This window comes from Grammomys surdaster, unplaced genomic scaffold (genome assembly GCF_004785775.1).
Source record: "Grammomys surdaster isolate TR1022 unplaced genomic scaffold, NIH_TR_1.0 241, whole genome shotgun sequence".
Classification (NCBI taxonomy): Eukaryota; Metazoa; Chordata; class Mammalia; order Rodentia; family Muridae; genus Grammomys; species Grammomys surdaster.
Genome location: NW_021604686.1, coordinates 5,070,139 through 5,141,780, shown reverse-complemented (window position 1 = coordinate 5,141,780; position 71,642 = coordinate 5,070,139). Strand labels below are relative to the sequence as shown.

At 45.1% G+C, this 71,642-nt stretch overlaps 2 protein-coding genes across 4 annotated transcripts in view; one reads left to right on the top strand and one right to left on the bottom strand.

Annotated features, from left to right (window-relative positions):
* Window positions 1–12,053: 12,053 nt before the first annotated feature.
* On the bottom strand, window positions 12,054–32,947 carry Larp6 (La ribonucleoprotein domain family member 6). Its single transcript, XM_028774580.1, has 3 exons — window positions 32,663–32,947; window positions 20,200–20,407; window positions 12,054–13,842 (listed from the first exon to the last, which is right to left on the bottom strand). Exons 1-3 carry the CDS (start codon window positions 32,860–32,862, stop codon window positions 12,775–12,777), a joined length of 1,476 nt encoding a protein of 491 aa, XP_028630413.1. The 5' UTR covers window positions 32,863–32,947; the 3' UTR covers window positions 12,054–12,774.
* Window positions 32,948–52,581: 19,634 nt separating this feature from the next.
* Window positions 52,582–71,642, top strand: part of Lrrc49 (leucine rich repeat containing 49) — a 111,241-nt gene continuing 92,180 nt past the window's right edge. The window contains exons 1-7 of one of the 3 annotated variants that reach the window (XM_028774528.1): window positions 52,582–52,755; window positions 53,371–53,427; window positions 55,458–55,545; window positions 59,736–59,933; window positions 60,257–60,359; window positions 63,164–63,367; window positions 68,656–68,722. In XM_028774528.1, coding sequence (XP_028630361.1) covers window positions 52,708–52,755; window positions 53,371–53,427; window positions 55,458–55,545; window positions 59,736–59,933; window positions 60,257–60,359; window positions 63,164–63,367; window positions 68,656–68,722 — 765 coding nt within the window. In that variant the 5' untranslated portion in view covers window positions 52,582–52,707. The remainder of the gene's footprint in view (window positions 52,756–53,370; window positions 53,428–55,457; window positions 55,546–59,735; window positions 59,934–60,256; window positions 60,360–63,163; window positions 63,368–68,655; window positions 68,723–71,642) is intronic. The other 2 variants (XM_028774527.1, XM_028774529.1) reach the window with 2 other exon arrangements.

Here is a 71,642-nt window from a genome sequence, read left to right as displayed (position 1 = left end):
GAAGGGGTTTGCCCACTGAGTCACTTCTGCAGGCCCAGACACTCTTTGATCCTTCCATTAAATGAGAGGTAACTGAGATCCAACTACATTAGTCTGCCTAGCAGCAGCACAGTCCTTTTCTTTGCCTTGTGTCAGTCCACTGTACGGATGTTCCACAGCGGGTTAACCCTTTACTAGTTGTAGAGTGTTTGAAGGACTTTCGGTTTGGGTTAACCATGCTTAATGCTTCTATGAACATGTGTGCTAGGGCTTTCTTGTGAGCGCGAACTGTTATTGTTCTGTAACAGACACAAATTTTACTTACGGGTCAAGCGAGAAGAATATATTTAACTTTATAAACAGAACAAAAAAGTGACACAGTTAGGAGTTGCTGTCTTGAACCTTGTGTTCTTATGAACCATGTATAATGGCTAGTCCATCTTAACACGAGGCAAGAGATATCCAGACAGCTATGAAGTATTCTTAAGGAAAGTCAGACCTGAGAATGAGCAAAGTTCTAGCCAAGGCCAAGACTTGGTGATGCCAAAAAAACAAAAGAAGCCACCAAGGTAAATAATGTTTATCTCAACAGGTATTGTTCTTTTTTTTTTTTTTTTTTTGGTTTTTTGAGAGAGGGTTTCTCTGTATAGCCCTGGCTGTCCTGGAACTCACTCTGTAGACCAGGCTGGCCTCGAACTCAGAAATCCGCCTGCCTCTGCCTCCCAAGTGCTGGGATTAAAGGCGTGTGCCACCACTGCCCGGCCAGGCATTGTTCTTATTTTAAATGATGTGTATATGTATGTCTCTATGTATGTACATATGAGTGCAGTTCCTGCAGAGGCCAGAAGAGGGCACTGACTCCCTGGGAACTGAAGAATACGGGCAGTTGTGAGCCACCCAATATGGATGCTGAGAACCGAACTGTGTCCTCTAGAAGAACAGCAAACTCTCATGCCCTCTGAGCTGCTTGAAATAACACTCTGCTGAAACGCTGAAAGACAGGTTAACATTATCCACTGTCCCCTTGTTTCTGGCTTTAGCACAGCCAGTGCAGTCAAACTGCCAATCTCAATTGGACCTGGTGACTATTTGAAGGACCAGCTCTGATAACCACTTGTCTTAGTAAATATTATTTGGGGGTTTCTACTTCACCCTAGATCATTTAATTCCCAAGTAAAAGACACAAAATCTTTATATTTATAATAAACCTTAAAGCACTAGAGCTGGGAAGGTATCAGCCCTCTGTGCTATTTTGTCTACTCCTCTGTCAATAACCCTGAGATAGAACTTGCCATGCTGTGTCTTGGCCACTCTTACATCAACCTGCTGGCCCTCATGGCCATGCTCTCACAATCCACCTACCCAATGGTGTCTTCCTCCTTTCTTCTTCTGCTCTTTGCCTCAGACCCCCAGCCCAGGAACCAAAGCCCCGCCTCCCTCTCTTCTGCCCAGCTACAGGTTGTAGGAATCTTTATTCAACCAACAGTTTTAAATTGAGGAGCCAGGTTTGCACAACAAAAGCTGGTATATATGAGAAGTCACTCATCTTAGGGCAACTAGACCTTGGCATACAGAATGTAGCACTACAATACATGGTAACAGACCAGACTTCAACACCACCTGTGCTGGTTTGAATAGTATGGCTTCCATAGACTCCTGTGTTTGAATGCTTGGCCCATAGGGAGTGGCACTATCAGGAGGTGTGGCCTTGTTGGAGTGGGTGTGGCCTTATCGTGTGTCACTGTGGGGACAGGTTTTGAGGTCTCCTATGCTCAAGCTACACCCAGTGTGACATACAGTCTTCTTCTGCTGCCTTCAGACCAAGATGTAGAACTCTCAGCTCCTTCTCCAGCACCATGTCTGCCTGCATGCCATCATGCTTCCTACCATGACGATAACAGACTAAACCTCTGAAACTGTAAGCCAGTCCCAGTTAAATGTTTTCCTTTATAGGAGTTGCCATGGTGCTCATGGTGTCTCTTCACGGCAACGAAACCCTAACTAAGGTTCACCTTATAGAAAATTGAGGGACAGAAGAATGAATCCAGTGTGGGAGGAACTAAGGGACACCAGCTTCTTCAATAAGTAAATCACAAGGTAAGAAAAAAAAAAGTCAACACACCTGGGACACTGGGGCAATAGTTACACAGCTGTGTCCCGTTTATGATGCTTGCTTTGCAACAGTGAAATAAAATCATAAAAGTTCCAGCAAAGATAAAAGCAAACGCACTTATAATCAGTTACTTTGTTCAGGTCATTAAGCAACAAGCTATTTGAAATTCTATTTTTAGTGTCACTTTGCAATGTTCAGCAACTGTTTTATGAAATATATTGTTATAATTATGATACATATATACACACATATATACATGATATATACACACATATATGTATATATGCATTATGATATATATGTACATATACATATATGCATATACATGCATATATATATTCATAAGTATAAGGTAGAGATATAAGAAATTCACCTACCGGGCGGTGGTGGCGCACACCTTTAATCCCAGCACTTGAGAGGCAGAGGCAGGCGGATTTCTGAGTTCGAGGCCAGCTTGGTCTACAGAGTGAGTTCCAGGACAACCAGGACTACACAGAGAAATCCTATCTTGAAAAACCAAAAAAAAAAAAAAATTCACCTAAACCAAATAAAAAAATTTTATATGTTCTCCTTATTAGTTATAAATACTGAAGTATGTAGGGGTAAAAATGCTCAGCTGTAGAGTCTGTTTTAAAGCCTTTTAACAAAGACTGAAGAAGGGTCTAAGAGGGAGGTCAGCAGGTAAAGGCACTTGCCACCAAGCCTGACGACCTGAGTTCAACCGTGCTGTCTGCACTCACATACGCACACTTATACACACATGAAATGAAGAAATGTTCTTAAAATGAAGAAGAAGGAAAGAACAGTGGAGAAAAGGAAGGAAGAGGAGGAGAAAAGAGAAGGACCGTGTCATATAACCAAGGGGAAAAGTGATCACTGTCGGTCTGGGGACAGTATTAGAGTTCATTCTGCTCTTTACTGTTCTTTGTGCTTAAAAGATTCCCATAATGGTTTTAATATCTCTCTGCCCCACCTGCTGTGCTCCTCTATACCATGACCTGGTGCAGTTTATTAATTCCTCTCAGAATGTAAGTGCCATCAAAATAGAATGCGCCAAGTCTTGTTCGCTTCCCCTTTCCAGGCTTTGAATCTACTCCAGTACGGCTCAAGCATTCAATGAGAGGTGCATGCCTTGCATTTAGCCTGATCTCTCAAACAGGGCATGTTAAAGTTGACGGATATTTTATTTCTGACATTGTCCTTAAAATAAGATTTCAGGGAAGTCCCCTGGTTGAGCACCAAGCTGTTAATTTTGAAGAACTTTGTGGTTTTATAGACCCGGCGATCTTAACTGCTTTACTGCCACTCTAAACAAAGGGCAGATTGTGCCATCTACCAGCCTTGAGCTACTAGCTGCTTGTTCTTCAGTTGTCAACGTTGGCTTCCCTGTTTTATGACTCAGAATAAAATAAGTTCCCGTCTTAGCACTTGGCTTGCTCCCCGTAAGTCCTGATAGATAATTTTGTGTGTGTGTGTTTAAAAATGAAATTTTACCTCTCTGTCCATTTATATTCTTTTCATGATTGTGAATTTATGGTCATGTGGTATTAGAAGAATCTTTTAGGTAGACCAGCAAGATGGCTCAGTGGATAAAGGCACCTGCTACCATGTCTAAGAACCTGAGTTAATCCGCAAGACCAAAACAGTGGAAAGACAGAACCAACTCTCCCAAGTTGGCCTTTAACTCCCACGTCTATTCTCATGCATGCACACACATGTAGCAGGGTATTTATTCTGCTACATTGTATTCAAAATGGAGTTCGGTGATTAGGCAGTAGAGAGGAGGTGGAGCTGGGAGAAGAAGAGAGGAAGGGGAGGGGAGAAAAAGAAGAAGGGGAGGGAAGAAGAGAGGAAAGGGAGGAGAGAGGGAGTAGCCATGGAGAACCACAGATGGGTTGAAAGCACGGATGGGTTGAAAGCTGTCCTGGGTAGCAAGTTCTATCGAAAGGTTAGATATTGGGTAACAACTCTAATTGTGTGGGCGTCTTGTTGATTGAGCATTTCTAAATATATAAATCCTTTAGATGATCATTAAGCTTTAAGAGTCTCATTTCTACCGGGTACTGTGAGGATGACAGATATTGTCTGGGGTTCAGCCGAGCATTGTTGGGGACAGCGTGGGTGGATTGGCAGAGCTAGCCCCAATGCTGGTGTCTTGTGGGTACCAGGGCCTGCGCATCTAGCTAGCCAGAGCCAAGGAGCAGTGGGAACAAGCTGGACCTGGCAACGTTTTCTAAATCTCTCCCCCTACACACACATATTACAAAATAAGGAAATCTAAGAAAAACTTTAGAAAGAATAATAATCATTTTTTGATGAAGAAACTATTGACGTTTATAACCGTCTCTATCTGTTCTTTTCTATAGCCGACCCCATGACAGACTTGGGATGGCATATTAGTGATGTAAGACGTGAGAACATTGGGTTCATATATGCTTTTGTTAACTGAGTCATTCATGCGGTATGTATTCCAGGCACTTCATGCTGGGAACACCACCCTCTTACATTCAGAAGAAAGCAGGCGTAAGGAGGCCTAGGCTCCTGATTTCTGAAGAACACGCTTGGTCCATGGCATCTATCACTATAAACCAAGGTCCTCTTCCATCTATTCCAGGGATCCTTCTCCTTTTCAGACTGCTGAGGGACCTAGAACTCAGGAGTCCCCATCCCAGACTTTAAAGGTGTGTTTGAGAGCCAGACAATTCAGGGCAGGGCCAAGATGCTAAACTATAGAACCCCACAGCAAGAGAATCGACTTGCACATTTGGAAGCATAAAGTTTATATGGTATGAGATACGTGTGTGTGTGTGTGTTAAGGTGCGTGTGCATATGTTCAGGAAGGCCAGAGGTTGATGTCCAGTGTCCTCCTCAGTGGGTTTCCATCTTATATATACCGATGCACCATTTCTTACTTAAACTCAGAGCTTACCAATTTGACTAGCCAGCTAGCCAGCTAGCTCCTGGGGTCACCTGCCTCTCTCTGACTCCCACACTGGATTACAGCTAGGCGGCTCTATCTGCCTACTTATCCTTGGGTCTGGGGTTCTGAAGGCCAGTTCTCATGTTTGCAGAGCAAACACTTTGCCTGTGGAACCATCCTTCCCAACCCATAAGGTATTGTTAATGTTAGGGAAGATGAGTTTTTATTCAATGTCTTCTCTACAAATATTTCCCGGGCTCTTGTCACAGGCCAGACCGCGTGTGATGAGACCAGGCATCCTTTCCTCGCGTCTCACATCCAGCAAGGAAGTGGAGCATAAACAGTTGACAGTTGCTCGAGGTGACAGGTGCTCTAGATAAAGTCTCCCAATCCTGATAGCTTACGGCGGAAAGTCTTCCTCGTCATCTATTTTGGGAAAGCAGGTTTTTTTTTTTTTTTTTAATGTTAGTACGGGGTAGTGAGTTCCAGGTTAACCCCTTTATTCTTACAAGAACATGGATGATGTGGGATGTCACTTCACAGCCGAGGGGACCAACGTTTAAAAATGAGAAGCTGGCCTCACAGTTTGGCAAGTAGCACGTCTGGGATTTAAAGTAGGATCTTTTAAAATTCCCCAGCAAAAGACGTGCAAGCTTGGTGCTTAGTGCCGGGCTGCGGTCCATTTAGCGCGACTATACCCCAGTGTGGACACTAGAGGGCGATGAACGCAAAGCATCGGGGCTTTTCCTCTGTGGCGCGCTACCATTGGGCAGCTACAACCTCCCTGCTTTGAAGGTGGGTTGATACTGACTGCAGTGTCTATTATATTTTGCAGTGACAGATGAGGACAAACGTCACGGGATTCACCTTCCACCAAAACACCTAACACACAGTATTGCAATGCTATACTTTATGGAGAACCCGCAATGCTTAAGGAGCCCTGGTCTAGAGCTCTTCCTTCCTCGGAGCCTAATTCTGTGTCTGCGTACAGCTGAGGGCACAGGGTTGCACGACAGGACGTTGTTCCCAACAATTATGGACAAAAGATTTCTGAATGTGCAACAACCAAAAATTAGTTCCAAATGAAATGTGTCATAAATCAGAAGTGTTTCTGGCAGTTCACAACAGCCTGGCATTTCTTAACCTCAGTGCATCCTCTGTTCTAAGCATTCACGCACACTTTGCTGGCTACCATCACTAACACCCCCAGGTCCAACCTGAGGCTACTGTACACTGTGAGTTGCAATGCTTTCCAGTATGTCAAACTGTCTGCTCTGTGGGCAATCGTCAAACACAAAGACTTCAAGTATGTTTTCTTTCTTTCTTTTTTTCTTTTGTTTTTTCGAGACAGGGTTTTTCTGTGTAGCCCTGGCTGTCCTGGAACTCACTCTGTAGACCAGCCTGGCCTCGAACTCAGAAACCGGCCTACCTCTGCCTCCCAAGTGCTGGGAATAAAAGAGTGTGCTACCACTGCCCTGCTCAAGTATGGTTTCTGCCTCATTTCTCATTACCTACCAGGCTCTTGTATCTTTGGATTATGTAGCATTTGAATATTTAATTTTTAAAAAAGATTTATTTGTTTTTATCTATATGAGTACACAGTAGCTGTCTTCAGAAACACACCAGAAGAGTATATCAGATCCCATTACAGAGGGTTGTGAGCCACCATGTGGTTGCTGGGAGTTGATCTTAGGACCTCTGAAAGAGCAGTCAGTGCTCTTAACTGCTGAGCCATCTCTCCAGCCTGAATATTTAATTTTTTTTTAAAAAATATTATCTTAATTTGATTTTTACCTAAAATCATGAAATGTATTGGGGGAGGGTTTCCAACATTTGCTGAAACAGCCCTAAACTTAGTTCTGATATTTTGAATTAGGCTTTCAGGATGAGACATGTTCTTGGCACTTACAATAATAAAACCAAGCTGCAATAAATGGTAAATTGTATGTCTGCCAAACAATTGTTTTAAAAATACAGTTGTTTGTGATTTATTGTCAGCAAGTATCTGACTGTAGATCTATTTTGGATCTCTCTATAAAATCATAATATACACTTCTCAGGTGATGGGGACCATGAGAGGAAAGGTTTAGGAAGTGGTGTGTAATTGAAGGCCTGTGTGCTAACTCCCCTCCGTCCACTGATGCTTTATAGTATTAGTGAAAGGCACATCTTTGGGAAGAGGAATCTCAACAGAGAAAACGGCTCCGTTACGTCGGCCTATACACAAGTCTACTGGGCATTTTCCTGATTAGTGATTGATGTGGAAGCACCCAGCCCACTGAGCTGGTGGTCCTGGTCATGTAAGAAAGGATACTGAAGAAGCCATGAGAAAGTGAGCCAGGAAACAGCACTCCTCTGTGGTTCTGCTTCAGCTCCTGGCTCCAGGTTCCTGCCTTGAGAGTTCTCTTCATGGTGACCTATGATTGGGACGTAGCTAAGAAAACCCAAATAAACGCCTTTCCTCCTCAAAGCTGCTTTTGGTTGTGGTGATTGATGACAGCAACGGACGGTAAACTAAAAGAAGACACACGAGATGTACCCTGTTTCTGCTTGTCTTCAAGCTGGCTCCATCTCAGGGGTGGTGTGCAAACAGCTAATTCATGGAGAGAATTAGAGCTAATCAAGAGCTAATTCATGACGGTAACTAGCTCACACGGGCCTTTTGTATACATACTCTGGATGGCCCAACCGTAACATTCATTCCAGGTCTATAAGCAAAGAGTGTCCGTCATGACTCCCACCGACTCCCGCCTCACCAGGTCACAGGGCTGTTGGGTGTGTACAGCATGAGAAGAATGAGGAAGGCTGAAGCCTTTTGCTTATCTTACCTAAGAGGAGCATTCAGGATTGATGTCTTTGCTGAGAATAAGCTGACATTTCCTTCGGCCCCCATACTTCCTGTCTCAGAGTTTTGTTGTTCATTTTTGGTAGTGTGGTAGTGTTTTTTTTTTTTTTTCAAGGAATGGGGCTCAAAACTACCGGGAAAATCTACTTTATGATTTATGGGGAAGAGATAAAAATAATGGGTGAACAATTCGTCTCCTAAGAGGACTTGCTGGCATGGCTAAGTCCCTTGTGGCAGAAGCCAAGCAGAGCTGGTTTTGAGCCAACCACACCCTGGGGTGCTGCCACAGCAAATGAGAGACAGACAGGGGCAGGATTTGGGATCCAAAGCCTGTGTGCCAACTCAGGACGTCACCCTGGGTTGACAGGATGTGGATCCACCAAGAAATGTTCGGAGTCTTCCCCACAAGACAGCAGCATGGTGGGGCGTTGGCGGTGGTGGTGGCTAGGCAGTTTGGCCTTAAAAAAATGTACAGAAAAAGACAGGCAGCCTTTTTTTTTTTTTTTTTTTAAACAGAGAGGCTAAGTAACAGAACTATATTTTAGTAAGATAAAGTTGGTGATAGGATGGAAGGGAGGCAAAGAGTCCTGGAGACACAGGAGACACAGTGCAGGGAAGATGGCCTAGCCAGCAAAGTGCTTGCCTGCCAGTCATGAGGGCCCAAGCTCGAGCTCCAGAAGTAATATAAAAATAAAATAAAATAAAATAAAATAAAATAAAAATCCAGGTATTGTGGGACATGATTATAATATCAACACTGGGGATGGAGAGGCAGGTGGATTCCTGGAATTCATTGTCCAGCCAGCCTCACTTGGTAAATGCCAGGCTATAAAATAAGGTGACTGGTGCCGGAGAAGCAACACTTAAGGTTTCCTCTAGACCACACACACACACACACACACACACACACACACACACATGCATATACACGCACGAATATGTGTATACATATACATAAAAATAAAATAACAACAAAAAATCTGGGACACGCAGACCTTAGAAATGTATGAAGTGTGGATAAGCCCCGAGCAGAGCGGGTGAAGATGAGGAAGAGCCTGTGGAACTCCTCCGCGCATGCGCGCACTGAGGGACGCCTCGATCCTTTGAGCACTGACCTTGAGCAAGTTTTCGGCTGTGACTCGAGATTCAAACACGGCCCCAGAGGCAGTCACCACTGTTCTCCGCTGGAGAGAACTGGGGCACAGGAAAGCAAACTTGTTTGGATTTAAACCCAGAAGTAACTTTCTGTGCGTTGACTGCATGGCCTCATTTCCAGTCTCAGTGACTGGAAAAGGGTGACATCACTTGCTGGGGTGGGTGGTCAGGCGCAGGTAGGCATGGGAAGGCAGGATGGCAGACGGGGCAGTTATTTGGACATGTGTGGAGTGTTGATGTTCTGCCAGCACCTTAAGGGGACATGTCCAACGGACTTGGTGTTCCAGCATGGAGAGGGAGCTGGTTTTCATTAAAAAAGAAGGAAACATCTGTAAAAATATGATTGGCTGAGTTTCCTGGTCAAGCTGTTCAAGAAAAACCAGCTGTGGTAACAAACAGGAAGGTCATGACCCAGCTGCAGTGCTGGCCACAGAGATAGACAAAGCAGGTCCATCGAAGTGCTCAGACCCCTGGTACACTGTGACAGTGCAGACATCTACAGATGAGACCAGGACTAGGCCTGGAAGGAGGGGAAGACATGCATGTCCCTCAAGCTCCCTGTCTCAGCATGATGGGAGAAGTGCTGCCTACCCACCATGGTCATTCAGGGAACCTCACTCCAGAACGGTATAAACCAGAGCATCGTAGGGATGGGCTCTGCCAGTGGTGTCAACATGAATCAGCGTCAAAAAACCCTTGGGAGAAAGGGTAGGTTGTTTTTGGAGATGACGGGAAGGGGAGACACGTAATAATGCCTACAAAGCACTCACAGGGACTTAGGTCATCTCAGGAGCGTCTGATTGCTCTCCACCGACTGCATGGGGAAACATGAACCGAATACAGAAATAACTTGTTCGGGATTCTTCCCTGGGAGAGTCCAAGATTAGAACTCAGAGCTGCTGAGCTCACGTTCAGGACCCCACATGGCTGTTCTGTAGAGGGGCGGTCCAGTCTACCTGGATTCATGTATAAAGATGGTCTTCAAAGTAGCTGGCGTACACTGGAATTCATCTACAAACACAGCCGAGTGTCGGTGTGGGAACATCACGGAGTGAAACGCCACATAAGAGATCCTGAAGGGAAGGGCTGGAGATGGCCGGACAGACTGACAGCGGGGAAGCTGTGACAGCGGGGAATGATCAGGCAGCACTGACGGAGCCGAGTTAGGGAAGGAGACACAGGGGAGCGTCTGGAGGGAAGCTGTGGACCTGCACAGGGTCAGAAGGTCTCAGTCTGCTGTCTAGTGACACTGCTGTAGTGACATATGCCTGCAGCCGGTAGCTGGGAGAGTGGAAAACCTACTTCCTGCCGGTATTGTCTGTACTAATTCTGGGGCTTTTAAAGGGAATACCACCTTCCTGACCAGATACTCATCTGCTAATTTGGATATACCTGTATTATTTAAAATACACATTTGGGGTTGGGAGCAGATTTCAGTTGGCAGAGGGCTTGCCTAGAATACACAAAGTTCTGGGTTTTGTTCTTCAGGCTTTGCATAAGACTACACATGGTAGTGGTGTGTGCCTGTAATCCCAGCATCCTGGAGACAGAGGCAAAAGGATCAGAAGTTCAAGGTCCCACATCCTCAGCTACGTCGTGATTTTGAGGCTAGCCTATTTCAAAACGAAAACACCCCAAACTTGTCCTTCTCCATTTTCAAAGTTTTTCTAGGTGAGCCTTATCCTCCTGCCTCTGCAGCTTCCTGTGTAAATTAACCAGTGCGACAGTGGGGATGCTGAAGACAAGGGAGACAATTCGTCTAACGGAAAGCCCAGCACCTTGGGAACTGCCGAATTCACAGTAGCACTTGTGCTTTCGTCTCATGGATATGAATGGTGAGCAAAGCCTAGCAAAGCCATTTAGTGAGGCCAGCAAGATGGCTCAGAGAGTCCAAATGCTTGCCCTGCAAGCCTTGGTGAGCTGAATTTGATCCCTGGAACTCACCAGTGGAAGAGACAGCTAACTGACTCCTGCAGCTCACAGCTGTAACTCTTCTTGACCTCCAGAGTCATGCTCTATGGCATGACCTGAGTGTACAAACATACATGTCACACACACACTAGTAACAATAACAATAAACATTTAATGCTAGCTTGGGATGATCGTGCGTATGAGGCCTCCATAGAGTAAGGTGTGAGTATTGAGAGTTTGAGGTCAGCCAATACTACAGGACAAGACTGTCTCAGAAAATAGTATCACTACCACGACCACCACCACCACCACCACAACCATCACCAGCAGCAGCAGCAGCAGCAGCAGCCGCCACAACATAACAATCACCTTGAACAGATCAGTAATCTACATGGGGTCTTTTTCTTTTTTAAATCTGGTATAAAGTCACTTCAATACCTGAATTTTTTTCCCTCACATCCTGTTAGGATGATTTAAATGAGAAAGCATGGAAAGTTTTTATCAACATCCCTGGCAAACAATCACTGCTCAGTTCTTAACGAGCCCGAAGACCCCTCCCACCCCCCAAAATGGCCCATGGATAAGCTAATACTGGGATCTAGGCCAGAGATCTTTGGTGTTACACCAAAATGGCTTTTGATGGTAACAGAAAGTAAGCCCAATGAGGAGGAGATGGAGCCCACTTTTAGAGAGGGCTGACTACAACCCACACACCACTGTGCAGCAAATCATGTCCCAAGGATATCAGAAGGCAGTGGGGGCTTGATACCAACTCCCAAGAATCAGAACGAGGGATGTGGGGTCACACTGGCTGACACTGGGTCCTGCAGCTTTGGCCACCTCAAAGGTTCTCGTCCTAACACGTGTCCTCTGCGGGGATTTTCAGACTCTAGATCTTGAGACTGGGACAATGACTCAGGGGTTAAGAGCACTCGTTTGCTTTTCTAGAGGACCCGAGTTCGGTTCCCAGCATCCATACTGAGAAGCTCACGCCTGTAACTCTAACTTCATTGGATCTGATGCCCCAGTCTGGCCTCCACAGACACACACATGGCAGACACTCACACAGGCACATACGTATAAATAAAAATGAGAGTGAATCTTTAGAAACACACCTAGAATCCCTTCTCTGGGGCCTAGAAATATTTATTTCTAGCAAGTCCTCGGGTGATGTCAAATGCTGTTGCTCTGGGATGCTATGGGGACAGCAGAAATTGCCTAAGCAATGACAGACCTCCCAGGCTGCCAGAAGCCTCCAGGAGAGTCTGGGACTGCCCTGTGGGAACACCGTGAGCTAGATAGAGGGAATATGTCCCCACTGGGTTCCTTCTTGAAAGGGCATGGCCTGTGACCTCAGATACAGGACTTCCAGTGGGTGTTTTATTATTTATTCACTCGACAGGGAACAGACACTCAGTCCTATAAGACACCATGCTATTGACTGAAGGATTTACCATTGAGCAAAACTCCTTTGAGGTCTTAAGGGGAGCCCTTGCACAGCTGCTTAGGACAGCTCAGTCATTATAAGAAAAAAAAAAAAAAGATCCCAACACTGCTAGATCTTTCCAGAGAGCCTCTGGCCCACAGCCCTTCAGAGCCATCACGATTACACATGCCAAGCATAACAAAATAGTGGCCACGCTGAGAGTAACAGCTCCCAGTCAGAAGACGATTGGCACACCAGACAGTTTGTATACCTTACAAATATATAAATTAAGAGGTCTACATCGATTTAAAAAAAAAAAAGCTTTCTAAGGGGACTGAACTCCTTTCTCTGTCATGCTAGCTATCTGTGAAGACCTCAGAAACAAAGATGGTTTTCAACGGAGCTGGTATTAAAAATAGAAGGAATTATACACAGGCTCTGCCTCTCTCGTGTCCCCCGTGGAAGCCCCTGGTGTTGTCAGGGCCTCTGGGCAGCCTCAGCACTCCCACAGGTAACCCATCTGCGGTCTGCATCTTCCGAGACAGCAGAGGACTTGCCCCTGGACTTTTCTCCTGAGTCCCCATCTCAGCTTGACGTCGTCTGCGAACCCAGGGGCTGCCCGAGGGAGTGATGCTGCTGTCGGAAGAATAATCCATGCACTTCCGGAAGATCTCGGGGCTGGTGCTGAAGTTCAGTCTACCTTCTTCAGCCAGTGGGGATTTTCTGGAGACACCCTTGCGCTGCGCCAAGGGGCTGCTCCACGGGCTTGAGCATGGGGAGGCATTTGGGCTCAGGAAAATATTCTGGTGGCCGGAAGGGCTGAGCTTATGGCTGGCCACATGCCGCCGGCCAGCCATAGGAGACGTGGGATTGCTCTCAGGGTCAGAGGAACTGTTGGCAGAAGACTCATCCCCCATGTACTGAAGCTCCTCCACTCTCTTGTTCAGGGACCTGCTTAGGTGGGTACCTGCTGTGGGCTCATCCTCATGGTTCTTATCCTTGAGGGGTTTCTTTTTGGGCGGCTTCATCCCAATCAGGACAGCCTTCATGTTCTCTTTGCCCTGAGATTCAGAGACCATGAATTCATGGGCTTTAATGGCCGCCTCCACCTCCTCGAACTCCACGATGGCGCACTCTTGGGTCCCCACCTGGCTGTAGCGGCTGCTGATCCTCCGGATGTCAGGCGGAAGCTCTCTCCCAGGCTTTAGGATCCGCACAGACGAGATGACTCCGAACGTCCCAAAGAGCTTGAGTAGATGTTCCATTACCTTCTCCTGCACCCTTCCGTTCTTCGGGGGTGTGGCCAGGGCCCATAGCTTAGACGACAGGTGAAGATCATATACCAGAAGCATCTTGCTGGGGAGGTTCTCATTGGGGAACAGCGGCACGGGGGTGGTCCTCCTAACCTTCCGGTGGTCCTCGTTCAACTCCAAGGTGACTGAATACTTTAAGGCGTGCGCTGTGGTCCTCCAGTCCCGTGTGAGGTGTTTCACCTGAGGAGCACAAAGCGGGTCTGAATGGTACCTCCTCTCCTTGTCCACAATTGTACATGCTCTACCCTCCCTCCCTCCCTCTCTCCCTCCCTCCCTCTCTCCCTTCCTTGGGCTCTTCAACACTTATGCCTAAAATCATACCTGGTGTGGAAGACACTCAAAATACCAGACAGAGAGTGAAATGAAAATTTTCTCCAGCCACTTAGCCACTTATTCAATGCTTCCTTTCCTTAAAATTCTTTAAAATAAACTCTGTGTGTGTGTGTGTGTGTGTGTGTGTGTGTGTTTTCGAGACAGGGTTTCTCTGTATAGCCCTGACTATCCTGGAACTCAGCCTGTAGACCAGGCTGGCCTCGAACTCAGAAATCCGCCTGCCTCTGCCTCCCAAGTGCTGGGATTAAAGGTGTGCACCACCACTGCCCGTAAAATAAACTTTATTATAAAAAAAATTGCAAAAAGAATTACATACTGAAATTAGCCAGACCGCAAGTCTATGTATCTCAGTGAACAGTTAGAACAGCCATTCTGAAGCCGTGGAGTTCACGCTGGATTTTACAACTTCAGTATCAAATGTATTTTTTTTATGCAGTTCCCCATCACCAAACCCGAAAAGCTCCACAACAGTTAGTACTGGAGAGAGTTTAGATTCTCTCTCTAATGCACGCCCATCACCTGCACCTCAGTCTCTTGCTCTCTGTTCTCCACATTGTCCTGTGCGCGCACGGACACTTGTTTACATATATACATATGCTAATGAGCAGATTCTGCATATGAATGAGAACTTTTTCTGCTTTCTGAGATTGTGTGACTTCATTGAATATTATACATTCTTTTTTATTTTTTTTTTTCGAGACAGGGTTTCTCTGTGTAGCCCTGGCTGTCCTGGAACTCACTCTGTAGATCAGGCTGGCCTCGAACTCAGAAATCTGCCTACCTCTGCCTCCCAAGTGCTGGGATTAAAGGCATGCGCCACCACCGCCCGGCCGAATATTGTACATTCTAAGTCCATCCGTTTTCCTGCAGATTTTGTGATTACATTTTCCCGTAGAGCTGAGTAGTAGTCATATACACATAGGATATATAGAATATACTATATATGTCATATGTATCATATATATATATATATATATATATATATGTGATCTTTCATTCTTCACATTATCTATTCATTTATTGATGGGCAGCCTAGGTTGATTCCAAGTCTTTGCTGGAGAGGCTAAAACAGCAGTAGGAACAATAGCCCTGGTTTCTCTTCAGATGGTAAACATCTTTTGCCTCTTGTTTTGTTTGTATGTTTTGACAGCACTTGGGACTAACCCAGGGCATCGTGTACAGAAGGCAAGCACTGTACCAATGAGCTACAGCTTCAGATTCCAGCAGTAGATTTGAACAATGCCGGGCAGTTGGAACACTGTACGACTAGGGCAGAGGAAAAACTCTGCCCAAGTTCACAGGTCAGATTCTGTCGTGCTAAGACAGTGGTTCTCAACCTTCCTAACGCTGAGACCCTTTAACACAGTTCCTCACATTGCGGTGAGCCCCCAACCATAAAATTATTTCCTTGCTGCTTCATAACTTGCTACCGTTATGAATCATAATGCAAATATCTGATATGCAGGATGTCTGAGATGTGATTTCCCCAAGGGGTCATGACCCACAGGTTGAGAATCACTGCTCTAAAACTAGGCTGTTACGTACGTAGACCCACGCGTCACCTCCACCCCTCCCCAGTAAGACTTGGATAATTATTTACACTCTCAGTACCCAGTCTCCTCATCTGAGTGCTAGCAATATTAAAAATGTTTACTTCATAGCACTGCCACAAAGATGAGGGGAGGGTTTGGGGAGGTGATGTAGTTGGTAAAGTGCTTGTCACACAGGCACGAGGACCCCAGTTGGACCCCCCAGAACCCTTGTGAAAAAGCCAGGCAGGGTGGTGTGTGCCTGTAACCCCAGCAATGGGGAAGCAGAGACAGACATTCCAGTCCGCCAGCCTTGCCTACATGGCTAGCGCCAGGCCAGGGAGGGACCCTGTCTCAAAAACAAAACAAAACAAAACAAAACAAAACAAAACAAAACAACCCAAGGTGATTGGCTTCTGAGAAATGCTTAAGATTGACTTCCAGCTACTACAGAAGAAGTGCACTTACATGTGTGTGTGTGTGTGTGTAGGGGGTGTGTGCAAAAAAATATAGAATACTCAATAACATTGTGCTATCACTGTTGCAAATGTATAAGTCACAGTGAGTTTGGGGCAGTCTTGAGGACAGAATGTAGAATACCAGGCAAGCAGTCTTCTACGAGCTACAGCCCCAGTCTAGACTTTTGTTTGTTTGTTTGTTTTTGTTTTTGTTTGTCTGGGTTTTTTTTTTTTTTTTTTTGAGACAGGGTTTCTCTGTGTAGTTCTGGCTATCCTGGAACTCACTCTGTAGACCAGGCTGGCCTCGAACTCAGAAATCCACCTGCCTCTGCCTCCCAAGTGCTGGGATTAAAGGCGTGCGCCACCACCGCCCGGCTTTGTTTGTCTGTTTTGAGACAGGCTTTCGTTCTATAGTCCAGGCTGGACTCAAACTCATGACCCCTCCAGTCTAGGCCTTCAAATGCTAAGACTGTAGGCAGTCACCACTGAATGTGCTGCTACCAAGAAAGGAGTTAGAGGGTCTCGAATTCTCCAACGCTGTGATTCATGGTAAAAGATTCTCTGCTTCTCTGTAATCTTCCCCAAGAGTAACAGGCACAGACACTACATGAAAAGGAGCTGGAGAGATGGCTCAGGGGTTAAGAACACTGACTGCTCTTCCAGAGGTACCGAGTTCAATTCCCAGCAACCACATGGTGGCTCACAGCCATCTGTAATGGGATCCGATGCCCTCTTCTGGTGTGTCTGAAGACAGCTACAGTGTACTCACATACATAAAATAAATAAATAAATCTTTAAAAATCCCCTCCCATGATGGAAACTGTGCATACCAATGCTGCAGTATATGAAAAGCTATATTTATTTCATAAAATGGCAATTTTGCGGAGGCCCACTTCCACTCATGTTCCTGGAATGAAGGACATTCCAGGGACATGAGTCATCCCAAGAACTACTAGTTGTGGGTGGGGTGGGTAACCTGAGCCTGCAAGGAGAAATCACTCAGAGTCCTCTGAGGCTGGACCCATGAGCTTGATCTGCAGAGGAACCAGGAACTTCCAGTGTCCGAAGGTCCCAAACAGAAAAGACACAGAAAGCAGGAAAGCTTGCTACCTGGGCAGGGCAGGGAAACAACCCAAGAGCCCTGAGTCCTGACACACTGCTGAGACTGTGCACTGTCTATTCTAGCTGTGGCTTCTCATTCTTAACGTGAAGAGACCCCAGGACTCTGTGTAGAGTGACAGGCCTGATCACTATGCCACAGAGAAGCAGGCCTGGGCAGATGGTTGGATTTCTAGTGAACAGTCACCCAGTCAGAAATCCACAGGGGTTGAGATGAATGAAGGTCACTGCAAGGTTGTAGGATAGCCATGGCCTGGCATGACAGAGCCATCCGTGAAAACAGCTCAGAAAGAAGCGTGCAGGAGACGCCTGGAGTTAGAACAGGAGGCACATGCTGCCTTGCTGGGAAGGGTGGGGACCAAGGGAGGGCTAGGTTCTACCAGAGGAAAGTTGCAAAGGACTAGAGAACACAAAGAGGCAAGAGCCAGGTCCCTTGAGAACTACTGGTTACTCCCTGGCAACCCCAAGTCTGTGTTTGTGATTCTTTATGATGGTTTCCAGGCATCATATCAGAAAAGGAACCAGGGGACTGGAGAGATGGCTTAGTGGTTACCAGAACTAGCTGCTCTTGTAGAGGACTTGAATTTAATTTCCAGCACCCACATGATGGGTCTCCCAATAGTCTATCTCCAGTTGCATGGGATCTGACACCCTCTTCTGGACTCTGAGGGAATTGCATGCACATGGTACATATACATATGCTAACACACACATAAAATGAAATAAATTTAAGAAGATAAACAAGGAAGTTTGGCCTTGCACAATGTCTAGAACTTTATAAGATTGTCAAGAACTCTATGGGGTGATGAACCATCATTCTCAACCTGACTGGATTGAGACTCCCTCCAGAAACACACGTCTGGATGTGTTTGCGAACTGTAGAGGGAAGATGACCTCTAAGTGTGAGCAGTGCCATCTCATGGCTAGGGTCCCTGACAGAACAGAGAAGAGAAAACAAGGCTTGCAACAGCACACCTCTCTCTCTGCTTCCTGACTGTGGGGACCATGTGACCAGCTGCCTCACGCTTCTGCTGCCATGCCTTCCTCGCTGTGACGGGGTGCACCCGCAACTCTGTGACCCAGTAATTTGTCACAGTGACAGGAAATGGAACTTTGCAGTCTCCCTGTGTTGGTTCCTTCCTCTGATACGTCTCTCCTTGGGATGGGTTGAAAACCATCTGGAAGGAAAAGAGCCTCTGCTCTGAATTTACAGGCATGGACTTGGGAGTGTCCACCTTGCAGCTAGTTTTGAGAGGATGCTCCTGTGTGCATCTGTAGAATACACCCAGCTAAGGAAGGAGAGACAACCAGAGTGGCCCTCGAAGCCCTTGGAGAGCACAAAAGGGGGAGCTGTGCAAAAGATGCCATTGGGTTTTTTATTTAAGTATTCCCCAGCCCTGGAAATATTTTTCACATTAGAGCTTGCTGTCTAGACACGAGACATTCCTTCCCTTCTGTACCTTGCAAACTCCTAATCATCTTCTAAGACCATATCCCAGTGCTACCACTCCGAGAAGGCTTCTCAATTCTCGAGAAAGGTTCGTTGCTCTGATCAGCTAGTCCCCACATATCTTTATGTCTTCCATCAGTTCGTCTGTGGTAACCCTGGAGCACCTCATAGGTCTCTTATCTTTCGTTGGGCTGCAAATGTTTCAAGGAAAGACAGAATGCCAGATTCCTTTTGTGTCTCGTGTATTTAACACAACACTCATCAAATATAAAGGATAATATGTTTGGCGAGTGCATAAAAGAAAAAAGAATCCAAGAAGACAGCCGAGTATACCAAGGAGCTAGGCAGAGCTCCAGGGTGTGGGGCTTTTCTCCAATGCTTTCTGATAAAGTGCACAGACTTCTTGGCCAGGACCCACTCCCTACATGCGCCTGCTCCTTACATAAGCTGTTATACAACAAACTGCATGGCGCTTTTCCATTCTAGTAACCCCTCCCCCGCCTTGCCCAGGAGGTAGAGTTATTATTCCAAGTGGTTAATCAGTCCTTTGAGAGCAGGGAGTTTAGGGCCCAAGTTCTACATCTGTCTACAGCAGGGACAGGCAGTCTTCTGCTTGGCTGTCGTGACTCCGTAGCATCTATCACCCTGGTACACAGCGTTCTCATTGGTATCACACAGAGCAAAGCATGCTAGAGTCCGAGGAGAAAGCTCTCCTTGCTGAGTTCTGTGTGTTCTCTCCCATCCCATACTGACTCAGCTTAGCAAGCGGAAAGCTTGAGTGTCATCCGATCCTAGAGCATCAGGCATGGCTCTATACTCTCTGTCTTGGTGCAGCACCCTCGGGGCACTCATGTGCCTGGCAAGAGGACCCAGATTTTACTGAGAACAAGTCACAGCATTTTTTTTTCTAGACAGGGTTTCTCTGTGTAGTCCTGGCTGTCCTGGAACTCACTCTGTAGACCAGGCTGGCCTTGAACTCAGAAATCCGCCTGCCTCTGCCTCCCAAGTGCTGGGATTAAAGGCGTGTGCCACCACTGCCCGGCTGTCACAGCATTTCTTAATAGCCACCAGCTGATATTGGTCTTAGCATTCAAGATCCATTACAGAACAAACAAGTATATATTCTCAGGAATGCTCTCATATTCCACCCACACATGTGTGTGCACGATTGTCTCTCTCGCTCTCTCTCTCTCTGTGTATGTGTGTGTGTGTTCACATGTATGCATACATGGGGACCCCGTGTCAACCTTGGGTGCCATCCCTCTCAGGATCCATACACTTTGCTAATAATTTATTTATATTTTAAGATAGGGCCTGTCACTGGCATAGAGCTCACCCAGTAGACTAATCTGGAATTACAGATGTGGAACCAAGCTTGGCTTTTTCTTGTGGGTTCTGGGGATCAAATGTCCGTCCTCATGCTTGCATTAGTGACCGAGCTAGCTCTGTAGCTCCACTAAATTCCCACTCTTGATACTTTTTCTGTTGTTTGTTTTTTTTTCAGGCCTCATATTTAATTGGAAATTTGCCAGGCCAGGGGGCTTATGATAGGGGTTGGCGGTGCAAAACAAAAGACCAACCATATTTAACACAAGGTCCACACCCTGGAGATGCCCCAGGCAGCCTCTGAGAAGCCAGCCTCTCTCACCTTCTTGAAGGAGGTCAGCAGCTTGACGCTCACGTAGCCCAGCTTGTTCCTCCGCACATGCTTGAGCAGAAAGGCGTCCTTCTCCAGGTTCTCATCAGAGAAGTAGAACTCGATCTGGTCCACCAGCTTCCTGATGAGCTCCTCATCCGGCGGCTTCCACTCAGGCTCCAGATCCTCGCGCTCGTTCTCAGCCCCGCTTGCAGCACTGCTGCGGCCAGAGGGAGACAACGAGTTAGTTGTGGGTTGAACTGTCACCTCAGGCCCTCAGAGCCCAGAACTTGGCCTTACCTGGAGTCACTCACTATGGAAGTCAATGAAAGGTTGTCAGTGTAAGGGTTGTGGAGTAGGATGACCCCGGATCCCATGAAGGTGAGATCCTCTTAAAAGCAAGAAGTGGGACACTTAGAGACACAGACAGGAAAATGGCTACTCAGGATGTGATTGGAGATTAAGGTGTCACAAGAGAAATCAAGGAGACAAGCCTGGCAGATCCTTCCCCAGGATCACACTAAGGAACAGGCCCCTCCCCATCTCTTCTTTCCCCTCCCATTTCTGAATGAACGTATTCTATAAGCATCTAGCCTCGAGTATACATGGGATCTTATCCAAACCGGACCCTTCATTTCAGACTTTGCAACACAACGTATCTCTGTTGTTATACACCATCTGGTGTGCACTTGGTTGTCATAGCAACCCTTGGACATTAAACTGGTCATATCTGGACTGGCTTTCTCCAAGGTGGTTGGCCATATGACCAATGGCTCAATTGGAAAAGTGTTTGCCACACAACTATGGGAACCTGAGTTCAGACCCTCGGCACATGGGTAGAAAGCCAACGGATGGCAGTGCTCGTCTGTCATCCTAACGTTAGGGAAACAGAGACAGAAAGATGCCTGGGATTGTTCGCCAGCAAGGCTAGCCAAATTGGTGAGCTTCAGGTTCAAAGAGAGCCTCTGCCTCAAGAAATGAGGTTGAGAGCACCTGAGGAAGATGCCAGTGTTGACCTCTGGTCTCCAAATATATAAACCTGCATGTGTATACATAAAACACGGCTGCACAAAAATAAACTTTACAAAAAGGGAGTTAAAAAAATAGTTACGCTATCTGCTGAGATTCTGTGTCACTTAGATGCTATCGAGACATACTTGCTCTGAAATGAATACGTGATTCCTGTCTTCCCGTCCCATCCTCCCAGATGTGATTTCTAGAAGTCAGTAAAGCAGAGTGTCTGACTCTCAGGGCCTGCTTTGGTACCCTGATCTTGCCAAGGCCAGCTGTGCCAGACATATTCCACACTTGTTAAAAAGAAAAACCAGTCTGTTATCTGATTGGGGGAAAAGTCTCTCCCTTCCTGATTACGTAGTCACAGACACTGAGGGGTCCAGTTGAAATGAGACCCAACGTACTGAAGGATAGATGCTTGGAAAATGTGAACATTTAGAAATGGGATAGAGAGAAGAGGCAGAACCGGCAGGTGGGTGGGAACGAATCCAGAGAGAGCTAGTCACCTGTGCACACAGGGGACAGGCTATGGAGAAGGTGGTGTTAAATTCTGTAGTGAGGTACAATAGGACCAAATGGAACACGGGAGCCCAAGTAAACATGCCCTGGCTGGGTGTTTCTGGAAAGGCATCGCACAGGGGATGCCTTGCTGGACCCCATCTTCCATGGTCTGTGGGAGGTGGGAGATGCAGAGAAGCAGCAGACACCGCTGAGCTTGGGAAACCCTGGTGCTTCAGGCCAGGTCCTGTGAAACAGAGGCTCGCTCACTGCCTTCTTTCCATATGAGTTTATCTTTGATTGGGAATCAGTTATTCCAGTGTGTGAGGAGAACTTCCTGGTCTGTCCCATCTCCATGTGAGCCATTTGTAGTAAGTTATATCATCTGCCAATGTAAACTGACCCCTATCTCACACTGCATCCTATCCTCTGCTAACTGGCATCTTTGCTGGGCAGGCTCAGAATCCCTGGGTGTTTGTCGTCGTCACTGGTGTAGTGTCTGGGCATCCCGTTATAAAATGAGGACTTCAGGTCACTTCCATCCCATTGCTTCTTCTTCCAGTGTTAACACTCTTACTTTACTGTTGGTCTCCACTAGCCCTCTGTCTGTCTAGGGATTTGCAGGTAGAGTTTCATGTAGTTCGGGCTAGCCTTGAGCTCACTATGTAGCCAAGGATGACCTTGAGCTCCGGATCCTCTTGCTTCTACCTCCCATGGGTTGGAGTACTAGTGTGCACCATCACACCCAGTTTACACCGTGCTGGGGATCAAGCCCAGGGCGTCACGTGTGGTAGATAAGTACTCCAGCGGGAGATCCACAGCCAGGATCTGCTTGCTTTTGAGAGTACATTTAGGATGGCTCGCTATTTCATTGCAACTGTTTCAATCACTGCTCATTATATAGACATGCGTTGTATCGCCCGCACCTTGCTGTCTGGCTTCTGATGCCCAATCCTCCGTATTTGATTGGAAGAACTTCTACTCCCTTTTGCCAAAGCTCATCACCACAGTCTATGCTGTGAAATAGCCCAAGTACTGTCTAGAGGTAGAGATGGACGTTGAAAGTCAACCCGTTTTGTTACTGTGGCTATGTAGATGCATTCCCTGCAGGACAAAGCTATTTGCTAAGATAATAGTTGTTTAAGTGCTGGACGCAGATCAAATCTAGGGTCGTGGGCAAGCACTAGGCAAGCACTAGGCAAGCACTCTGCCACAGGGCTACACACCCATCCCTGTGGGGGAGGTATTTGTTTTTAAAGCAGGTCATACAATACAGCATAGGCTAGCCTTGATATCACTGTGTAGCTCAGGCTGGCCTTTGACTCTCCAGATCTTAGTGTCCCTAGGTTCCATATGGTGGGATTACAGATATGCATGCGTCACTGTGTTCAGCTAAGACTATTTATTTTATGAATGTGTTCTAATCGTTAAGTGACCATCAGAGCTGATCTTCTGTGCGTATTCTTTCTTGTGTGCCCTGTCTTTGTCTTCGATTTCCATGCTAGAGGGTGTCACTAAGACCATTAAACGTTTAGTAGCTATTTACTTAGTACCTAAGAAATCAGTTTTGATCTTCCAAGCTTCCCTGCATGTGCCTGTGTGTAGCAGGATACTTATTCTGCTACATTGTATTCACAGTGGAGCTTGGTGATTAGGCAGTAGAAGAGGAGGTGGAGCTGGGAGAAGAAGAGAGGAAAGGGAGGGGACAAAAAGAGGAAGGGGAGGGGATAAAGAGAGGAAGGGGAGGAGGAGGAGAAGTAAGAAGGAGAAGGAGGAGAGTGGGAGTAACCATGAACCACGGATGGGTTGAAAGCTGTCCTGGGTAGCAACTTCTATCCAAAGGTTAGATATTGGGTAACAACTCTAATTGTGTGGGCGTCTTGTTAATTGAGCATTTCTAAATATATAAATCCTTTAGATGATCATTAAACTTTAAGAGTCTCATTTCTACCGGGTACTTTGAGGATGACAGATATTGTCTGGGGTTCAGCCGGGCTTTGTGGATGCAGTGTGGTGGATTGACAGAGCCATCCCCTACACTGGCATCTTGTGGGTGCAGGGCCTGCGCATCTAGCTAGCTGGAGCCCGGGTCATAGCCAAGGAGCTGTGGTAACATGGCGGCTGCCCAGGAACAAGCTGGACCGGGTGCCGTTTTCTAAATATCACCCCTACACCTGTGCTTGTGATGTATGTTCATATGCATACGGGTATGCATGTATGTGATGGGTTGATAGGTGGGCCACTGTGACTGGGTGTTGGGGCATTTTTTATGCTTGTACAACAAGTACATTACTCACTGAGCAATCCCTGCAGCCCCAGGCTGTTCCCTTTTGAGAGCACCCTGTTCTCATTTGGTAGATGTAGTAGCTCTCGGTGTGCCGACTGGAGTACTGACTTTCAGGACATCACCGCCACCTCCGTGTCCTGTGTGCCCTGTTCTAATGCATTTTCCTGCTTTTGCTTTGCTTCAAGTGACTAATAAACGGTTCGCGTTTTTTTTTTTTTTTGTTTAAAATTTCAATAAGCTTATTTTAGAATCATTTTAGAGTTACGGAAAAGTTATTAAAATAGCACAGTGAGTTCCATATGCCGCACTCCAGGCTTATTTATTATTAATGTCCCCTATTATTGCGGTGCACTTCTTAAGGAGATGACAATTAGGCAGTGTTAGCTGAAGCACACAGTGTGTTTAGACTCCTTCCATTTCCCCCTAAAGGCTCTCACCCAGGATTCCACATTACATGCTGTATATCTCCCAAAACTCCTCTTGGTGGCGACTTTCTCCAGATGTCCTTATCTGTGACGACCCTGACAGTGTTGAAGTGTTCCAGTTAGGTGTGCTGTGGAATGTCTTGCCTCGGAGGTTTCTCATCCAGCCTCCGCCATGAATATTTTAAGGCGTGGGATCTGTGGAGGAGGTCTGCAGAGGTAAACATCTGTCCTCAGCACATCATAGCAGGATACAGTCAGCAACTGTTGCACTGTGCTGCTCAGGCTTCTTCCACTGCAAACTCACTCCTCTCCTTGGAAGATTTCAGGATCCTTCCCCCACTCTTCAGGAGGGAGGTTAAACTCCGTACTCATTCAACTGGAAGGAGGGGGAGCCGATACTTTGCTTAGTGGGTTACATGGACTCTCCCTGACGCTCTCTACCCATATTGGTTCTCTTCCTGGTTGGCTCTAGACACTTGGTAGAGACAGGGCTTCAACTCAGGACAAACAGAGACTCATCTTGGCTGAGCCTTCTAACCAAAGTAGAGAGGCTTTTCCTTGCAGCCCTCAGTTTCCCCTTAGCCTCCCTAGAATTCTGCGGTACATTCAACTCCTTCAGAAAACAGCCTCATTTCCTTTCTCCTGCTTGGCAGTACCTGCCGTGCTGCCAGCGTCTCTTTGCTGGTAGACAGAGGCTGGAAAATAGGTCTAAAGGGAAAATGTAAATTCAATTACCTTTTGGCTATCACATCTCTTTTCGTCTTGTATTTTCATATCTTTCCCACCCAGAGCCTTGCTAAGGCTGTAACTTCCCACCTCCTACCTCCTCCTGTACTGTATTTTGGGCTCCAGCCTCCTCCACACAATTGTCACATTACATATCTCGAAGAAGCCATTATAATACGCGGCTGTTGTACTTTAACAATATTACGACTGATTGCAGCAGGGTTTCCATTGCCCGCCCAACAAAGCCTACAGTGCTTAGCTCCATATTCCGACGTGCTTAGAATCTGGCTGTCTCCACCTTGCAAACTCGTTTCTGTTTACTTCCTTCAATACCCGTTGCTCTAAGCAAATAGAAAGACCCCATGGCACAAACTTTCTTACCTCATACCTTTGCACATGCTACCCCTGATCCCTTGAGCAGCTGTTCCCCCTCTTGGCCATGTATCTCAAAAGCGGCTCCCCAGGAAGGAACTCGCTCTCCTCTCTAATGCTTGACTATGGTGTGTCCTAGCTCCCCATGTACACATCCCACTAGTGCTCTGAATCCTAAGTTGAAGGTAGGATTCATACTGGCTTCTCGTATTCTAGTACCAGTTAAGAGGTTTGAACATAGTAAGGTTTTTAAAAATCATGTGTAATGTAAAGCAAATAGGTTTTGTTGTGGCAAATCCAAAGGACACTTTGTTGCTGATGTTGTTTAGGTTTTGTTTTGTTCTGAGACAGGATCATTGTGTATCCTTGGCTGGCCTAGAAATCCATTTATGGACCATTTTGGCCTTGGACTCAGAAATCTACCTCCCTCTGCTTCCAGAGTGCTGAATGAAAGGCATTCACCACCATAGCCAGCTCTCAGAGACTCTTCTGGAAAGGAAGGACAGTTACTGGGATTAATAAATACATATTAATTCCTCTTGAAGAAGACTTAAGGGTATGGAGGAAGCTTAGTTGGTAAGATGCTCACCCAACATAGAGGAAATCCGAGCTTGACCTCAGCACCTCGTGGTGGTGATGCATTCCTGTAGCTCCAGCTCTTGAAAAGTGAAGGCAGAAGAAGTAGGAGCTTCGTTGGACTCAGCTCCTTAGACATTTCAGGCCAGCCTGGGCTATGCCCGTCTCAAAAAACCAACTAACCACCAACCAACCAACCAAACAAGCAAACACCCCCCCCCCAAAAAAAAACCAGAAAGTTTTAAGTTTTATACTTAAATATTGCTGTTCATATAAAACATTGTAAACTGAGAAGGCCCTTTGCTATGGCTGTAATTTGGTAATCTGTTTGAAATTGATTCAAAGGGTAAAGATTGGACCAAAAACAGATGATTGGCTTCCGGGAACAATCCTGTAATAATTATCAGTTTTGTAAGGAAATTGGAGGGGAAAACAATGGAGGATGAGTCTTTTCCTGTCTATACCCACGCCAGAAGCCTTCAACTGAGGAGAGCTGAGCATGGCCAGATAGGGGCAGGGACAGCCCTCCCGCACCCACAGACGTCAACATGGCTTCCAGTCAAAGTCCAGATCGTGGACATCCTCCTGGGCTTTGGTGGTAACATGGGCCACAAACATCAATGTGGCCCCTGACTGTATCAAGGCCACCATCCTACTCATGGCCCTCAGTGGCTGCACGGCCCACGGGACTCAACATGGCCTCAGATTACTATTCATGCTATTCATATCAGCATGCTCCAGCCCAGGCAGCAAAGCCAGGGGACATCACTGAGACACCAGTCAGAGGTGTAGACTGCATACATTCACATGGACCTCACCCTTCACTGTGCCCTGAGGCTGCAGCATGAACCGTAGACACCAACATGGCCTCCAGTGGCATCTCAGACCACAGGGTGCTTCGAGCGTGAACACTCTGTCAGTTCTCATATATTCTTATAGACATTGTAAGGGGTCAGGATTCTCAGTGTGAAAAAAATATATAGAAGAAGTAAACACCAAAAATCTGTAATGTTCAAATTGAATTATTATGCAGATTTATTTTTTTAAAAGCAGTCCTCTGCCTGGAAAGATCTGGAAAGTGATGGTGCCTGGGTAGAAATGAGAACTTTTTCTTTTCGATCTTGGTTTCTAAATGCTTTCTTACTAGTGTCTCAAAAGACCACGGATTCCTGTGGAGATGGCTAAATTCCATGACTGGAGTAGGAAAAGTACAAATTATGAAGTTTCCAAAAGTGAGGTTGTGCTCAAAACCAAGTAGACATGTTCCCAAAGGGCGCACTGACACAGCATGAATGGGCGTTCCCAGCTACATGACAGACACTCAACCGTCAAGAATAACTGTAACTAATTATAGCAAAAACAGGTAAAATATTCACGAGGAAAAGTTCAAGTTTGAGGAAAGGCCCTTATTTCAAAGGTGAGATAATTGAATATTTCTGCTTGCCTCATTGGAAGGAACCCTTGGTCAATCCAGATGATAAGGGAAAGCTCTTTTCCAAAGGAGAGTGGTTGGAGAGGTGTCTCAGGTTAGGATCATGACTACTTGTTAACTCCAGGTCTGTGTATCTGGCGCCATCTTCTGGCACTAATAGGCACTGGCTGTATGTGGTGCGCAGACATACTGGCAAGCAAAACACGTAAGATGTGAAACAAAATTTTAAATTAAAAACAAATATCTCCCATTACAGAAAACAAACCTGTGATTTGATGGTTCTGCTACTGAACTTCACAAATCTTTAGGGAAGAGTGAGTATCAATCCTTCTCAAACTCATCCCAGAAAGTTCATTACAAAGAAAGAAGTTACAGTCCAATACGCCTGAAGAGCACAGATGCAAACAGATTTCAACAATACACTAGCAAGATGGTTAACCAGCAATCAGAGAGTTGACCTGCAGTCCCAGCTACTTGGGAGGCTCAGGTGAGGGAATAGACCACAATACACCTAAGACTTCATCAGCCTGAGCAACCCATCCCCTAAAACTAAAACAATAAGCAAAAACAAAAGGACTGGGCCTGGAGAGACAGTCCAGAGATCCACAACACGGACTTCTCTTGCGTAAGACCAATGTTCGGTTCCCAGCACCCACACTGGGCAGCTCACTGCCACCTGTAACTACCAATCCAGGGGTATCCAAGGAAACTTGCATGCCTATATATACATAATTAATATAAATTTAAAATGTTTTTAAAATTTAAACTAAATAAAAGTATCATCCACCATAAGCAAATGGGACTTATCCCTGGAGGGCAAGGCTGATTTAACACTATGCAAATCAAAAACTACATATGCAAATTAAAAACGACATATGCAAATAAAAACCTGTATTGTATCACATTGATAAATGAGGGACAGGAAGACCACAAAGACAGATCTGTATGATGGAGAAACACCTTTCACCAATGATGTCTCCTGAGGTGAGGTAAGGAAGTGTCACAGAACAGCCTATGGAATACTCATGCCAAAATGTTTAGTCCAGATCCAGTGAACCCCATCACCCCTGACTTCTGTATCTACAGGAAGTCTACGGCACAAAGGAATAAGTTAATGGAACTATGAAAACTGATCTAAACATGAAACATTTGAAAATAAATGTCTAGTTTTACATTCTTAAAATAGTAAAACCATTAGAAGGAAAGTGGTTAAGAATGTTCCAGATCAGGGCTTTTTAAACTTTTCTCCTAGCAGCTCATTTTAATACAAATTTTTATATAACCTCAGATAGAGAGGCATATAAACTAAATATTGATAAATAATAAAGAAATTTGCTTTAAAATAGTTCCTTGGTAATACTTTTTACATTTTATTTTATGCACATGGGTGTTTTGCCTGGAGTGACAGATGTCTGTGAGCTCATTGTGAGTGCTGGGAATCAAACCCAAGTTCTCTGGAAGGGCAGCTGACAACCTTAACCGCTGAGCCAGCTCTTCAGCTTCCTAATTTTATCATTCATTAAAGACAGAACCAATCCACCTGGCACCGGGATGCCATGCACAGGGATGCCACACACCGGGATGCCACGACTGCTGTTCCACAAAGAGTAAAGCCTGGGCTGATATTTGGTTCTGCAGCATGGAGGACAACCTTCACATCTTTTTCGAGATGACTAATATTTTGATGAATGGTTTTTCATTGCCAATGCTGGCAACACGGCCTTGAATGAATATATAATAAAGCATTGGAAAAACATCTAGAGCCATTTCAGAACCGACTGGAAGTTCTGTGTCAGTGCCAAGCCAAAACTCATTTAACGATATTTTTGTGAAGCTCAAGTCAGGAATTGAGAGAGTGATTTCTAAAATCAATCAACCAATCAATCAGCCAATCAACCAATCAGTAGAGTGTTTGCTGCTCTTCCAGAGGACCTGAGTTAGATTCCTAGCACCCATTTTGGGCAGTTCACAGCCACTGGCAACTCCAGTACCTGGGGACTTGACACCTATCTCTGGTCTTAGTGGGCACTGGTATTCATGTACCATGTACATAAGTAAAAATAAAAATCTTAAAATTATACAATTAAAAAATAAATTAATTTTATATACATGAAGGAATGACTAGGAAAAAGGAAGGAAGTTTGTGTTTTCCATACTCAAACCATTAGGTTTCTATGAGTGCAGAAAGCTTTGCACAAACAGCAAAAAGGCAGCGATCAATATGATTCTAACTTCAATCTGGGTTGAGGTGTTTTGGGCAGCGTTTGCTGGCACTGGGTGGGATGACAGTATGCACAAGACAAAATGTGCACACTATGCTCAGAACCAAGGCTGCTGTCATAGCCTAGGTGAGCATTGCCAGAAACACCTCTCACTTGCTATACGCGTGACTTAATCTCTGCCCATTGTTCAGAAGCCTTTTACTGTTGTTAAATTGTTCAGCGTACTGCTACATTTGGGGAGCGATGCCCTCTTCTGGTCTCCATGGGCACCTGTATGCCTACTCCGCCCCCATGGGGGTCTGGCTCAGCTTCTGTCTTTACAAGGTCATCATTTTTAAGACGCTGGACTCTCTATTAAAAGATTTTTCTGAAACAGAACAACAGGCAAACTCTGCCTGGCTCGACCGCCTGCCGGTCTAAGGATAAGAGACAGCTGTAGAAGACGTCTGTGGGGACTTTGAACGGGGAACTTGACTCTGGAGACAATCTGGGAAGTTCTATTAGGGAGTTAGTGCCCATCTTCTGAGCTGGCAAAGGTAGTGTTAACGGCTTCCTAGGGAGCACCCTTGTCAAGAGTTACACGATGAAGCATTTCAGGCATGACTCTGTGTACAACGCACTTTCACATGGTCCAGGCAAAACCGTACACATCATATCCATCCAATAAATACAACAAAACAACAACAGTAACTGTTCATTTATTTCTTGTCCCTCAGGGTATAAGCCAGGTATTGGCCTGGGTACTATGGGTGTACAAAGGGCTAAGACAAAGCCCCTGCCTTCCAGGGTCTCACTGTCTCACAGGTGGGGGCGGCGTGGGGGCGGGAACATATTGCCTTTCACACTATAAAGTGAGCATACTCAGCCCACACACATTTACAAGATGCCCGTCCATTCTGGTGTTTCGCCGGAGCTGCAGGGACAGCGCTCAGGGACCTTCGAGGGAGGTGTAACTGTGGACTTAGGACTGGAAATGTTTTTAGTTCTAAGATGTACAGAGGACCCAAGCAACACAGAGGCCAGGACCAAACTAGCCCACTCAGGGAGGGGCACGGGCAATGTGGGGAAGACGAAGACGTTTGCAAGGCTGACTGGAAATCCAATGGAGAATGGAAACGTGGGAGGGCAGAAGGATGAAGACATGGCCCCTCCCCACTGCCAGGCTCCATGGGACAGTGCCCCGGGAGCAGGAAACGAGACAGAAGGCAGCCATGAGCTGAGGGCATGAAGTAGGTGGGTGTGGGTGTCAAATCTTAAACAGATTTAGGAACTGGAGCTCCTTCTTGAGGCATTGGGAGCTGAGAACATTCATACAGGGTAGCTGTTGCCTCACCAGGCTGGGCCTAAAGACAGGACAGCATTATCTTGTCCCTGGTTGGATCTCCTTAGGCCCTAAGTGCCTGCCCATGAAGCTCCCGGCAGCTCCACTAATCTGAAGACTCGCTGGGATTTTCAGGGGCCAACTCTATGCTAGTAGGCAACAGAAACTGTTCCAGGCTGAAAGCTCCGTGATCCTTGAGCTCCTGGAGCTGAGAGTGACAAAGGGTGGCCCTGGAGTGACCTGTGAGGGACAAGGCAAAGGGCTCTGGGATCAATGTCTCCTAAGGACTCCATAGAGAATCTTTCTTGGACCAAGAAATAAGTGGTGCCTTCACCTGGGCTATTTAGGAGGGAGCAGCTCTGGGCTGTAGCCACCCAGGCAAACAAAGCCGTAAGGTAAGCAACCCGCAGGTATTTTGCATGACCTCTGGAGTTAATCTGGGTCAGCAGTTGTTTTTATCTGCTCATCAGTTTTGTGCTTGGCGTAGAGAGAGCGTTTTTGTACATCTGATGCCAGGACACTGATTGTGTCACCATTCCTACCCTGAACTGTGAGATTGGTCTTTTCTCCCACAATAGCTGCCTCTGCCGATCTGGCCTGAAATGGTGGGTTCCAGACCCTTTCAACCAAGGTCCAGTCTCTTTTAACCGAGGATGGAGCAGCCCCTTGGCTGTGACCCCAGTATGCTATTGGAATTGAGCTTTTGGTGATAGAGAGGGGGCTCTTATCAAAGGACTCTTTAATTCCCCAGAATCTGCTAGTGTCATTGCTGTGTCTTTTTTCTCATCAGCTTCCTATGGGATAGCTTTTCAACAGCAATAAGGAAACTGTGGTTGTGAAGGGCCTAAACATTAGTGACGGGTATCTGGCTGAGAAGAATGCTACTGCCCAGGGGCAAGGTGAAACTGGTGCTATACCCACACTATAAGCCACTCATCAGTGAGCAGTGAAGAAGCCAGCCCCAGGTACGGAAGGCAGGCAAGCAGACAGGCAGAAACAGGAACTCCCAGGGAGGTGATGCAGCAAGGCCCTAGGCTGTCTCAACTGCGGACAGAAGAGCTCTCTCCACCGGGAAATTATCCCTTCCTGGATGCCCCCATCTGCACGTCTCAACTGTGCCTGGCCTGCGCCCACCCAGAAGCCGAGTGAAGCCACTGGAATGGTGAGCAGAGCAGGTGATGATGGCGATGAAGGCTCTGTAGGATCCCTGGCATCCGGAGGAGGGAGGAGGAGGCCCAGCCTCACGGGGGGAACTCCAGGCTGGGTCAAATGTCTGGTGGAGTGCGTCCACCGAAGGGGGCGTCTCCTTCAGAAGTAGGGATGGCGTGGATGTGAATGGCCCATGCTAATCTCCCTTTTTGGATCCCAGAGCAACCCTCTGCCCCAAGTCCAGGTCCCTCAGATCCCAGCCGCCATCCTTGGAAGCCTTGTCAATCAAGAATCAAAACCTGCCGAGGGCTGGGGCACAGACTGTTCCCCAAAGCAGATTCTGACTCAGTCTGCAGCCTCCGTGGCGAGGTTGAGTCAACCCCTCTGCCCTGGCGAGTTGTCGCGCACCGGAGCCCCGGGTACCCCTCGCCAGGCCCGAGTCACCGAGCCTACCTGTGCCCGCGGCTCGGCTCCTCCTCGCTGGCGCTGCCCCAGCCTGGACTGAGGTACCGAGCTGGGTCCCCCGCTGTCCGCGCCGAGGTCCCCTCATCGTCCTCCTCCAGATCTTCCACATCTTCGGCCTCCTGGATGGCGACACGGATCTGCACCGTGGTCTCAGGCCCGGGCAGAGTCTGTTCGCCGAGCTGGGCCATGGCTGGCAGGGTCCCCGTGCCGCGAGGCCAGGCCAGCCGGCAGCCCGCGATAGCGACGATCGCGCGTGGGCGGCGCGCGCGCGGCGGAGACTCGGCCCCAGGGAGGGACGGGGGTCGCGATCCGCCCCACGCCGCACAGCGGGCACCGCCCTGAGCACTCGCGCAGGGACGACTCCCCCGCGTTCCACAGGCCTGTCCCGGGGTAAAACCCAGATCAGGTCCCTCCCTACGTCCCTGTCTGCTGGCTCCCCAGCCCCACAGCTCCCTCCTCCCCGCCCCGTGCAGAGACGCCCGCTCAGCTGGCTTCTGGCTTTGGGCTGGACTAGCGGAGACAGGCTCAAGTGAACAGCTCCCAGGCTTGTCTCCCTGACAAACCCGCCAAGGTGAGACAAAACACAAGCTCTACCGTTAGTTCCTCTGGCATAGCCAACTTAAGGTTAGAGTGAGTCCTTAGGAGGTCAAGAACTTGGTTCCTCCTTGTCATGCCTCCTGGCACCTGTTCTAATGGCAAATTGTCAGGCCCAGCACAGAACGCCTGAACCAGGAGCTGCATCTCAAGGAGCCCTCAATGATGCTAGAGCCTTCTAAGTTTCAAAACCGGTGCTGTATTGAGGTAGTGTTTGAGACAATACTCAGGTATTTAGTGGGTGAATGAAGTGACTATGTAAATGCCAGGATGCTCTAAAAGCCCCGCTACACTTTCACACTTAGCCTTAAGATGAGATCCATCTCAGCTGCCTTAATGTCCAGAAACCAGGGACATGATAAGACTTGGATTTGCATCCACGAAGCTCTGCCTTTGACGTAGTATTTCACATTAGCTACATCAGAGCACCAAAGAACAGATGGTGTTTGTTTGCTTCGCTGTAGGACCCCAAGGATGGAAACACTCAGGAAACCTTGTCTTTGGGAAAATAGTGTTTGGGTAGAAGGACACCATTCATAGTGCCCTGGTTTCTGGGCTGGGGCCAGGAGAGAGTTAATAACCCAGAATAGGAAGCCCCTCCCCCTTCAAGACTAGTAATGGAGCCCAGAGTCTCAGGCACACTGGACCATTGCTCTGTCTTTGGGTTATGCTCTCAATCTCATGGCACCTCTTTTACAGGTTTGAGTAAATCTGTGTTCTATTGTTAGGTCTATTTTATTTATTTTCATTTATCATCTTGTATTATACTATATATTATATTAGAATATGTTACATATATTATTTTATTTATTAAGATAGAGTCTCACTGTGTAGGCCTGCTTGGCCTGGGACTATGTAATCCAGGCTGGCTTCAGACTGATTTCTCAGAGATCAGCCTGACTCTACCTGTCAGGAGCAGAGATTAAGGGTCTGTGCTCTGACTCTCACTCCCCTCCCCAACATTACCCTCACATTAGATTTCTTTTTGCTAGAAGCAGTGGCTGCTTTTCCAGAGGACCTGGGTTGGCTTCCCAGCACCCACATGGTGGCTCACAACCATCTATAACTACAGTTTCAGGGAGTCTGGCGCCCTCTTCTGGCTTCCATGGGCACCAGACACATCCATGGTGTACAGATGTACACGCAGGCAAAACACCATACATATAAAACAACACTTAGACGTATTTTTCCGCCGGGCGGTGGTGGCGCACGCCTTTAATCCCAGCACTTGAGAGGCAGAGGCAGGCGGATTTCTGAGTTCGAGGCCAGCCTGGTCTACAGAGTGAGTTCCAGGACAGCCAGGGCTATACAGAGAAATCCTGTCTTGAAAAAACATAATAATAATAATAATAAGAAGAAGAAAATAAAGATACTCCATGTTTATAGAGGCCTCTCCTGACAACTGCCTTTCCTGAGTGTCACAAGGCCAGTGTGGCAAGACATGAGGGATTGTCATCCAAACACACATCAATGGTGCACATTCCTACCAGGTCCTACATTCAGGAGAAATGTAGAATTATTTTATGTCCAGGTTTGCAAATGCTGTAAGATGACACCCAGAGGTAGAGGGTGCTAGGTTCAGTTCCTGGTACCAGAAGCAGAACTAAAACCAAATACCTTCTGGAGACCTTTAAAAAAGTCTGGCTACTGTACATAGAGTAGACATCCTAGGTAGCAGGTGAATATGATCCATGAAACTATTTATTTACTTAGATTTTTTTTAAGTGAAATCGAATTTAGGGGCTGAAAAGGTGACTCAGGGGTTGAGAGCTCTTTCTGCTGTTGCAAAGGACTTGAATTCAGTTCCTAGCGCCCACTTCCAGTGCTTCACAACTGTCTGTAACTCCAGCTCCAGGGCATCTGACTGCCTCTCTGGCCCCCGTAAGCACTCCTCTCACACGCACATACCCACAAGTGGATACACACACACACACACACACACAAATCAAAATAACATTTTTTAAAAAAATTTAAATGTCCTGCAAATAGCTCTGCCTAGGCTCTTTCTGGTATTACTTATTTATAACTCTCCATAAAGAATGTTGGCTCTGGAAATGTTGTCAGACATCATCCCACCCTGAGCTCCTGTATTAGTTTCTTTTCTTGTTGCTATGACAATATACAAATGCAACCCAAGGCAGGAAGGGTTCACTTTAGCTCCACAGTTTCAGGGTGCAGTAGGATCATCACGGTGGAGAAGACATGGCAGGAGGAGCTTGGAGCAGCTGGTCACATGGCACCCACGGTCAGGAAGCAAGAGAGAGGCGAATGCTGGTGCTTAGCCTACCTTCTCCTTTTTTATTTAGCCAGGTACCTTAGCAGATGAGATGGTGCTGTCTGTATTTGGGGAGGGTCCCTCATTTTCAGTGTAATCTCTGGAAACGCTTCTGTGGACAGACACAGAATGGCTCTCAATCCGATCACATTGATAAGGATTATTCTCGGCAGAGAGCAGGAATACACTACCCCGAATAAACCTGTGGGGCTGAGGACGTAACTCTAAGAGAGCTTGCTCTGCAAGCATGATGATTTGAGTTTGACTTTCCATTAGCTAAGTAAAGATCCAGGTGTGACTGCCCACTGGAGTGACAGTGTTGGAGTTTTTTGTTTGTTTGTTTTTTATTTTTGTTTTTGTTTTTTTTTTTTACACAGAAATAGTTTGGGAAAGTGTTTTGATTTTGATCCCAAGTGTGGGGTACGGGGCTGGTTCAGATTGTTCACAGCAGCTATGATTTGCCTTGTGCTCTAGCAGGGTGCTGTGATTTTTGTCAGCTGTCGATAGTTTCTGCAATTGTGTGACATTTGGAATTCTGGGGACTTTTCAGAGGTTATATAAAAGCTAGGGCCCCAAGAGGCAGGGTGGGTTGTTGTTGATTGTTGGTTGGTTGGTTGGTTTTGGTGGTTGTTGGTTATGGTTTGTTAAGTAGTTGTGCTCAGAATAGAAGCAAGAAGAAATTCTATATCCTGATGGCAAAGATCAAACTTGCCCCAAGGAACTTGATGCCCGTAATCAGCAGGAAGTCGCCACTTTCTGACCCCTGATTTTATTAGAGGTCTTTTTTCCTTTCCCCTTTATCCTTTTTCTCTCTTACCAAGTGTTGGGGGTTGAAAGGGTAGACAAAAGAATCTGCAAAGTAGTGAAGACTAGCTACAGCCTACCTGTAACCCCAGGGCAGAGATTCTCAACCTGTGGGTCATGACCCCTTTGAGGGGGTCAAATTACCTTTTTACAAGGCTCAAATATCAGATATCCTGCATATCAGATATTTATGGTTCATACCAGTAGCAAATAACAGTTATGAAGTAGCAACAAAGCACTTTTATGGTTGGGGTGTCACCACAACATGAGGAACTGTATTGAAGGGTCCCAGCATGAGGAAGGTAGAGAACCTCTGGGTAGAGTGGGAAGAGAAGGGGGGGTTGGAGCTTGCCAACTGCCCCCTGAGCTCCAGGTTAGTGAGAGACTCTGCCTTAAGGGACGAAGGCAGAAAGTGATACAGCAGGACACCCATGCTCACACCAGCACACACACACACACACACACACACACACACACACACACACTATAACCTTTCAATCAGGTCCCTATTAAGGTATGTTAAATATAGGGCATCTTCCTGAGTTATTGACTTTGCTCAAATGTTTGTAAGAAGAGTCATACACAAACATTAAAACACCCTGAAATATCTTCAGAACTTTATGCAAGTCTTAAGGCAACTTCACACAGTGTTCTCATATTTAGTATCTGCCTCATCATGGCATCTGGGGATAGGGAGACAAGAACCCTCATCTTCATGAGAGGAGTCAGCTCAGTCACTTGTTAAATGAGAAAAAGTGAGTCCTGATGAGACAGACCCCTTTTCCTCTCGGCCGCGGGCTCTGCATCCTGTATGTGCTCCAGGGAAGCCTTGCTTCTGGGATTCTTGCGGCTTCAGTTGAGTTGTTCAGACCCAAACAGTCCATCACTGGTAAATGAACCAGGAGCTTCAAACCTCTTCAGGTTTCCAGCTCCTTCCTCCCCAGAGCAGGGGAGGTGGCCAGTCACCAGTTACCCCTCCCCAAGCTTGTCTTCAGCATCCCTGAAAAGTTTGGCACACCGTTGAGATATGAGCAAAGGCTCTCAAAACAAAACCAGGATTATATCCTGTGACTGCCATCTTTCACTGTCTCTGGCATCTTAGGGGCTTGGGTATGTCTAACTCTTATTTTGTTTTTACTTTTTTAAATGTTTTTATTCTTCTCTCTCATACCTCGTGTTTTGTTTTTGGTTTTTGTTTTATTTGTTTTAATTTTTAATTTATTTTTCTCTCCTACATCCTGACTTCAGTTCTCCCTCCTTTCATGCTACCCATTCCTTCTCCCACCTCCTTTCTCCCCCAAATCCACTCCTCCTCCATTTTCCTTCCTTCCTTCCAGACAGACAGACAGACAGACAGAGCAGATCTCCCAAGAATATCAACCAAACTTGGTATAACAAGTTACATTAAGACTAGGCACAAACCCTCATTAAGGCTGGATGAGGTAACCCAGCAGGAGGAAAAGGGTCCCAAATGCATGCAAAATAATCAGAGACAGTCCCTGCTTCACTGTCAGGAGTCTCACAAGAAGGCCAAGCTACATGACCATAACACACATGCAGAGAGCCTAGCTCAGAGCCATACAGGGTCCCAGTTTGTCCTTTCAGTCTCAGTGAGCTTCTGTGATCCCTGCTTAGCTGACTCTGTGGGGTGTGTTCTTGTGGTGTCTTTGACCACTCTGGATGCTACAATCTTCCCTCTTCCTCTTCTTCAGCATTCCCTAGCTCCACCTAGTGTTTGGCTGTGGGTCTCTGCTGCTGGATGATACCTCTCTATTGATAACTGGGCTAGGCACTAATCTGTAAGTAGAGCAGAATATTATTAGGAATAATTTTATTGACTTTTCCCATTGTGTTTGGTTTATCCTAGGTCTCTGGGCCGTCCTACCTCTGGTTCCTGGCCATCCAGGTAGTGTGAGGCATGGGCATCATCCCCTTGTGGTGTGGGCCTCAAGTTGGACCAGTCGTTGGATGGCCATTATCCCAAGTTCTGAGCCATCATCACCCCAGCACATCCTGCAGGCAGGACAGGTTGTAGGTTGAAGGTTTTGTGGCAGAGTTAATGTTCTAATCTTGCTGCTGGAGCTTTACCTGATTATAGAAGATGGCCAGCTCAGGCTCCATTCCCTGTATTACTAGGAGACCTCACTAGGGTCACTCTCAAAGATTCCAGGGAGTTTCCACTGCACTCGGTTTCTATATTACCGCCCCCACCCTGTGCCCAGTTCCTTCAAATCCTCTCTCCCTTCATCCCTCCCAATCCTGTTCCCATTTCCACCCAGTCTACCTACAAAATTCTATTCTATTTCCCTTCCCGGGGAGGTTCATGTGTTCCCCCTCGAGCCCTCCTTGTTACTCAGTCTCTCTGGGTCTGTGGACTATAGCATGATTATCCTTTACAGCTAATGTCCACATACAAGTGAGTACACACCATGTTTGTCTTCCTGGGTCTGGGTTACCTCACTCAGGATGGTCTTTTCTAGTTCTATCCATTTGCCTGAAAATGTCATTATATTATTGTCTTTAACAGCTGAGCAATATTTTATTGTTTAGATGTACCACATTTTCTTTATCCAGTCTTTGGATGAGGGGCATCCAGGTTATTTCCAGTTTCTGGCCATTATGAACAAAGCTGCTTTGAACATAGTTCAGCAAGTGTTTATAGTGGGATGGAGTGTCCTTTGGGTATATGCCCAAGAGTAGTATAGCCGGGTCTTGAGGAAGATCGATTCCCAATTTTCTGAGGAACTTCCTTATTGATTTCCATAATGTCAGTACAAGTTTGCACTTCCACCAGAAATGGAAGAGTGTTTATCTTAGGGGCTTGTGTTAATAACAAACCCAGAGTGGGAAATGGCCTTTTCATTAGCTCCTTTGATGACACAGAAGAGGCAAGTGAAAGATCATGATAGATTGAGGTTAGGTTGAAGCCAAAACTCAGCCCTGAAAAGACCTTCCCAGTACATGAAAGCCCATTGGTTTTCAGTCAGACGTATTTCGATGGTATCTGACAGGAAAGCTGTAAACCAAGGACCAAAGAATAAGATGTGGATGCAGCCAAATTGGTTCGGCTAGGTGTTAAAGAGAACTCACCCAGAGGTCTGAGGGTGTTTTTATGACTTGATTTATCATTCATTTGCGCAGATGTCAGATACAAGACCCTGGACCACACTCAGTTTTGCAAAATGACCTAAGCATGATGAACGAATACCAGGTGACATAGATGGCCTGGAAAGACACACGGTATAATAAGAATGCACTGACTACAGTACAGACCATAACAGGTGGCCAGGAAAGGTGTTTTCAAGAATGCCTCGAAATGTGGCTTTATTATTATTTGTGTACATGCGTCCATCTTCATAAAGACACGGGTCACATGTGTGTAGAGACCTCAGATTACATTGAGTGTTGTTCCTCAGGAGCCGTTCATCTTGCTTTATATTTGTTTGCTATTTGTTAGTTTGTTCTGAGGCAGAATCTCTCTCATTGGCCTAGGGCTTACCAATAGAAGTAGGCTGGCTGGCTAGGAGCACCCCCCTCCCTTGGAATCCCATCTGTCTCTGTCTCTGCAGCGCTAGGATTACAAGCACAAGACACCAAAGCTGAGCTTTGTCACAGGCATACAGGCGAACTGAACAAAGGTTCCATTGCCTGTGCAGCAAACTACCTGCCCAGTGCCTGGAGCTTACTTTGAGAGTTCACTCATGAGCAGCAGGGTATTAAGACATGATGGTATCAAACAGGCCTAGACTCAGGATTCTCAGTTCCGTCACCTCTCTGATCAATAGTTTTCTTGTCTATAAAGTGACCTGAACAATCCTTATCGAATGGAGTTGGTCACACAGATTAAAATGAGAACTCACCCAGAGGTCTGAGGGTGTTTTTATGACTTGATTTATCATTCATTTGCGCAGATGTCAGATACAAGACACTGGACCACACTCAGTTTTGCAAAATGACCTAGGCATGATGGACAAATGTCTCATCTACAACCCAACCCACGTGGAAGCTTAGTTTGTGGTGTCAGGTGTGGCTTTCTAAATATATTTATTTTCTCTAGAATTGGGGGGGGGGGCACAAACATTCCCATTGCTTCATCTGCATCTCCCTCCTGGGTGAATTGAGACATTACCTCTCTGCTTTGTTCTGTTTGGGGTTCAACCTCAAACTCTTATAAGCTGAGTCAACCTTTCAGAGCCAACCAAATTCCAAGTTCACTGGCAAAATGAAAGATTTTTCTGGGCCAGCACTCAGCATCTTCCTGTAGTTTATTCTCAAATTCAATAAGAACTAAGATACTTATCAATAAGTGTGGGGTGTTTTAATTGCTTTAGAATATATTTTATTTATTCTTTGTCAATTTCATACATGTATACAATGTATCTTGATGGCATTTAAATCTCCTATCCTTCTCCCCCCAGACACCTCCAACATGCACCCTCCCCTCCTTCATGTTCTTCTCTCTCTCTCTCTCTCTCTCTCTCTCTCTCTCACACACACACACACACACACACACACACACACACACACACACACACACACACACACACACACATTGAGTCCAGTTAGTGCTGCCTGCTGAAATGTTGACTGACTCTATTGGCCTGACCTTTGTGTGGGCGTGGTGAAGGTAGCCATAGCTGCCGTGGGTTCATGAATGTAACGGTATGGCATGTCCAGAAGACAGCATCCCACAGCCTCTTCCCCAGGCCCCGGCTCTTAGATCCTTTTCACTCCCTCCTCCAAGATGTCCCCTGAGCTCTGAGGGGTTGATGCAGATATCCCATTAGGGCTGGGTCCTCAAAGCCATTAGTCTCAGCAGTCCCAGTGTAAACTGCCAATCAGTATCAAGTCTCCTTTATTTGATTATGCCTGATCCAGTTTTAGATGGATATTAATTAGCAATTATATTCCTTTAACTGCTTTGTATCTTGGTATAAGCACCTGACTAAGTTCTGGTCAATAAAATGTGTTTTTATCACCTCCTCCTTGCAAATGTGGATATGTTTCCCAAAATATTGCCCCCCCCCATTGGCTAGAGCAGCCATGTCAGGCCCAGAGATGGAAGCCCCTTGAGCTAAAAGGAAGCTCTGAACATGGTCCTGTGTGTCATAATCAGAACCACGATGAAATTCATACCCTACTTAATCTGTTGTATTTTGAGATATCTTCCTTACAATGGTTTAGATTATATCTTAACCAACACTCAGTATTAATTCTAATACTAAGATATTCTATTACTACCGAAGCTGAGTGATACAGCAGGGAAGCACCTAGCTTGAGCCCCAGGATACAGTAGCTGCTCAACCAATTAGATATTGGCTTTCCAACTTCTAGAATCAGAATTTAAGAAATTTAACAATGTAACTACTCACTGTATGTCCAAAGAATGAAAAGCGTGTGGTAAGAATAATGCAGGATTCCAAAAGGAATAACTTGGTTGTTCTGCTAGGACAGGCAATGGTGTGCTCATGGGGGAGTAGATTTTTTTTTATTTATCCATCTAACTCCTTTATAATAATTGTATTATCAATGTAATCAAAATGGACGTCCAGTCCCTGTTGCAAATGGAAGAGATGGCTACTGTCACCCATTCTCTTAAGTTTGAGGAATCCTCCCCAAAAGTAACATTGTCCTAAATTGGGGTCCTAGCATTTAAAAAAAAATAACACATTAGGTCCAGTGAAATGGCTTGGTGGGTAAAGGTGTTTGCTGTCAAGTCTGATGACAATCTGGGTTGGATGTCCCAGAACCTACAAGTTAGAAGGAGAGAACTGACTCTGAAAATAGACCTCCTCCACTGAATGTAAAAATAAAAATACCATATTGCTACTAGAACATGGGTTTCCTTGGTGTCTTTTGGTTTGCACATAAAACACGTCCCCCCCTCCCTGCCATGATCAAGTGTTTAAACACCTTATCTGCAGCCGTTTGCACTATTTGAAGAGGTTGTGGGATATTTCTGAGGTGGAGTCTAACCTGAGGCAGTGGGTTTCTGGAGGTGAGGGGTATCGAGGGTCATAGGAAGACCCTGTGTCTCTTGACCATGTTGTTGGTGGCTGTCCTGGCATTGACTCATGCATACAGCCTTGCCTTGTCAGCAAGACAGACTATATCTCTTCCAACCATGAACCAAAATAAGTTCTTTCTTGTGAAGTGATGCTGTTGGGTATTTTGTTCAAAGCACCAAGAAAAGCAACAAGGACAGTATATGATCGTACTGTTTTTGTACATATGTCAGAGCATGTATTCAAACTTTGCCTGCAGTTTTTGCTTTGCCAAGGACTAGTTGATCAAGCCAAAGGGGACTGTGATATATTAGAAGTAAATGGATTCTGTATGGTGCAGTTATGAACACCTAGGCAAAGGCATTCACTTTTCACCAAGGGAAAGCCTTAAGAGGGTGTGTAAACCTGAACCACATACATCAAGAGGAAGACGGAAGAATGGAGATCCCATCTCTGGCCCACCAATTCCTAGAAAAATACACAATAGTCATTGTGCTGCCTTTGTCAGGATGAGCATAGTTAGATCAAGGATTCTTGGTTTTGACTAGACATTAGAATCACCTGGGAGGTTTAAAATACTTTGCAGACTCTTAGTTGAACTCTTGGGGGGAGCTATAGGCAGCAAGCATCTGGCTGATTCTACATACAGGCAAAGTAGGAACATCTGTGCCAGGGCTTTTCCGCTCAATTTTCCTCCACACCAGAGTTTAGCTATTGGGTCCTCCATACTTCAGGATGCAACTAATCAGAATTAATTCAAGCCCAGGGTCTTCTTAGAGTTTACTGAGACACTGGGAACTTCCAGAATGAATTTTCTCATGGATTATGTCACCTTTGAAATATTACAAAATCAAAATCCCAGGCTCACCAGGGAAAGGCACTTGCTTCTGAAGATCTGGGCTCCATCCCTGGGCCCCCTGTGGTGGATAAAGAGGACTCACATGAGTTATCATCCTCTGACTTCTACAGACCTGCTGTGGGATGTTTGTACACACAGACACACAAACACAGACACACAGAGACACACACAGACACACACAGAATTTAAAAAACGTAATTAATTAATTAAATAAAAGTGTCTTAAAGTATTCTGGTGCAGTAGAAATAGCCCCAAATTGCAAGTCCCAGGAGAAGTCCAAGCTGTGACCTCTGCTAAGGTCTCCAAGAATCTGGCGTCTTCAGGAACTGGTAAGCAGAGTCTGAAAACTGCACAGGAGACACTGACTCTTCATCCCAGGGCTGTGAGAGCCAGGCACCACAAGCTTGAACCACTAACAAAGCCACCACTGTCAGAAAGGATGAATGACTGGGGCTCAGATCAGTGTCTGACACGTGCTTGTTTGCCTGAGGGCCCAGCCCTAGCCTTTGCTGTTTACAACTAGTGGTTATAGATCTGCATCCCACTGCAAACGGAGGAGACTACATCAAAACGGAAAGCGTTGGTTCTCTACAACCTTCACAGACTTACACAACAGAAAGCATGTGGCTTTGGAGCTCCAGTAACTGAGCCTACACACGGAGGAACACTCTCAGCTCATGCGCAGAACAACATCACATAGCTTCGGCATCTCCCGGGCTCCTCATTGGCTGTGGTACTTGTGGACACAACTGTGCCCAGTGAAATATCAGAGATGCTTTATTAATCTCAGGCCGGCGGTTCTCAACCTTCCTAACCCTCTGACCCTTTAATAAATTTCCTCCTGTTGTGGTGACTTCCAACTCTCAAATTGTTTCCATTGTTTCTCCATAACTGTAATTCTTCTACTGTTACAAACCGTCATGTAAGTAACTGATGTGCAGGATATCGGATGTGCAGCCCCTGTGAATGGGTCATTCAACTTTAGAGGGGTCAGGATCCACAGGTTGAGAAGCACTGATTCTAGGCTCTTCTATATCCAATCAGCATGACCTACTGCTCTCACTAAAGCTCGTGTGGCCGGAATTGGCACAACATAGATTTATAATCATGTTAGCTAGCGTTCAGCCATCATCCGTCCAACCACACTGTGGGTCATTCTTCTGAAGACGCCATGATACAAAGATATGAAAGATCTCTCCAGTGAGGACGTTATTAAATCCATGTGAAGGAGACACTCGTGTCTGCTATGCTCTTTGAAAAGAACTGGAAATAATTTTTTCCCTCCCGAAGTTCCTTCGCTGCTCTACGTTCTGCATTATTTTGAGACCAGCAGTGGGCACGCCTTCTGGAGCCATTCTGAAGTAGAAAGAGGCAGCGTGTGCTCTCATACCTCACACTGTCATCGCTGTTTTATACAGCCCAGATGTTGCAGCCGCCGGTCTCAGCTGCAGACTGAGAGCACTGTGTTCGTCCTTGTCTTTGCCTTGATTGTCCTCTGCCCTTGGTGGGAGGGAGGGTTGGGCAGCCTGAAGAGTGGTCAGACGACTCCATTTTGTAAGCCAGAGCCACACTGCTAAAGAAAACCTACAGTGTGTTTTTATCCAGTAAGGAAAACATGTTGTGTTCTGCTTTCTTGCATAACCATGAAACATCTGGTGGAACTTAGCTTAAAATTTCCTTCCAGTGTCACATTTGGGCTAAATGATGAGGAGACATTTTCACCCCTACTTTAAGAGGCAACAGTGTCACGAGTCATTATCACATGGGTTTGGTCACATACCCACTAGGGACTTACCCAGGGCAGCAAGCTGTACCACTCCATATCACAGCACACTACCCCTTATAAACGGTCAGGGGTCAGGAAACGGAATTTAGGTATTTAAAGGCAAACACTTCTGAGGGCTTGGCAAGGTTCTTCTCAAGCTTAAACACGATCCAGGCGGTTTCTTAAAACTGAAATCCTGTCCCTGAAAAGATGGCTCAGTCAGCAAAGTGCTTGTCCTGCAAGTATAAGGACCTGAGTTTGATCCCCAGCACCGAAATGAAGTCTGGCTGTTGAGGCAAATATGTAATAGCAGTATTGGGGAGACTGAGTCAGGCAACGGACCTGCTCAGTCAGTCTAACGGAATCAGCAAGCCCCAGGCAAACCTGAGAGCTGTCTCACAAAACAGGAAAGATACCTGAGGTTAACGTCTGGCTCCCCACTCCCCTTCAGTTTCAGTAAGTCTGAGAACAGCTTGATGAATCTGCTTTTCTGACAAAATCCAAGGTGAGGCTGATGTTACTGGTCTGGGGACCATGCTTGCACGGTCACTTTAAACTTTGTTCAACTAAGTCTAAGGAATCAGACTGGCAAAGCCTTCCCTCCTCATAATTGTGCAGCCCCATGCTTGCTCTGTGAACTGGGTATTTCCTTTGGAAATTTGTAATCACAAATGGGAATGAAAGTGACCCCACTTAGTCACTGCAGATGCGAGTACGTTTTGGGACCACGTTTGCAGGAAAAAGAAGTCAGTAAGTAAGTATTGACACCATCTAATAAGTTTCAAGTGGAGGACTTGAGGTCAGTCCCCAGAACCCACAAAACAAGCCAGGTATGTGACTGGAGAGATGGCTCCCTTGTCAAAGCCTCCAAATCCTCTCTTAGGGCTCTGAGTATATTTCCCAGTAGGGAAATGGATGTGGTTTGGTTTACAGTGTTCTGTAACTCCAACTCTCAAGGGTCTGGTACCCTCTTCTGGTCTTCCTTGGCACTGCAGGCATGTGCACAACTCACCCCCACCACACATATACATAATTAAAAGTAAAAACAAGTCTTAAAATACAAGGTGTGATGATGTGTGTTTGTAGTGCCAGTTCTGGAGAGACAGGAACAGGTGGATCCATAGGTCTCACCACCTGCCAGGCTAGTTTGCTTGGAGTGTCCCAGGCCAATGAGAGACCGACCTCAAACAGAAAAAGGTGGATGGCACCGGAGAAACCACATGAGAGGTTGCTTTCTAGCCTTTATGGGAAGGTGCGCACATGTGCATCTGTGCACATGCACACACAGGCACACACGTGTACACACACAAAAGCCAAAGGCTACAGAGTTACCTGTATTGTATATCAACTATACTTTATACCTGTTTCTGTTGCTACCATACAACATATCAGCTGAACAACACTCTGAGCATGTTGGTTTCTAGACAGAAGCATATTTGTAGTCTAAATATTAACCATCTCTTTCATCCCTAATCTCCTGAAATTATGTCTTCCACCCATAAGACCCATCCTTCCATATTGCCCTCCCCCAAAAGGCTGCACCTCAAGGGATCTCATCCTTCCAGTGGGTAGGTGATTAAACACTGTTCAGGCACCTGACCCAAGTTAAATTCATCTGTGGCTCTTGTAAATTTGGAGTGGTAAACCCACAACTCTAATTAGGCAGCTAGCTACTGGAGGTGTCTACATGTAGCTGTAGGGCTTGTGAAGTCTGAGGGCAGCACCAGTAGAGGAGGCTACTGCAGACCGCAGCTTCATCCAGGACTAAGATCAGTACAATACAGGCTCAGTAACAGTGTAGCAAACACGGCTTACTACACCCATAAAGTCGCCCTCAAATCTTCCATACAAAGCAAGACAGGGGTGAGCCACAGGTATGAATCATTGTAGCTCTGCTCCATTATTCTTCTGGTCTTGAGCTAATTTGAGTGGGTTTCTCTTCCTTGTAATTATGTCCCAGAGTAACAGGTGGCCATTTATATAACTTTGTTCTTATTCCCCTATGGTTTTACTTCGTTTGTTAACAAGAAAATGTGACTAAAATTGCAGAAATGATCTGTAGCCATAATGACCTGAGAATCTCCTGGATTCCCTGCCCCTCCTCAGACATTTCTATCTCTCATACCCAGCTTCACAAACTGGGAGGTTTTTTTTTGGTTACTTTCTTCAGTTTGGTACAAGTTCCTGCGCTAGGCTAAGATGATCCCAAAACAGAAAGAAAGATACGGAGCGTGACTCTCCCTGTTGATTTATGGACCTGGAGCCTGGAACGAATGAGTCACGGGCAAATGGGATTGGGAGGGGCTGCTGCAGAGCAGCCCACACTGTCCTCAGAGCTCTACTACGACACCACACAGCCCAACTGAAGTTTATCATTTGTAGAAATCCACGTGATGCTGTACAGCTGCTTACCAGTTCTTTGTGACCCTCTGGGGTCACATGAAGCTTCTTTGGTCCCAGGCTGTGTTGCAGCTCATGACAGGACCATTAGGAATAAACCTGATGGGTCCAGCTTAACCTTTTCAAGGTCCTCATGCCAGGATTGCAATCTTTTTTTACTGGCAATCAAATTTTAATTAGAAAATGGTGGAAATTCATTTTAATATGTTCAATATGCTGGAATATCTTTGAGGGTAAGGAGTGATTTTTTTTAACCAGGCTTCTGTTTTATTCTCAGTTTATTGAAGGAATGAAAAGTGTTCATGCTGGGTTTGAGGGTATGGGCCTAAGAGATGAATATTTGGAAATAACTTCCTAAGACATCCAGTTTGGGCAATCTGAAATCATGATCTGGAAGCCTGAAATGCTGTTGGAGATAAAATAGTGATGTAATTTAGGCTTTCCAAAAGTTTACAAGTCTTAAAAGGAAGTTTGTCAAGAAGGAGAAAACTACTGGCATTTTTTAATAAAAGAGGAAATTTAAACCAGAGAGGCTAATCAAGCAGAACTAAGCCAGCTGCTTCCTACCAGGGACAGTGATTTGGATCTAAAATTGTACAACACAGAGAGAATTGGGGACAATTTTTTTTTAAGAGATTCCAAAACCCATGAGAGAAAACATTCAAGCTAAAAATATCTTATCAAGTTAGATTTAAATTATCCTCTGCAATTGACTTAATTTAAAAAGTCTTATTTATTTTATTTGGGTGTATGGAAATATGCCAGCTTTCTGTACGTTCAGTTGCTAGTGGGGGCCAGAAGTGAGAGTTTCAGGCATTTGTTGGCTGTTGGACTTGGGTCCAAGGAATTGAATCTGGGGCCTCAGCAAGAGGAGGTAGAACTTTTATCTGCTGAGTCATCTCTCCAGGCCACTCCCTGATAGACCCAATTTTATTTCACAATTTGTAGTCTATTGTTGCTTCATTGAAGTAAGACTCCATAAACACTCAAAATTATTAATCAAACGTTTCACGGTAGAAGAATAGGAAGATGAGGGCTACGAAGAGAGGAGAAGAAAGTAGTAATTGAGTATGCTTGGTCTAGTGGCACTGTTAGGAGATGCTGCCTTGTTGGAGTAGGTGTGGCCTTGTTGGAGGGAGCGTGTCCCTATAGCCATGGGCTTGGAGACTGTCTTAGCTAGTGTTTCCATTGCTACGAACAGACACCATGACCAAAGCAGCTCTTAAAAAGGACAACATTTAATTGGGGCTGGCTAACAGGTTCAGAGGTTCAGTCCGTTATCATCATGGAGATAGCATGGCAGCGTCCTGGCAGACTTGGGGCTGGAGCTGAAAGTTCTACATCTTAATCCAAAGGCAGACAGAAGACGAGGCCACACCTACTCCGACAAGCCAACACCTCCTAATAGTGCCACTCTCTGGGCCAAGCATATTCAAATCACCACATTAAGCTTGAGAACATGACCTGGAGGAAACAAAGGGCAGGTGGAAGATACCTGAGAGTCACCTGAAACAGTTAAACATTTTTGTTTTAAATTTAAGTTATTACCTTTTTGTGTGTACATACACACATATGCCATAGCATGAATGTGGAGGTCAGAGGACAACTTGAGGGTGTCGGTTCTCTCCATCTTCCTTGTGGGTCCTGGGGATTGAACTCAGGTCACCAGACTTGGTGACAAGTGCCTGTGAGAGTAAAAATTAAAAACAACTTGGGAAGGACCGCTGGACGGCTTCCTGAGCTTGCTGAGAATAGCCATAATAAAAATATCAAGCCCCTCTAGGGACAAGGTGACCAAAAATGTAGAAACAACCAAAGATATATCTTGACCAGTCTAAACATGCCCAAGTGAGTAATGGGCCACCTGGCGTTTATCCTAGAAGGTCTGAGGTTTCATGGTCAAAAATAGTGGGCCATCCAGCCTGTCAAAATGATTGCTTACGAAAAGTGCTGATGTTTGAAATATCCAATTATATGTAACCACGCCAGAATTTCCCACTTTCCCCTTCCCCCTTACACTGTCCCCTATAAAAGCCCTGAGCTCTTGGGGGTCTGGATCGAAATTCTCTTCCCTGCGTGGGATGAGTTTCAATCCGAGGGCCCTCATTAGTAAACTGCCTTTTGCTATTTGCATCAAGTCAGTCTCTTGTGTCTCCTTGGGTGCGTGCTGATCGGGACTTGAGTTGGGGGTCCTCTCCGGGGGTCTTTACACGCCTTTAATGGCTGAGCCATCTAACTGTACATAAATTTTTTTTAAGTTGATGAGCTAAGGGGGACTCTTATGTTGTTTGTCACTAAACAGCTGTGTTTAGTGTTGGAAACCACTTCACTGCATTTTGTCATCGACAAAATGAAGCATTTGAACGGAATGGTTTTTCAAGTTCCTTCCAGATCTAATCATTCCAGGGGAGCTGGAAAATAGAATGGACACATACACAAAAGGAATGAGTCTGTGATTGACAGGGTTTCCTTCAGAAAGCATCAGGACGACCTGAAATGTCTAGAGCTTTAAAGACACGGAACACTCTATCATTAACAGGTATTAGCTGAACATCTGCTAAAACAGGTCAAGGAAACACAGTAGTTAGTGACTAGTTGGTCCTTCCCATAGGTGGATGACAGGATCATTAGGGTTTGATCCAACTACTCTATAGAAATCCACTAAGCAGGACTTAGGAGTGTCTAGCTTCATTATTGAACCATTTATGAGAAAGAGTGGCCTTGTGTTTGCCAGCAACAGGAAGATTGGAATATTAATCAGGGATCTACAAGGAACAGACTGATTCTTAATCTGTACTAAAAGGTCATTTATTAGATTGGCTTATAGGATATGGTCTGGGTAGTTCAACAGTGGTTATCTCACTCCAGAGAGGCTGAGAATCTGCTGGTTTTCTCAGTCCACAAAGCTGGATGTCTGCAGTCCCAGTCTGGCACTTAAGGCCAAGAGTATTCCTGGATAGCTGCTGGTCTTCAGACCATGTTGGAAGAAGCTTGCTCTATTATTGGATAAGAAAATGCAACAAGACAGATGAGCTCATCTGGAGAGAAGGCAAGCAGGCAGAAAGTAATGTTTTCATTTTCCATCTCCGTTCACCTGGGCTGCCATCAGAAGGTGCCACTCACGTTGAGGGTGGGCTCTTATTGCTTCATATGATCTAATCAAGGACGTTTCTCAAAGGCGTTCCTAATGGTAACCATTTTAGTTGATTATAGTTCTAGTCAAGTTGATAGACAGATCGGCCATCACAGTTGGCTTGCTGAGAGCGCTGCGGTCAAGATTATATCAGATAGATAATTGTCCTGAGTTTCAGCTGCAACAAGCACGAACTAACTCCAACATTCTCATGCAGCTCCACACAGCTGGCTTGGCTGCCTAGCTCTTCCCCCATGCTTCAGCTCAGCACCACATCTGTGTCCCTGTGAGCTTCTGGGTTTTTTAGCATTCAAAACATTGCCTGAAAATGAGTTAGTGAAGAGAGGACAGGCTGAACACAGGCTTCCGAAGCAAACTATACGGGCCAAGGATTGACTGTGATTACAACCAATGCTTAACACAGTAAGTATTGTGTATCAGACATTACTCCAAGAAGCTAACACTCTACAGCTCTCAAAAGGCTATGACAGAGATGCAATGACATCTTTATATTACAGATGAGGAACTTGGACATAGGAAGGAAAGGAAGAATGCTTAGTTATTGGCAGAACCATAACTGAAACCCAGGAGTTGGCCACCAAGTCATGCCTTAGCTAATACCCACATACCCACCCCACACGCATAAAGATAAATCTTTTTAAAAACATAATATGCAAGTCAGAGATCAGGAGAAAATATATTTGAATTGATTCCTTTTAAAAAGGACATTATTGATGGTGTCAGGAAAATGAGAAAGGAATAACTGGTTACTGCCTGGATCAGTCTCAAAAGAAAGGAACATAGAAGAACCAAAATCTAAGAAGGTCAACGTTACATGTATGAATTCTTCAGGACAGTGGTATTAAACAGAATAGCTGTGGTAGGGAAAGGATAAAAAAATATGCAAGGATGTAAGTTGTGTTCATAATTTTGATCCAAAAATTATATGCTTGTATTCCAAATGATGATAGAATATGACTAAAGAAAGGGTCTTAGGCACCCACCCAGATCTGGGAAGCAGGTACGTATTACAGAGAGAATATTGCCCCGGTGACTGGAACTATATAATAAGAATTCCAGGCCCTTGAAGAAGTTAACTTTTGGATGAGTCTCCTCCTGTAAAACGGATGGGTTTAGTCTAGTTGAGAAATAAGGATGCCTTCAGCCCTGTCATGCTATACATGTCTCACAATTCAAAGCCAAAATGTCAGTTACAGACCACCCTGACTTCTTGGCAAGCGTTTCTCAGATTTAGAACTAAACATTTCTTCTGCACAGTCATGGAGCCACTGTTTAATCCACATAATGGTAATAGGGCGGAAGTTTGATTGTCCCAAAGAGGGCTTGGAAGTCTTTAAGAGAACAAGTAGTGGTAATCGCATGCACTGTAATGTAATCAGTGTTTATGGCTGTGTGTGTGGGGAGGAAGGTATGCAGTGAGGAGATGACGGGAAGCTGTCGTCAGGAACATGAACTTGGAGGCAGCTAGTATCAGTCAAAAGAAGCTTGGTAAGGGAAGGAACTATTAGCAAGACTTGTCTTCAGTAGTAGCTTCACACTTTTCTTAGTCATTTTTTGACAGGTCGATAGTCTTGGAGCTATCAGTAGGGGCTCCTAAGTCAGGCGCACTGGGTCCTTCTGCCCGCAGGGGTCCCAGGAAAGCTGGCTTCTCCTTCACTGTCTTCAGGTCCGGCTGTATCTTTCTTTGCCTCGGCACAGTGGAAGTGCCAAACTAAATGGGAAGGTTCTGGGCATCTTTCTCCAGCTCTTCCCTGCGATTTTTTTTTTTTTCCAGGAAAACAGGCAACAGCAGGCAGAGGGAATCAAACTTCCCGCGGGCAGAGTTGAGGCGGGTCCTAAAGAGGAAAGGACCGGAAGTCACGGTTGCCATAGCCACCGATGTGTCCACCCTCTTCCTCATCTTATCCTCCTCCGGATCCTCCCGCTGTTTTCAAGCCGCCTGAAAAAAAAAAAAAATCCAGAACGAGGAAGTGCTGACGCACCGGGCTCCACAGATACTCTCCAAGGCTAGCCACCCGGACGGCTCACAGATCTGGGGCGAGGACCATACCGGAAATGGTGGTTTCTATGGTAACCCCTGAGCGGGTTGCCTGGGAGATGACCCCTTTTGGTCTCTTTGAATCTTAGCTGTAGCATTACCTTGAAGGAGGATCGAACATCCTGGGCTGTCTCCTGCCATGATTCCCGGGAAATACCGCTCCGTTTCTGGCCGGGCTGCAAACAACGTGAGTTGGGCCTTCCTGATTTTTCTTCCTTTCCAGTCGTCTTGTCCTCTCTGACTGGCGTCTTTGTCCTAAGTGATGGGCTGCATTACTAGGACCCGAGCTACTCAAGCTATTGTCTCATTGAGGCTAGGGCTTCCTAGGCTAGTCCAAAGCACTCTGAGAGTTTTTGAATATTGTATGATAGGTGTTTAAAATCTTGCCCAGGGTCTGAGCTCCCCAGAAGGTGGAGCTGGTTTGCAAGGCAAACACTGGGATTCCTTTAGTTATCCCCCACCCCCTTCCTTTCTTTTTTTTCTATTGAGAAAGGAACCTGTTCTTAGACACTCCCACCGCCTTTATTCAAACACTGATATCCTCACTGGCAAGAGAAATGTCAGGGCTCCAAAGCCTGAGGTACAAGGTGGGTGAAATCGGTGCTTCTGACATTCTGAAAAATAAATCAATGAAAGCATTTGATTCTTAGACTTGATTTTACAAATCTTCAGAAAAATGTTCATTTACCAGAAAAGCAAAGAAAGATGGAATATTTGACTGTGTTCCAATTTTTATAATGTCTTTATACTACGGTGTGTGTGCATTAAGAATTCATTTTACAATTTAACTTTTACATTTCAGGTGAACTGTGGACTTCATCTGGTTATTCAAACGTCGTCACTTTCTGACAAAAACAAAGTAAGATTTAAGCAGATTTGTATTTAAGTTGAAAATAGTCAGATATTTTACACAAATAGTTGCATTTTTTTAATAGTTGCATGTTTTAAAAATAGATTCTGACCTGGGGGCTGAATGTATCTATTTTGGTCTTCAATGTAAAGCTGACTTTATTTTCTGTCTACTTTCATAAAGCCAAATCATCCCTTTTGTATCAGTTTAGGTCATTCCATTACAAGAGCCCCCTCCCCTTACATTTAAACATTTCTGGTGAATTTATTTCTTAAAAGTGGTTGTATGGCATAATTTAATTTAGAAATGCTTTTATTTCTTAGGCATAGATAAAATGATGGTGTCATTTTAATGGTGGCATCTCTGGAAAGATGAAACGTGACATTTTAGGAGGATTTCACTTTGTGACTCATTTCAAATCAGAAGAAAAACTAGCTTAGCAGTGGAAATGTTACAGTGTTTTCATAGTGTATTGAGTGTTAGATTCTTATTTATTTGTGTGTGTGTGTGTCTGTCTGTCTCTATGTCTCTGTGGAGACTGGAGGAAGGTGTCAGATCCCCTGGAGCTGGTGTTACAGCCAGTTGTGACACCTGTTATAGGTACTAGAAGAGAAGACTAAGGTCCGTGGAAGAGCCTGAACCCTCTTTCTACACCCAGACCATTTACTCGTAAGATCTTGGTAATTTCTGAAGTCTCTGGCTTTTCATTTGGTTTTTGAGATACATTTTTTTTCTTTCCTGCCTCACCTCAGCACCCATGCATGCCCGCTCCCCTCCCTGGGCTATCCGTACACAACACACTTCTCCCTTTAGATAACTTGTACCTTCTCAACCATCACAGATCAGTTGTTCCCTGAAATGTTGTGAAGTGGACACACCTGGAAGGACTCTGTAGTATAAATGCCCAGGTTTACAGACAGCAGCAGGAAGAGACTAAAAACGAGGCCCCGGGAGGTTTGAATGGAAGCGACCACTAATTATTAAGAGGGTGAAGCTGATTAGGAAAAAAAGTGAACATGTCCTTGTGTGACTCCTCTGGCCTCATCATTTGATCATCTCCAGTAACATCTGAATTAATGGAAAATGTATTTCTTATTAGAATCAGGCATCATGAATTGCATGTCAAACTTTCCGTCCTGCCTTCGCCAGGTGGGTCCTTTTCTACCGTTACGTGATTTAGGGATGCTGTGTTTTAAACATCCTTTTGGTACCATCCTCTCCTGTGTGTAGACATGTGTTCATGATGACATAGTGCAAATGCTGCTCTGATAAGGTGGGTGAGTGAGAAGCCTTTTAAGTCGTTGAAGATGGATCTTTAAGGTTTTAATGGATAATCGTGAGAGGCCATTCTGGTTCGTGCTTTTCGGTTCTGCCATGAAAAATCATTAAGAGTTAAAATTCTTAAATAGGCAATTTTACTATGTTACAATTTGACATGTGAAGGATTTTAAAAATCAAGAGTCCCATGTAGCGTTTGTTGTTTGCATTTCTTTTTTAATGTTTTTATTAGAGGTTTTAGTAATATATTGCCAATATCATTTGAAAGTTGAACCTGCAATTGAATCCTTGCCTTACTTTTTTATTGAGCAAATAATTCTTTCAGTCATTGCGTTGGTGGCAATAATCTGACCTTGTGTAACTGACTTTAATTGTGTGTTTGGAAAAATTACACCTCCCATGCAAATTCCAGTGTATCCCGTTTGAAAGTTTACACCTCAGCGGCATTAAGTACATTTGCAGCGTTGCGAGCCCATCTCCTCTACTTAGATCTAGAACATTCCATCATTCCATGTATAGTGTCCACTTCATTAAGCAGTTGCTCCCTGTCCCTCACTTATCTTAAACCCTTGGAAATATGCTTCCTGTCTATGAATTTTTCAACTGTGGGTAGTTCATAGAAACGGAATCATATAATATGTGGCCTTTCTTGAGGTCATTCTTTTTTCAAAAGCACCTTTTTTCTGTTATTTCATAATAAAGTTTATTTCTGACTGTTGATTTCTCCCTACCAATATATTTTCTTAAATATTGTTTTTCAGGTCGAATTCAAGCTTAATAGAGAAGCCCCATCATTTCCTGGTAGACTTTTACAGCATGACCTGGAGAGAAACTACTCGAGTAGGCAAGGTACTGTCAGTTAGCAGAGTGCAGACTCATTCTCTTTGAAAAGTATCCTTTAATATTAACTAGAACCCAAGAAACCTGAATCACAAAATGAGATAGTTCAATTGGTTACAGAGTTGGTTTGATATTGTTTAAATCAAAATTGGCAATATAGATCTATAGACATAGACAGACAGACAGACAGACAGACAGACACACACACACACACACACACACACACACACACACCATAGTGGATTGCTTCCAATGCATAAATGAACAAACAATCAAACAAAAAAGCAACCCCCTCCCCATTTTAGTTTGAAAGTAGGTGAAAGGGAATGTTTTGATCATATATTAGAGATAAAAATAATGGCTAATTAGTAAGATAGAGGCTCTAGGAAGACAAATATTTTGAAAATAAGAAAGCAGTAGAAAGTCGGAAGTAGAAAGAAACTGTCATCTTCCCACACTGTTACATGGTCACAGAGGCAGGCATTGTATCATCAGAAGCCTTAGTCTCTGTGTGACTCACTTGGGAGTTTGTTAAAAGCTCAGACTGTTAGTTCATCCACCTCTTCCTCATTGTGATTTTGTAGGTTTGGGGTGGTATTTGTGGATATGCGTTCAGAGTGCCAGAGTCGATTCTGACAGCTGTGGTGGTGATGTAGTGTGCGGACCACCCTTGGGCAGATGCTAGGTAATATGATTTGCTTGTACTTCTGAAAGATGTTTTTAAAATCAAAGTGAAGTCTCCTTCAGAACATCTGACTTATATTGAGCTTGTTACTTGTGTGTGCTAGGGCTGATTAGTTCCGGGTCCTTGGATACCGAGCCGTCTCCTCAACCTAGGAGCACCTGCTTCCCTCTGCATCCTCTCCCCCATCCTCTGACCCCCTCCCCATGCTTTCTGGTCCTGTAGATTTGTTTGCTGTGTCTACATGTTTGTAGAAGCAGACTGATTAACAGAGGCCCCTTGATTGTCCATTCCTTACTGTATGAACCAAAGGCAGTATTGAATAGTTTGAATATTGATTAGTATGTGGTTTTGTTTTTGTTTTGTGGTTTTCTATAGAGTGTCTCTGGGCCTTCCTCTTGGACCCATATAACCTTCCCTGTCTTTTCTCTTTCCCTCATCCTCCACCCAAGACTGTCAATTCCTGGAATTGACATCTGCGTAGCTCTAGTTCTGTGGTGCAGGAAATCCCTGTCTCCCTCTTTTGTTTGGCTCCAAGTGCATTTCTAGTGTGCACTGTGCTGTCTGCACTGTTCTCAACAGGGAGCTGAGATTCCAGCCTGAAAATTCTCAGCTAGAGGTTAGTTTATGTCTTCATTGTGAATTACTTTTACATTTTCACATAATAGCATCTTAATTTCCCCTCAGCTATGAATGAAACTTACTTTCTCAGTTTTTCTAGAATTGGAGTAAGGGATTGGTGTTAATTCATATTTGTATGATAATTGATACTGATGGCTGTTTGCTGATGAGGGAAAGTGTGGCTGTATTGGTTTTAGTGAGCCCGAGAGGCAAGGTTTTATATATAAAAGCGGTAACCCATAAAATACAAAATACAAAATAAATTTCAGCAGAAAAAAAAATTGAATTGGCTTATTATTTAAAAGATTCCATTCAAAATTATTCTGTGTGGCAAGGCATTCCTTTGATGTGTCTTAAATGTGGACTTGGTCATTTCCAGCACCCACCCGCCTTCCATGTTCTAGGCAGTGCTGTGCAGAGAAAGCCAGACACATTGTAGCTATTATCTTGAGTTCTATACTCAAGTTTCTACAACCCAGAGCATACGCGCTTGGGGGAAATTTTAGGTCTACAAAGTTTTAAAAATTTTAAATCTTGCCAGACAAAACTTGGCCTCTGTGTGATCAACTGTGCCCACGTATCTAGTCCTCCACAGCCTGTTTCAGATGTTTATTATTTTTTAAAATTAACCACACATACAGTCTACCAGCATAACATGACCAGTGGCACTCTCAGTTAAAAACAAAGGAACTTGATGTTTCAGAACTAGTCGGTCTAAGCCCCGACGTGTGCTTTCCTCCAGGCCTGTTGGGGGTCTCCAGTGATGCTACCGAGATCTCATTAAGTCCTTTAAGGAATCATGTAAAATCTGTGACGGTGGGAGGAGGCAGTGGGCTCCACAGTGTGCTGTGCTGTCCCTGCGGCCACCTGTCCGTCATCCGCCCTCTCACACAACCATCCACAGTCTCTCTAGTCTGCAACACAGAGAGTGCTTACTGGCTGTAGACCATTGTGCCTCTGGGCACTATGAGGTACTACTTATACTAAAATGCAGGAATTTCTGATTTTCTCTTTTTAATAGAAATAAAACACAAAGTAGATTTTGAGTTAAGCTCCCACACACTGGAAAAGCAGTTGCCTCCTGCATCTAAGTTCTGCTGAGAATGTAAAACAAGACCCAGCTCTCAGGAGCTTACAGATCTGGTGGGGATGTTAGGGCAAGCATGACAGAAGGCTGGCACCAACACTTCTGTGAAAGCCCAGCCCTCGAGGCAGTCTCCATGTGAGTGCTTACACCCACAAAGACACATGGGTGTTCAAAGACTCCCTTGTGAGCCCATCACATGTTTTTGTATGTAGATTTTAAGGTCTTTTTTTACCTAATCATTTTTGTCTTTTGCCATTTATGGTCTGATGTATATTGCATCAATGGTAAACTTATCAGCTGAAAATAATGACAAGTTTGTATGTCTGAGAAGCTGAAGCATGTAGAATTCTTTTATTTATAAAGTACACATGAAATTTATTCTTTGATATCTGCCTCTGCATTCTAAGTCATGGACAGTTTTGATCTGCTGGTAAATCTTAGATTGCCTTGAAGTTTTAATAGTAATTCAAAGACTGTAATGAAATGTTCATCAGAGAAAATGAGATTCTTTATTCTTCTGAGTTTTCTTTCGTCATCTTCCGCTGACCTTGGCAGCTAATCTTTAAGCTGGAGCTAATCCTTGGGCTGTTTTCGGCTTTGGACTCCAGCGTGCTGGTTCCTGTGGCTTGGGGATCCTGCCTGCAAGTGTTCCTTCTGTTTGATGTTTATTGGTGAACACAGTGTTGATTCTAGGAGCCTACCTCTTGGGACAGCGTGATTAGCTGTCTTGATGTTTCCTGTTACCTCAGGAAAATGAGACGTGAGCATTGATTGTTTTCTGGGCAGAGTGAGATGCCTTGGCCTTGTAGACCTGAAAAGGCCAGCTGATACTGACACTCCTCTTTACAGTTACAAGCCATGTGTGACTTGATTTTACGTTATTACTTTATCTTTAGTGACCTCCTGAAAGTGTGTCAGCTTGCAGGCTTGTTTTTCCTCTTACTGGGTAGTTGAAGCAGCAGAATGCCGTGGCCCCCTCGGGTTCGCATCCTGCCGATGGACCCCATCACGGACTTCTTTATCACTCGCTGACTTCAGCGGACTCTATATACAGAGCAAGATATAGTAAATATACTCTGGTGTTCACATTTTTGAAACTTATCATCATTGCTTCCAGACCATTCTATACGCTTCTAGTTCTTTAGAATGTGTTTTGGTATCTGCCTCTTCTTAAACTCATCTGTGCTGTTCTTTGTTAGCCAGTAACTAGACACTCTTAAGCACAAATATACTGTACTTTTTAAAAGATTAGTTATAAGTATTTTTAGAACTTGTGTGTCAATGTTTGCTTGCATGTGTCTGTGCCACAATCATGCAGTGCCTATAGAGGCCAGAAGAGGGAGTTGGAGCCTCCAGAGTTGGGTGGGTGTAAGCTGCCATATATGGTTACTGGTGATCAAACCTAAGTCTTCTGTTAGGAGCGGCCAGTGCTCTTATCCACTGAGCTGTCTTTGCAGCACTGACTGTCCTTTTACAGTCTGTGTTTTGCACATTTTTCCAGCCTACTCATTTCATATGAGTTTTTTCTCTAAGATGAAAAGCTTCTTACGATCAGAAACACCCTGCCAACAGCCCATCAACTTCATGGGGTATCACATTCTCTCTGGATCCGAACTACAGTGTCCTAGATTTATTGACACCCACTTTGGAGTCTTTGCAGCATCCTCTAGTAATAGTGGGTGCCTACACAGAAGGAAGAAAACGATGATGTGAGGTTTACATCTGCTATCCCAAACTGCTTTCTGTGTATAGCCTATAGCAAAGTCATGTATTATGTAGCTTTGTGATAAACTCTTTGATATTTTGAAGGAGATGGAAGAGTAATAAGTCCTTCGCCTCGTAATAAGTCATCATGCATCTCATCCACAACTAACGTGACAGAACTCTGTGGGCTGGACATGAGAACTGCCACAACCTCCTTGTCAGCATTTGGAGACTCTTCCATTCAGACACCTTCAAAGCCCAGAATCCGGCAGGGCTGTCATAGTGCTGGCCCCAATGTATCTGGTAATGAGGGGCTATCATAGCGTAAGATGTAGTTGGCATGTAGTGTCAGGAGTCAGAATTGTGAAGGGATAAGGGCAGCACTAGCGTACTTCTGGATCTTTCCGCTGACCCGTAAGACAAGGGAAAGCTATTTGGCACCCACAGAGCACAGAGTTTAGTGTTGAGAAGACAACTACCCCACAGTAATAATCAGCTTCCAGTATAGAAGCTGTGGAAATAGCTAGAAAAGATATCTGTAAGGCGCCAAAGAACTCTAAACAGTGGGTCTAGTTTCATGGCTAAGATTTGCCTTAATCAAGTGATCTGTGTATCGTTCTCTATAGGTGATCACATTAATCTGGTGAGCTCATCAATGCCATCATTCCCTATTCTCCAGCGTTCTTCTGAAGAGAAAACTCTGTACTCAGACAGGCTGACCCTAGAAAGGTGAGGACGGTTTCTTTTCTACTTTCACAGTATCTGTGTCTCCTGCGTGCTTCCCTCAGATGTCCTCGACCCAAAGGTGACTTTCTGTGGCCATCCTCTCCCCAGAAACAGTCCCTACCACCCTCACATGCCCCCTTCTCTGCTTTATTTCCCACCTTAGTACGTAACATCCTTTAACATGTTAAATATTGACTTAGGTTTATAAGTCTGTGACCTCCTAGAATATACGTTTCATAAATGATAATTTTTGTTCAAATATGTGTCTCAGGCACCTAGAACAGAGCCTAGAGTAAAGTGGGCTCTTGATAAAGTGACGTATAAGGGGGTTAATATCTAAGGTTTGATGCCCTTCTTTATAACGAGGAAGAGATCTGTAATGGTTCATTGGATGGAGGATCAAACAGAACATCTCTGCTGTGCACAGCTGCCCAGGGCAGAGTGCAGCTGACATGTGGGATCGACCCTCCTGCGTGTATCAGGGGAAGGCTCTGTTCTGTAGGCAGAGCTCTAGTTGAGAGCAACATCTCTCATGACAGCTTTAGAAAGTAGGTGGGTTTTGAGATTCCCATCCTAAGTGCTGCCTTATATTTTAATGTTTGAAGGATTATGTAGGAACTACTCCTTCAGTCTTTAAAAATACAGGCAAGAATAGTAACCCAGTCGTCGTGTGTGTTTGATATTAGATGCCGTAAGCTGTCATATGTGTAGTCAAGAAAGTTGGGCGAGCAATGAAGAACCACCTTGGGAAACAATTGCTTGACAGCCAGTGGGTAACAGTAGTGAGTGATTTCTGCATTTAGTGTATGGATTTCTGGTCAGGGACTGAGTGTTCAAGAGAAGATTCTAACCCTAAGAAGAGATTCTTGGCCCTCACTGATTTGAAAGTAGGCCTGAAATACAGGAAGGAAGCCCATTAGCTCTAAGAAGGAAACAGAAGTCAATAATTCAGTCCTGTACCGGTGTCAGTAATGGGCAGGGGTCAGAACCCAAGACTCCTACAGGTGTGACAAGGCCCTCTTGGGGGTCCTTATGCTATTGCTCACTTGATTTCAAGGCATATCAGTTTGTGAAAGGAGGGCAGGAAGTGCTTTCCCATGTAAGTGACAGCTGACTCCAGGATTGGAGTTATAGCCTTCACTGAGAGAGACAAAGGAACGGCACACATTGAGCAGGGAAGGCACGCTTCAAGTTTTGTTAAGAGCAAAGATACAAATTTCCACTAGCGTACTTGTAATCATTTAAGCTATAGTTTGCACAGCAAATGTCGTCTGTGAGAGAATAAAACATGAGATGATTTCTGAATACGAGCCACACAAAACTGATACTGTTGCCCAATGGTTTTTACTTCTCTTTTCTCTTAAACCAACTTCTCCAAGGCCTCTCTCTCTGCCCACCCCTCCTCTCTCTGAGATAGGATTTCATTCTGTATCTGTTGGCTTAGAACTCAGTATGTAGCCTACAGTTTCCTCAAACTCAGCTATGCACCTGCCTCTGCTTCCCACATGCTGGGATTAAAAGCATTCACCGCTATGCACAGCTTTAAAGGTCTGTTATAAAACATCATATCCAGTGTATGCCATTAATATTCCCTTATCTGTTCCTGCTAACCATTCTTTTTTTTTCACTGCAAAAGAATTCTGATCACTTCTGTATTCTGCCTGTGTTCATAGCATTCTGATTTATTTTCTTCAAAACTTCCACCCATGTGGTCTTCACTGAAGTGATGTTTCTGATGAGTCACGCTAATATTGTTGATGCAGAGACAGCTGCATTTTCCTTGAAGAGCCTTTGGATCTCCATGCAGAATCCTGCAGGACCATTTTATGGTCTGGGTAGAGCCTCCTAGGCCATGTTATGATGGGTAGAGTTCTCTATGGGCCATGCACTTACTTGCTTCACAACGGAAGCAGTCCATCTGTCTTTATAGAAGAGGCTCACTGGTAAATACAATTAGACATACTCAGAGTTATGTCTCCATCCCACTTCGGAGAAGAATGAATGCTCTGCAGAGTTAAAGTTAGTGTTGGACAGTCGAACCCAGCATCCAGCTTTCTGCAGAGAGGTTCAGTAGGGTTGTCTTGCAATGAAGGTGCTTCAGGTGGAATATTCCATGAGTGTCCCCAGTTGTAGATGGCAGGGTCTCTTCTTGCTCTCATTAGCATTCTGTGAGTCAGTGATTCTAAAAGAAGTCCGTCTGTAGGGGTCTTGCTACCATGACACCAGTGACCGAAACCAAGGCATTTATTTTTCTGTCTTTGTGATGTGGTTTGACCACCTGAACCTCTCCCATAGGAGACAATTACATTAGAAACCTGTTGATGTTAATGCCACGTGAAATCATTAGCACTGGAGACTTGTAAAGTGCACTGAGAGTTTAGACTGAACGCTAGGACTCTCCCTTGTTAGTGCCTATTGGCCTTTTTTGTGTGCACAATTCACCATTAAATTTAGGTCCCATCCCTCGGGGGCAGGAAGTGATCCAGATTACCTTTTTCTTTTTAAAATACTGGTTTTATGTATATGCATGTGTGCCTGAGTGTATGTCTGTACTACAATACGTTCCTGAGCCTGTGAAGGTCAGATCAGGGGGCCGACATACCCTGAATGGAGTCACAGGCAGATGCAAGCTACAGGGAGCTGAACCTGGGTCCTCTGCAGAGCAGTCAGTGCTCTTACCTCCGGAGCCATCTGCACCCCAGCTCCCCCTTCCCACCTCACAGCCTGGATGCACTCACCACTTAACAGTAGCTAAGGAGGAGGCAGGATGCTGACTGCGAGTCTGACTGACCTTACGTTTTTTCCAGACAAAAGTTGACTGTGTGCCCTATCATCGACGGGGAAGAGCATCTTCGTTTGTTGAACTTTCAGCACAATTTTATAACTCGGATCCAAAATATTTCTAATCTACAGAGATTAATCTTCTTGGACTTATATGATAACCAGATTGAAGAAATTAGTGGGCTTTCCACTCTGAAGTCCCTTCGTGTTCTCCTATTAGGGAAAAACAGGTATTTGCAAAGCAGATTCTCTGTGTATTTGGGTATATACCTGTGGCGTGTGTTTGGGGGGCATGTGTATGTAGGGTGTGTGTATATGTGCACTGGACGTGTGTATATGTATGTGTGCTTGTGTGTGTGCGTGAATATATGCATATATGTGCACATGTCTGTGCTGGTGCTTACAGTGTATATAGAGGCTGGAGGAGAACCTTTGGTGTCCTGCTCTGTCACTCTCTGCCCTTTTCTGTCTCTCACTGAATATATAGCTTGCATTTTGAGTATGAGGAGGCACTAGACTGTGTGTGAGCACTCAGGAGATTCCTTCTTCCACCTCTGCAGTGCTGGGATTTTGGTGGACACTGCTGCACCCTGCTTTCAATGTGGGTGTTGTTGATGCAGATTCAGTTCCATGTGTTTGTATAGGCAGCACTCCTCACTGCTAAGCTATGGAGAAGTTCTTGCCTGTAGCCTGGTAGAATCCAGGTAGTGTTCAGATGGTAAGTCACAGTAGAGGAACACTGTTGGCGTTAGAGAGGAAAGCTCGGTGGAAGTCACTGGCCTGGCATGCATGGCAGCCTGGGTTTGAGGTCTAGCACTGAAATCCCTTTATGATCTGTTCTGTGGGGTTCACTCTGCCAGGCCTGCTGGCCCTGCTCCAGTGCCATGTCTTACGGAGTCGGAGCAGGTGATCCTGGCTCTCACCGTATGACTTCCTAGGGTCTATTGTAAGCATGTGTGTTCCCTTGAGGCTTGTGTGACTCACCTGCCAGTTTTGTTAGTGTTTGCTGGAGGGAGGCATTGACTCCTTTGTGATTGTCAGCTCCACGCTTGACTTTTTCAGAGTGTGTCACTCTCTGTGACACTCTATGTCTTTATTTAGAGACTTGCTTATGTTTTTCAGTTTATGTACCTGTGTGTGTGTATGTTTTCTTAAGTGTATATCTCTGCACAGACTCCTGTATGCCTGGTGTCTGTGGAGGCCAGAAGAAGGCATTAGACCCCCTGGAGCTGCAGGCCATTGTGAGTCGCCTGCTCTGGGTATTGAGAACCAAACTCAGGTCCCCTGCAAAAGCAGCAAGTGCTCTTAATAGTGGCACCCCCCCCTCCAACCCTCAGTATGTTTTAGTGTCATGTCTTGTCTGTGCACTGCCCTGGACCCTTGTCTTGAGCTTTGCCATACAGGAGCTATGCAATTCCTGACTCATGGCCTTAAGAGTACTCAAGACTTTTCATTCTGTTTTACCAAATAGCTTTTCAGTACCTTAGAGGAAGGATTAGCAGAGTCTAATAGTTAGTGACACCATTGTCTTTTGCCCTTTGCAAGGTTCGTAGCTGACACCCTGATGAGAAGAGCAATTCATAAGAGAAGATCCTAACATATTAGTTTAACTTTATGTGACTTGGTGGTCTTCAGATAAGAAGGCCCAAAGAAGGAGGTTAAAGTTCGTTAGTCTTCCTAGGTTTGATGGGTAGTGGGCAACCTTAGAAGAATGTGATTGGACAGAGAACTGTGGTCCATGTGGGAACCTGGGTAACTCAGCAAGACTTGTTTGAGCATGCTCTTCCTGTGTCTGTCCATTCCTGTTGCTTTCTGTTTCTAGGCAGGACTCTTCTGAACTCAGGGTCTTATGATGTTCTCCCAGAGGACATAGGTCAGAGAGTCTGAACTGAGGGTCTTATGATGTTCTCCCAGAGGACGTAGGTCAGAGAGTCTTTTATGGCCTTAGGGTAAAATGGTAGGAAGAGGTCAGTATGACCTTCCTGCTTCTACAGTTTTCTGAAATGACTTCATCCCAAATTATATAACATTTGAAGTGCTGTGTTTGTAGATGTTGTGTTCTTAGTTCTGTATCCTCAAGGTCATGTCCCAGAATTTTAGGATTGTATTTTCTCTGATGTTTCTCTGAAGTTTCTATCAGTGTAGTTTATTAGTTCAAATGTTGTATTAATAATTCCACTAAAAAATAAATAACAGATTTTGAGGGGCTGGAGAGCTGGCTCAGTGATTAAGAACTTATACTGTCTTGGCAGAAGACCCAAGTTCATGTCCCAGTATCCACATCAGGCCTGCCCTCAACCAGCTCCAGCCCATGGGATCTGATGGCCTCTTCTGGCCCCTGTGAGCACTGTACACACTTGCCCTTCACACACATGATCACGTAATTAAACACACAAAGAAACAGCTTCACATAGTTTGAGAGAATTTGGGAAATTAATAAACTATGGACCATCAATATTTGAAGTGACATCAGAAATAGTCCTTTCCTTTTAGAGATGTGGAAATGGAGCAGTGGAATGCATCTGGCCTAGTCTACTGTGTACAAAACAGTCAGTCACACAGCAGGGGTGTGTTTCCAGGCAGCTGCCTGAGCAATGTGAGGAGGGAGGCCATCGATCGGCTGCTGGCCTTAAGGCTTGTCTTTCTGGGTGCTCCATGCTGGCTCTCACAGACAGGGCTCCTTTCTGGTTCTCTCAGTTATTAGTGTCCAGCTCATATTTATTCTTCAGTATCACTGCCTGAAAGTCTCCCTTTTCGAGACATCTGTGACCCCACCTCTTATTTTAAGCACTATCTGGATGCCAGGCCTAGTGGCATCAGTGAGAATCATCTCACTAGTCTTTCCACCTGTTTCTACTTTTCAGTTTGTCAGAAACAGTTTGTTCCTCTTGACCCAGAAGACAGCATTGTTTTGGCCTTATTGAAGTTCTTGGGGTTTCCTACACTGAGAGACCTAGTGCCCTCTGCTGTGTCCTTATTTTGCTGCCTTTGTTCCAGTAGGAACAATCTAATACAGACTCCTTCCTCCTTCTTCTCTTCCTCCTCCTTGGTCTTTTTGCTTGCTTGCTCTGGAAAGGTATGCTTTGATTTTCATAGAAGGAGACACTGTCAAACAGTTGTTGAACTGCTATGACATGTGAATGAAAGTGAAATGTCTCCTCAAAACTTGCTACATTTTCCATGATCAGGTGTCCCTCAAGGATCCACAGCATATACCTCTGATTCCAAAACCAGTCGCCAGTGCTCCTGGTTGGAACATCTGACAGAAGTCCTATGGAGAGCTCTGGTGCACTCTGGTGAGCTCTGGAGAGCAGAAGGGACCAGACTGAGTAGCTCCAGCTGTGTGTTGTGGATGGCTTTCTGCCCCGTTAGAACAGATTTCTCTAGCTTCTTTTGAAAACTCCCCAGGCAGTGGAACCAGAGCCTACAAGCTTCTAGGTTCAGGTGACCAATGGAGCTTGGTCAGTGCCATTGCATGTCCTTTCAGCCCTTGGTCTCAGGTTTGATGTCATTTACATGATTTCCCAAGAACCTCCAGCCCCACTTTGCTCTGATAACAGCACATGGGGTCCATTGAGACCCTAGACTCTGATAACTACCCGTGGGCTCCACTGGGCCTCTATATCAGAGTGTTCTGGCTGAAGACAGTTTCTCTTATCCCTGGAGATAAGTTTCAAAAATGTTAAATGCTTAATACTGGGGCTGGAAAAATGGCTCAGTGGTCGCCATAAGCATGAGAACATGAGGTTTCCACTTAAAAATGCCAGGCATGGTTATATAACTTGTAACCCCAGGGATAGGCAGCAGAGACAGGCAGATTACTGGGGCTTGCTGGCCATGTGGTATACTCAAAATGGTGAGCTTCAGGTTTGGAAAAACATCCTGTCTCTATAAGAAAAACCAAACTAAACAACAACAAAAAAGAGAAAAAAGAGAGAAGTGATTAGAGCAAGACCTCCTTACATCAACCTCAGACCTTCATACGCGCCTCCATACACACAAGTGAGTGTACACACACACACACACACACACACACCACATGCACATACATCCCACACGCACATACACATCACACATATGTATGCACACACATACATGCACACACTTACACATATATACACACACACATACACCATAATGCTCATACATATGCACACACACATACCCTCCCCTCACACACACACCGTATTTCTGGATAAGTAGCTTAACCAGTGTTTGCATAGCTCAATACGGAAACCAGCTGGAGGACAAAGCTGGCTCACAGGAGAATGGGAGGAGCTGATGGTTGATGTTTTAGCAAGCTCTCCAGCTGAGTATGATTCACATAAGAGTTTGAACCACTGTTTTAGGGAAGATGGCAAAATGGGATCAGTAGCTTTCTTAGCACCCGTGAGATCAGATTGCTGTTAGAAAGCATGGCTCTGACGAACATATGCGTGGGCTTCTGTAACTTCCTCCAAGTGTTCTAACAAACAAACAAACAAACAAACAAGACCAAAACCAAGTGAAAAGAGAAATCATCTGTTAACCAGATATTTGGATGTTAGCTAGGATGGTCTGAAGTACCAGGCCTTAGGTAAAGGCTTTTGAATTCATAAGGATGCTCATGGGTTGATGGCTAGGATGGCATATCCTGCTTTCAGTGAAGGTCGTGAGTCCACAAGGATGCTCATGGGTTGAATGAAGTGAATTAGGAGTACTGGTAGTTTAGATTGTTTTCCAGGAAAAGAACAGACTGAGGAGAGACAAGTAAGGGGGTTGTGGGGAGTGTGGTATGTCTGAAGTGGGAGAAGAACTAAAGCCGTGCTGTAGTGGTGCAGGGTGGGAGAGGAAGACTGTTCTTATCAGTAGGTTAGATTGAATTGGGTGGCAGTGGAGTCCTTGTTCTGACGATGTCAGCTGGCCAAGGCCTGAAGGCGTTAGACATTCACGAGGTTTAGGTGTGCACTGTGCTAGCATGGTGGTTTGCCTTCTGGAAGCACTGAGGAAGGTAGACAGTGTTCTTTGAGACAATAAATGATGACAGCAGGCATAGGTAACGGTGGACACTTGGTGATAAAGGTGAGGTTTTACTAGAAGGCAGCAATGAGAAGAGCATGGGTAGACCCAACCACCAGCGGAGTTTCAATTTTAGCAATGAATTTTAAATTCTTTTATTTTTTTTTTATTTTAAAGCATCGTCTTGCTCTGTTGTCCCAGGCTCTCTCTGAATTCCCAAACTTCTGGACTCAAGTGATCATCTTGCTTTAGCCTTTCAAGTAGTTGGGACTATAGGCCTGTGCCCCTGTGCCTGGCACTACTCCTTACTTCCCAACACACACTTTGATCTAAGGTTGGAAGTAGAATTGCTTTTCTCTAAAGTAAGATATTGATGCATCTGTTACTACTCTGTGTGCAGTGGGAAGAGCAAGAATTCAAGTATTAAAATGAGTATACCTCTCTCTTCGGCAGGCTTTGACTTACAGATAGATGTGAAGTGTCTGCATTTCTATTCAATTCTGCTTATTCTGATTTTCAGAATCAAGAAAATCTCAAATCTGGAGAATCTAAAAAATTTAGATGTCTTGGACCTTCATGGGAATCAGGTACGGTACAGCTCTTTTCCTCTACCCCCCTTTCCCTTCTTTTTCTTCTCCCCTCCCACCCTCCATCCTTACATCCCTGTCTCCCTCCCTTCTCCTTTGAAAGTCTCCGGCACATTTTGTGTTATAATCATGCTAACATGGAATTGTAAGAGTTACTTTATGGACTTACTGACTTCTAAGGTCTTCAACCTTTTGATGCAGGATTTCATAGTTTCTTAGAAGTAAATCACAGATGAGACCCTGGATCTGTCTAGTTGTGATAATTTGTACTTAAATGACAAAACTCAAGAGCCATTCTTACTGACCTCCTTTTGCTTCAGAGTTTCTCCCTTCTCCCTGCCCCTTGCTTCGTCCCTGGTCATCCGTGTCCTGGATTTCATGACCATCATGCCCTTGTAGGTTTTTAAAGTTGGTTTCATTGCACTAATAAAGTGTTATTTTTTCTTGTAGGATACCTATTAGTCAGGGTTCTCTTCAGGAACGGAACTCATATAATGTATATGTGCTGGCTAGCTTTGTGTCAATTGGATGCAAGCCAAAGTTATCTGAAAAGAAGGAACCCTCAATTGATAAAATGCTTCCATAAGATCCAGCCTTAAGGCTTTTTTTCTTAATTAGTGACTTGATAGGGGAGAGCCCAGCCCATTGTGGGCAGTGCTATCTCTGGGCTGGTGGTCCCAGAATTTTTAAGAGAGCAGGCTGAACAAACCATGATAAGCAAGCCAGTAAGCAGCACTCCTCCATGGCTTCTGCTTCGGCTCCTACCTCCAAGTTCCTGCCCTATTTGTGTGTGTGTGTGTGTGTGTTATTAAACTCTCTCATACAGTCCAACAATGACTGTCTCCCCCTGGAGAGACCAAAAATCTCCTATTTGCTCAGTCCATGATGCTGGGTGTTTTAGCAGGTCTAGTCGGGTGCAAAGGCCTGGAGGATTCTGGGAGAGCTGCTGGTCTTAGGTTTACAGTGAAAGCCCAGAGAAGTTGGTTCTAACATCAGTCAAGGAATGCCACAGCAGCAGACCTTGCCAGCAAGAGTGAGGACAAGCAGGGAAAAAGAACTTTCTCTCTTCTGAGTCCTTTGACCTGGGCTGCTACCAGAGGAGACCCCCCAATTTAGGGTGGGTCTTCCCTCTTCAAGTAAAGTGACCTGATGAAGAACATCACTCTAGTGCTCATTGGCTAGTAGTTTAGTTGAGTCCATGTCTGGTCCACTTGGGAACCAGATCAGCTGTCAAACATACTGTTTTTAAAACTTTTACTACAAGTAAAGCTTTTATGATGATAATACTTTTAGCAAGGCTGGTTTGATATAAAAATAACGAAGACATCGTTTGTTTTTCAAGTTATGATATACCTTTGAGAGTTTCCAGGCACCTACCTATACACGAATGCCATGTCCTTGGATCGTGTACAAGCATTGTCCGCCGACCACTGTTAACGAAACCCTTCTATGCTCACCTCATTGCATGTCTCATAACTTCATTGTGCTCTGAAAGCCTGATAATAAGATTTCACATTTGTGCCAAACAGTTATTTTCTAAAGTTCTGAAGTTACAAGGAGGGAATTTGAAATGAGAATCTGAGTCTTCTTCCACAATATCCAACTTCAACCAGCAGAACTTTGGCGTATTTCAGAGAGAAGAGGAACAGTCATTGTGATGTTAGGGTCCTAAAACATCCAGAGATGAACCTTTCGGTACAAACATCAAATTAGCACCAGAGCCTGTGAGATAGCTCAGGGGTAAAGGCAGGCATGTGCTCCCAAACCTGGCGACCCGAGTTCTGTCCCTGGAACCCACATAGTGGAAGGAGAGAACCAGCTTCCGCAGGTTGTTCTCTGCCCTACAGTCATGAATGAATGTCATAGGAAGAAAGAGCACCTAGGCATCAGTTAAGTGATTAGAGTTCATTCTCATTAGCACTGTGGAAACCTTCCTGGAGTAAGCGCTCTGACAACCGTGAGCGGGGAAGAGAGATGTTACCCGTGGATGGAAGCCAGGACAGCTCCTGAGAGGCTTCCATGCCAGAGCCAGTCTGTACTCATTTTATATCTGAAACAACGGGGTGGGGGGCAGGGGAGCGAGGCTTCCTGTGTGACAGTCAGCAGGTTGTCTCGGCTGCTTCTCTAGGTTGTTCTGTTTCAGGTGGCCGGTGAAGCCATGTTTGGCAAAGGGTGGCACAGGCAGTGCTTTAAGGGAAACACTAAAATAAATAAATAAATAAATAAATAAATAAATGTCTAATATTGGTCTCTTCTAGCTAGCTTATTCTACTTCATTAGAAATTAAAGTTAGTGAACACAGTTGTCCTATGGACGTGAAAGTCTGGAGGAGTGATGGCTCTAGTCAGGAAACGGATTGGATGTCTTAGTGTGTTTTCAATGCTGTGGTAAATAGCATGACCAAAATCATCTTCAAGAGGGAAGGGCTTATTTCAGTTTTAAAGTCTGTGGTCCATCTTCAGTGGAAGTCAGACAAGAACATGGAAGCAGAGACTGAAGCAGAGGCCATGGAGGAGTGCTTCTACTGGCTTGCTCTCCATCATGTGTCCGGCCTGCTTTCCTATAGCAATCGGGACCAGTGGGCTGGGTGACCCACATACGTGAGTAAAGAAAATGCTCCACAGACTTACCTCTAGGCCAGTGTGATGGAGGCATGCTTCAGTTGATATTTCTTCCTCCTGAATAACTGATTTGTATCAAGGTGATAGAAAACTGATCAGTAGACAGGGAAACTGTTCTGTGGAGACATTACAGTTGCCACGCCAGCTGTAATAATCTCATGATGGGAACATGTTAGTGCCAGATATGTAAGTTGATGGGTTGAATAAATATTTCAAAACTGGAAACATCAAGGCCTAGCTTCCTGTGTGAGAGTAGGTGGTAAATACTCTGGAATCTGGGAGATTGGCTCTAGCTTCTC

Coding starts and splice junctions, on each gene's coding strand:
- Larp6 (XM_028774580.1), bottom strand. CDS start 32,862: ATGGCCCAGCTCGGCGAACAGACTCTGCCCGGGCCTGAGACCACGGTG. Junction 20,408..32,662: donor GAGCCGAGCCGCGGGCACAG/GTAGGCTCGGTG, acceptor CTCTGGCCGCAG/CAGTGCTGCAAGCGGGGCTG. Junction 13,843..20,199: donor TGCTGACCTCCTTCAAGAAG/GTGAGAGAGGCT, acceptor TGTGCTCCTCAG/GTGAAACACCTCACACGGGA.